This window comes from Triticum aestivum, chromosome 1B (assembly GCF_018294505.1).
Source record: "Triticum aestivum cultivar Chinese Spring chromosome 1B, IWGSC CS RefSeq v2.1, whole genome shotgun sequence".
Taxonomy (NCBI): domain Eukaryota; kingdom Viridiplantae; phylum Streptophyta; class Magnoliopsida; order Poales; family Poaceae; genus Triticum; species Triticum aestivum.
The window spans coordinates 226,673,282-226,745,370 of record NC_057795.1 but is presented as its reverse complement, the minus strand read 5'-3'; positions in this window follow the sequence as shown (position 1 = coordinate 226,745,370).

Genomic DNA, 72,089 nt, shown 5'->3' with positions numbered 1-72,089 from the left:
CATGATAAATTTCAGCAAATGATGAGTGGACAGGTGCAAGATGTGCTAAACAGATTTGAAGAGGCCATGGAGAAGATAGATGGCATGGAGAAGACGTTCGAAACAAAGCTCGATAACAAGTTTAACGAATTGCTCGCGCGTCTTCCACCACCACCACCCGCTGCACCTAACGCACCTCTCCAACAACAACAACAACGACTACCTCCACGTCACGAAACAGACCTCCGCCGAGCGAGCCGTGTTCCTCTTGCGTTTGGCCAAACTGTTGGTGCTGCTGTTGATACTTCTGTGGCTCCTGCTGCTGATGCGGAGGAGGATGATTATGTGGGAGATTACGAGGATGAGGTTGCTCAATCAGAACTACGTGCAACCACCTGCACCACAACCACCAGGTCGTCCACATGCAAATAATCACAATGGTAGGGTTTTCCCTCAGGTACGAGATCATGACCATCTTCCTAAACTGAAATTGAATATTCCACCTTTCGAGGGTAGATATGTTCCTGATATATATCTTACTTGGGAGTTAGAAACTGAACAACGATTTACATGTTTACAATATCCCGAGGAGAGACGGGTTGCCGCTGCTGTTTGTGCTTTCACTAGTTTTGCATGTGTATGGTGGTCTGAACATTGTAGATTATATCCTATTTCAACTACTTGGGCTGCTTTGAAAACTGCTATGCGTACTCGTTGGGTTCCACCATATTATCAACGTGAATTGCTTCAAAAATTACAGCGGTTAAGACAAGGAAAAAATTCTGTAGAAGAATATTATCAGGAATTACAAACTGGCATGATTAGATGTGGTATTGTTGAGGAGAATGAAGCTATGCTTGCACGTTTTCTGGGTGGATTAAATAGAGAGATTCAGACCATTCTAGACTATAAGGAGTATACTAATATCACTCGTTTATTCCATCTTGCTTGTAAAGCTGAACGTGAAGTGCAGGATCGACACGCATTGGCGCGAACTAACTTTTCTGCAGGCCGACCTTCATCATGGACACCGCGTGCATCTTCTACTTCAACTGCACCAGCACCTCAATCAGGTGCCTCCTCCAGTCGTGATACAAGAAAACAGGCACAACTACCATTATCTGCCAAGAGCGCACCCGCTGGGCCTGCATAGAGTTCTTCTTCTTCCATGGCATCAACAGGGCACACAAGTGATATTATTTGTCGTCGTTGTAAGGGAGGAGGTCATTATGCGAGAGAATGCAAATCTCCGCGTGTGATGATTGCTACCGCGGATGGTGGATATGAGTCTGCTAGTGACTATGATGAGGAGACTTTGGCTCTTATTACACGTGAAGAACATGGTGGAGATGATTCTGATCATGAGACGCAATACATGGCTCCTGAAGACGCTGACAGGTATGAATGTTTAGTTGCTCAACGTGTTTTGAGTGTGCAGGTCACACAAGCTGAGCAAAATCAGAGGCACAATTTGTTCCATACCAAGGGAGTTGTGAAAGAACGTTCTGTGCGCGTCATCATAGATGGAGGGAGCTGCAACAACTTGGCTAGCATGGAGATGGTGGAGAAGCTTTCTCTCACAACAAGACCACATCCACATCCTTACTACATCCAATAGTTCAACAACAGCGGCAATGTTAAGGTAACACGTACTGTTCGTGTGCATTTTAGTATATCTACATATGCTGATTATGTTGATTGTGATGTGGTACCTATGCAAGCATGTTCCTTATTACTTGGTAGACCATGGCAATTTGATAAAAATTCTATACACCATGGTAGAAACAATCAGTATACTCTTGTTGATAAGGATAAAAATATTACTTTGCTTCCTATGACTCCTGATTCTATTTTGAAAGATGATATTAATAGAGCTAATAAAGCAAAACAGGAGAAGAATAAGAGTGAAAATCAGATTGTGGCAAAAGAATTTGAGCAACAAATGAAGCCTAATCATAAACCATCTAGTGTTGCTTCTGAAATTAAATTGAAAAGTGCATGTTTATTTGCCACCAAATCTGATATTGATGAGCTAGATTTCAGCAAATCTGTTTGCTATGCTTTTGTGTGCAAAGAGGCATTATTTTCATTCGAGGACGTGCCTTCCTCTTTGCCTCCTGCTATCACTAACATTTTGCAGGAGTTCGCTGACGTCTTTCCACAAGACGTGCCACCGGGATTACCACCTATTCGAGGGATTGAGCATCAGATTGACTTAATTCCTGGTGCTTCACTGCCAAACCGTGCGCCATACCGTACCAATCCAGAGGAGACGAAGGAGATTATGCGTCAAGTACAAGAGCTTCTCGACAAAGGTTATATACGCGAATCCCTTAGTCCTTGTGTTGTTCCTATTATTCTAGTGCCGAAAAAGGATGGTACATCGCGTATGTGTGTTGATTGTAGAGGCATTAATAATATTACTATTCGTTATCGTCATCCTATTCCTAGGCTAGATGATATGCTTGATGAATTGAGTGGCTCTACAATATTCTCCAAAGTTGATTTGCGTAGTGGATACCATCAAATTCGTATGAAATTGGGGGATGAATGGAAAACAACATTTAAAACTAAGTTTGGATTATATGAGTGGTTAGTCATGCCTTTTGGGTTAACTAATGCGCCTAGTACTTTCATGAGACTAATGAACGAAGTTTTACGTGCTTTCATTGGACGATTTGTGGTAGTCTATTTTGATGATATACTGATTTATAGCAGATCTTTGGAAGAACATTTGGAACATTTACGTGCTGTTTTTATTGCACTACGTGATGCACATTTGTTTGGTAACCTTGGGAAGTGCACCTTTTGCACCGACTGAGTATCTTTTCTTGGCTATGTTGTTACTCCACAGGGAATTGAAGTTGGTAAAGCCAAGATTGAAGCTATTGAGAGTTGGCCGCAGCCCAAAACGGTCACACAAGTGAGGAGTTTTCTTGGCCTCGCTGGATTCTATAGGCGTTTTGTGAGAGATTTCAGCACCATTGCTGCACCTCTCAATGAGCTTACAAAGAAAGATGTGTCTTTTCTTTGGGGTACCGCACAGGAAGAAGCCTTCACGGTATTGAAAGATAAGTTGACACATGCTCCTTTACTCCAACTTCCTGATTTTAATAAGACTTTTGAGCTTGAATGTGATGCTAGTGGAATTGGATTAGGAGGTGTGTTATTACAAGATGGCAAACCTGTTGCATACTTTTCTGAAAAATTGAGTGGGCCTAGTCTGAATTATTCTACTTATGATAAAGAATTATATGCTCTTGTTCGGACTTTAGAAACATGGCAACATTATTTATGACCCAAAGAATTTGTTATACATTCTGATCATGAATCTTTGAAACATATTAAAAGTCAAGCTAAACTGAATCGTAGACATGCTAAATGGGTTGAATTCATTGAGACTTTCCCTTATGTCATTAAACACAAGAAGGGAAAAGAAAATGTTATTGCTGATGCATTGTCTCGTCGCTATACTATGCTTTCACAACTTGACTTCAAAATATTTGGTTTGGAGACCATCAAAGATCAATATGTGCAGGATGCTGATTTTAAAGATGTAATGCAGAATTGTAAAGAAGGAAGAATGTGGAACAAGTTTGTCGTTAATGATGGATTTGTGTTTCGTGCTAACAAGCTATGCATTCCAGCTAGCTCCGTTCATCTTTTGTTGTTGCAGGAGGCGCATGGAGGAGGATTAATGGGACACTCTGGCGTGAAGAAGGTGGAGGACGTACTTGCTACACATTTCTTTTGGCCAAAGATGAGACGGGATGTTGAGCGTTTTATTGCTCGCTGCACTACATGTCAAAAAGCTAAGTCACGACTCAATCCTCATGGTTTATATATGCCTTTGCCTGTACCTAGTGTTCCTTGGGAGGATATATCTATGGACTTTGTTTTAGGTTTACCTCGAACAAAGAAGGGGAGGGATAGCATATTTGTTGTCGTGGATAGATTCTCGAAAATGGCACACTTTATACCATGTCATAAAAGCGATGATGCTGTTAATGTTGCTGATTTGTTCTTTCGTGAAATTATTCGCTTGCATGGTGTGCCAAATACTATTGTTTCAGATCGTGATACTAAATTTCTTAGCCACTTTTGGAGATGTTTATGGGCTAAGTTGGGGACTAAACTGCTTTTTAGTACTACTTGTCACCCCCAAACTGATGGACAAACTGAAGTAGTCAATAGAACATTGTCTACTATGCTTACGGCTGTTTTGAAGAGTAATAAGAAAATGTGGGAGGAATGCTTGCCTCATATTGAATTTGCTTATAATCGTTCATTGCATTCTACTACTAAGATGTGCCCTTTTGAAGTTGTGTATGGTTTCCTACCTCGTGCACCTATTGATTTGTTGCCTCTTCCATCTTCGGAGAAGGTTAATTTTGATGCTAAACAACATGCTGAATTGATTTTAAAGATGCATGAGTTAACTAAGGAAAACATTGAGTGTATGAGTGCTAAATATAAACTTGCTGGAGATAAGGGTAGAAAACATGTTGTGTTTGCACCTAGAGATCTTGTTTGGTTACATTTGCGTAAGGATAGATTTCCTGATTTGCGCAAATCAAAGCTAATGCCACGTGCTGATGGTCCCTTTAAGGTGTTAGAGAAAATAAATGATAATGCATATAAACTTGAGCTGCCTGCAGATTTTGGGGTTAGTCCCACTTTTAACATTGCAGATTTGAAGCCTTATTTGGGGGAGGAAGATGAGCTTCCGTCGAGGACGACTTCATTTCAAAAAGGGGAGGATGATGAGGACATCAATACCATTGTTACACCCACAGCCCCTACTGCTACATATACGGGACCAATTACTAGAGCTCGCGCACGCCAATTAAATTATCAGGTACTTGCGTTTCTTGGTAATGATTCTAATGTTCATGAGAATATGATGCTGCCTAAATTGGATACATTTGTTTTGCTTACAAATGAAGGGCCTAGCTTGGAGAAGGATGAACATTGGAGCAAGAACAAGCATGGAGATGATGCCATGCGCAAGGGGAACAAGAACAGAGTTACAAGTGATGATTTCAGGACTTTGAAGCCACCATAATGGGTGCATGAAGCCTTGGACGAAATATACAAGATGCCACTTCATAAATTTTGTCCCGAGGCTATTATAGGTGTTGCGTCACCTTTTTATTGGGCCAGGCCCATGTAATTTCGAAATACATTAGTATAGGCTATTTTTAGTGTCCGTATGTGTGGGGAAACAAGAGATATGGTTGATTTCGTACCCCTCCACCAAGGGCCACGAAATTCCCCCTCTCTTCCTCCATATATACAGCCCTTAGGGCACCGTTTAGACTTTGGGTTTTGTTTAGATTAAAGTTCGCCATAGCTGCAACTTCGCGTACTTCGTTTGTGTTCAACGACCAGACAAAGGCATCACAGAACCCCACCTTGATCAATAAAGCTTTCATCTTATATTCGCAATATCCAGATTGCAATCTCAGTTTCTTGCTTGTTCTTCGTTTGCTCGCAGGAAACAGACCCTCGTGGTCAGGTTGATCGTGCTCCGGCGTGGTCAATAACCTCTCGGAGTTGGTTTAGCGATTGCTAAGGCGCGACGTCCTCGCACGTTCGTAGTCGGATCGTCAAAGTCGACTTCCACCAAAGCGAAATCCATCATCTCATCGAAAGACGGGATACCTCCGCCTCTATCACGTCAGCTCGCTCCACTCATACCCCCAAATTCCTCACCTCACTCCTACAGAAAACCCCAGCTCCCCTTCTTCCTCACTACTACAGAAAACCCCTAGCTCCCCTTCTTCTTCACTCGCACTACAACTAGGCTTGTCATTCGTTACTCTGCTCAAATCCGTGATCGCGACGCGACACCCTCGAGGAAAATGGAGTCGGCTGACCCCAGCACCAAGAAGATGAGGCTCCCGCCAGCGGCGACGCCTATTGTAGATCCCGCACCCGGCAGCGTGGGGAGAAGCGGCAACCCCGCTCCCACCGGATCCCAGGAACCCGTAGAATCTTGGGTGGACCGCATCAGCGATCTCCCGGACGCCGTCCTTGGGGAGATCATCTCGCTTCTCCCCACCAAGGATTGCTGCCGCACCCAAGTCCTCTCAATTCGGTGGCGCCCTCTATGGTGCGCCATGCCCCTTATTCTCGACTGTCGTAGCTATCTCTCTTAAATGATTTTGAAATCCCAAGAGCCATCATCTCCTCCCACCAGGGCTCCGTTCAAAGCCTCTGCATCCTGTCATGCTACCTGAGCAAGCATACCATGCCCTGCATGGTGGACGCCTGGCTAAAATCCCCTGAATTCACAGAACTACAGCTGCTTGAGTTCTACTATTCCCTTGGAAATCACATACCACATACCGAACGCCATGAACTTGTGCCCTTAGCACCGATGTCCATCTCGCGGTTTTCCTCCTCTCTCCACACCGCCACCTTTGCGCTGTGCTACCTACCAGACAATCTGGTACTAAACCTTCGACTCCCAGTTCTCAAGAAACTTTCACTTGTGCGGGTTCGTATATCAGAGGCCTCATTACACAGCATCATCCACTCCATTTGACCTGCCCTGGAGTGCTTGGTGCTTGTTTTCACAGTTAGAATCGGTTGTCTCCAAATAAAGTCGCCTAACCTTGTAAGAATTGGAATTTCTTTTGACGGAAGGCAGCTCATCATCCAAGATGTCCCTTCACTTCAAAGGTTGATCCTTGATTCTAGTTATTCACCATTGCAAATAACCGTCCTCTTTGCGCCTAAACTGGAGACCTTGGGTGTAATACATGATCTCTGTGCTCATTTCAATATGGTGTTCGGCTCCACAGTTCTTCAGGTACTTTATATTATCATCTACACTTGTAACCATAAGCTGCATTTTAAATTTCTGCGCTTAAGTTATATATCATCTTGGAGTACACATTTTGTACTAATATTATGTTCTATGCTCAATGAAGTGTTTCTCCATGGATGGCCTATCAATGGTGCTGGATTCTGTCAAGATCTTATATATTCAAATGAATAGTTTTGATCTGAACAAGACTATTGGCTTGCTGCAGTGCTTTCCACGTCTGGAGAAGTTGTATATAAAGGTGATAATTTCACGCACATTGGAAGCCCGCATATAGTGTACTAGAATTAACCATTCAGCTATTGCTCTTTCGACACTCTTTTTTTAGACCTTAACTGTTTTCAATCTTCATGTCTATTTAGGGAACAGGACGGGGTAAGAAAGTAATAACCAATCGGTGGATTCATAAGCATCCGGATTTTCTCACTTCTCATGAGATTCGATTGAAGACAATAACGCTAGAACGATATGTAGCCAACCATGCAAACACTAGATTTGTCACATTCTTCCTACTGAATGCGAGGTTACTATTGTCCATCAGGCTTAAGTTTATCAGCAGCATGGTTTTGACTCAACCTGGCAGTCGGGTCGGGTTTGGCCGGGTCAACCTTAACCAAACCCATGCCCGATCCAGCTATCGGGTCACCCACAAACCCATGACCCTACACATGGGTCTGAAATCGGACCCATGCCCGAGCCCACCGGGTAACCCGACCAAGTCGGGCGCCCATCGGGTAAAGTACAACCATCTTTTTTTCCGGTTAACTACTACTTGAATGAGCAAAAGTCTCCTTGTTAAATCAGCCAAAGCGGAGCGAACAGAGAGACCTAAAAAACCCTGCGTTCTGGTTCTGTTTTATAGGCACCCACCCCTTGTATTCCATCTTCCCTAGTCGAGGTGGGACTAAATTACTCACACCAGCAGCGTAGCAAGACTATAGAAGCCAGCCAGAGCCATCGAACATGGGCTGAGTGCTTCTCTTTGCATGTGCATGTGGCCTGTATATACATTGGGCTGCCACTTTTTTGTTTCTGTGCTATATGGATCGAGTACTTCTCTTTGCACGTGCATGTGGCCGGTGTACTATTGAGCTCCTGTGAATTGTTTTTTTCTTTTTTGTGGTCGATCCTTTGCTATGTGGCTCGTACATCATTAAACATGTACGTATGTATATGAATATAAATTAGACCATGTATATGTGACCCACATTTCATATTAATCGGGTAGCCCATCGGGTAACCCATGGGCGTAGACCTATGCCCATACCCTACCCACAACTAATCGGGTTACCCATGGGTCGTGCTCATGGGCGTACATGAAGACCCATACCCTACCCATTCGGGTCGGGTGCCCATGGGCGTGCATACCCATGGGTCGAATTGTCGGGTTGAGTTTTGACAGATGGGTATGTCGAAGAACAAAAAAGGAGTTTCAGGTGGGCAAAAGAGCTTCTGAACATGCCGGGCTTCTATTTACAACATTTTGTGGTCATAATCCAGTAAATTTTACGACCCAGGATGTTCATTCTATGGACCTGACCGATCCATTTGACTGTGACTGCCGAAAACAGTGCTGAAGTTAGATGTTGTTGCCCTTTTCAACCTGGTTTTTTGTAAACTTGATGAACAATTAACCCTCGTGCTTTTGTACAGTTTGTAAGCTGGAGTTAGATGTTCCTGCCTTTTCAACTCGGCTGAGACTGTCATATTTTCTTTAAAACAAGGCAAATGGCTTGCCATTCGTTTAATTTAGAGTGAAATATTGTAACAAATCCCAACCAAGGGAAATAACATCACTCTCGCCGGCTGCTTGAGCTCACTGTGCATTACAGAAACCAAGTGATTAGCCCCCACCAGCACCCACAAACTTATTTTGAACTAGCACATCAAATGGGCTGTAAATTTTCATAGGAAAGGCTGCATGACCGTGACAAATTTGGATTCTGACATTTGGGACCCGCGAGGAAATTACCTATCCAAGGTGGTGTCAACTTACTAGCCAGTCAACAAACGATTCTACCTACCAGCCATTGGATTGACATCCAACATCTGTCGTGTATCTTCTATCTCTTGTCTTCTTCTTCCTCCAGCCGCCCAAACCAAACCACCCCGTCGGCTCCGCCTGCTCCTGCCTCCCATGGCTGGCTGTGCCTCCGCCTCCCTACCGTACGTACCCTCCAACGTTGGCCAGTCCCTCCCTCTATTCCCCCACTTGTCCTGTTATTCTCCGGCAACGTCAGCCGCAACATGCACCCGCACCCGAACTAGTCAACCCTCATACTCCCCTCCGCCTGCGACTGGACCAACGGATCTTCCACGACTCTTGTTCGTTCCGTCCGAGGCCTCGCCGTCGTCCTCCGCCTTGCGGCCTTGGTTCGCTCGCCGTGCGCGGTGCACCGCCCTCTTGCGTTGTCAACATCGTCAACAACCGAGAGGAACAAGGAGATGACTGTACGTGGAGAGGATGACAGTAGGGACCCACCAGCATCATGGCAGTACGCAAGCAAGTGCCTCTATATTACAAGCCCAAAAATATGGTTCCTCCTAATGGTTGGACATATGGGGCTCACGCCATTGTCAACGTAGTCAATAAACAAGAGAATTACACTACGAGCGGCTGACACCAGGGACCCAGCAGGTCGCGCAGTTTTTTTAGGAACAAGTAGTTGTTATTTATACTAGTTCTAGCGACGGATCAGGGTAACAACGGGCTGTGCGGGGGCTGTGGCCCGTCTAGCCAGGGTTTTATTCATGTTTACCACATCATGAGCCCAATTGTGTTTTTTTCTTGGTGAAAATGGCTAGCCCAGTTTTATTTTTTAAAGAAATACCCAAACAAGGCCTACTTGCTTTATCGGCCCTGCTGGGCTGCAAGTCTTTCAAGATGGGGAGAATTTCATTCGGTTTGCCTAGAAATGGGCTGTACATTTTTAAAACACATCAAACCGGGGATTAGTTTCAATTTTTTTTCATTACAAGATTTTAAATTCCATTGATTTTTATGCGTGGACAATTATTTGGATTTTATATTTATATAAATTATTTTTCAAAATAGTTTGATGTGAATTGATATTTCTGGATTAAAAACAGTTGACCGCACCAAAATATGCAAAATTTCGTATACTTTTTAACCGTGGCCACAATATGGGGTGTAATGCTAACAAAAAGAAGATGAGCTCCAAAAAAATTCTTAAGTATTAGCAAATGGGGTGTACATTATTAGAAATAATGGCAGATGGGTTGTATGCTATTTTCCACAGATGAGGCTGACTTGTGCGCCTACTACAGGTTGACGCGTATGATTTCATAAAAAAAGGTTGACGCACACGCAACGCCCTGTCAACTTAGTCAACACACGAGAGCAGTGACTGTTGGATGTCCATCCAATGGCTGTCGTGCTTCTTCAATCTCTGCTCTTCATGCTCCAGCCGCTCAAACAAGCGCCAGCGGGACTGCCTTCTCCCTCCTCCCGCGGTCGGCTATGCTGCCGCGCAGGCCTCACGGCCCCATCGTACTCCCATTGCTGGCCTAGCCATCCCTCTACTCACCCACACCTGCTGTTATTCTTCGGGGACGGCAGACAAACTAGTAAACCCTCGTACTCCTCCGCGTGGGAAACAACTGCCTAGTATTCCCTGGCTCCATGTCGTTCCCTTCCCAGGCCTCGCCGTCGTCCACCACCCCGGTGCTCTCGGCGCGGCCTGGTCAACGTGGTCAATGAAGGACATCCATCGGAAGTGGACTGTACGTGGAGAGGCTGACAGCTGGGTCCACGGCCACACGCAAGGAAATGCCTCCTTATTACACGCAAAATAATGATTCCTCCACCTGACAGCTACGACCCACAGGAAGGGCCTCTGTATTTCATGAAAAAAGTCCCCCTGCTGACAGGTCAGACCCACCAGCTATATCTTCGCACGCAAGGAAGTGCCTCCTTATTACGCCCAAAAAAATGAATACCCACTGCTAGCTGTGTGATAACCCGCAAGTATATGGGATCAATTGTAGCCTCTTTCAATAAGTAAGAGTGTCGAACCCAACGAGGAGCTAAAGGTAGAACAAATATCCTCTCAAGTCCTATCTGCCACTGATACGACTCTACGCACGCTTAGTGTTCGCTTTACCTAGAACAAGTATGAAGCTAGAAGTACTTTGTAGGTGTTGTTGGATAGGTTTGCAAGATAATAAAGAACACGTAAATATAAACTAGGGACTGTTTAGATAAAGAAGCAATAAAGTAAAAATAGCGAGTGTGGAAAAGTGGTGGTAGGAGTTATGGAATTGTCCTTAAGCAATTGACTACGTTACTAGACCGGTGATGGAGAGGCATAAGCTAACATACTTTCTCTTCTTGGATCATATGCACTTATGATTGGAACTCTAGCAAGCATCCGCAACTACTAAAGATCATTAAGGTAAAACCCAACCATAGCATAAAAGCCTCAAGTCCCCTTTATCCCATACACAAACAACCTACTTACTTGGGTCTGTGCTTCTGTCACTCACGCCACCCACCATAAGCAAATCATGAACATATTTCAAACCCTACAGCAGGGATCCCTCACGCTTGCGCGACACGGAGAGCACCATAGGAAAACACCAATAATAAAACATACAACTCAAACCAATCATAGCAATTTATCAATCACCGATAGGACAACGAAAATCTACTCAAACATCATAGGATGGCAACACATCATTGGATAATAATTTGAAGCATAAAGCACCATGTTCAAGTAGAGGGTACAGCGGGTTGCGGGAGAGTGAACCGCTGAATATAGATGGGGGAAGGTGATGGAGATGTTGGTGAAGATGGTGGAGGTGTTGGTGGGAGAAGGGTTTCCCCTCTGGTCCTTGGCTCCCATGGCTTGGGAGGTGCGAGAGCCCCTCCGAGATTGGATCTATCTCTCTGTCTCTCTCTGTTTCTGCGTTCTCAGATTCTTCCCCTTCACCGTTTCTTTTATATCCGGAGATCCGTAACTCCGATTGGGGTGAATCTTTCGCCCAGATCTTTCTCATAAAATTAGCTTTCTTGCAGCAAAAAAAGAGCGTCAACCGCCTTACAGGGGGCCCAGGAGAGTCCAGGGCGTGCCTGCCTCCTTGGGGCGCGCCCCCTTTCTCCTGGCCCCCTCGGGCACCGTCTCGCGTTGATTTTACTTCCCAAAAATCATAAATATTCCAAAATAATTCTCCATCCGTTTTTATCCCGTTTGGACTCCATTTGATATGGGTTTTCTGCGAAACATAAACATGCAACAGACAGGAACTAGCACTGGGCATTGGATCAATATGTTAGTCCCAAAAATAATATAAAAAGTTGCCAAAAGTATATGAAAGTTGAAGAATATTGGCATGGAACAATCAAAAATTATAGATACGACGGAGACATATCACTGGGACCCACCATATTGTTGGGCTGACTTGTGGGCCTACTAAGTTGACGGGGACGAAAGGCTTTGTCAACTTAGTCAATACTCCAGTGACCGTATGATGTCCATCCAATGGCCACAGTGCTTCTTCAACCTCTGGTCTTCTTGCTCCAGCCGCCCAAAGCAGACCCGGTCGTGCCGCCCGCTTCTGCCTCCCATGGCCGGTTGTGCTACCGCGGAGGCCTCACCGCCCCCATACTACTCCCACCACTGGCCAGGCCATCCCTCCACTCACCCACACCCCCTATTATTCTACGGCGACGGTAGCCTCACACCGCAGCCGAACCAGTGAACCCTTGTACTCCTCTTCGCGTGGGCATTCACTGCCATGTCTTCCCCGGCTCCGCATCGTCCCCTTCCTAGGCCTTGCCGTCGTCCACCGCCGTGGTGCTCTCGGCGCGGCGTGGTCAATGTGGTCAATGACCGACTTCCATTGGAAGAGTACTGTACATGGAGAGGTTGACAGTTGGGTCCACAGCAGCCACAAGGAAGTGCCTCCTTATTACGTGGAAAATAATTATTCCTCCACCTGATAGCAGGGACCCACCAGACGGGCCGCCAGTATTTTGCGAAAAAACGTTTCCCCCTGACTGCTGGGACCCACCGGACGGGCCACCGTATTTCGTGAAAAAAAGTTCCCCCCGCTGTCAGCTCGGACCCACCGGAAGTGCCTCCTTATTATGCACAAAAAAATGAATACTCCCCCTGCTAGCTGGGAGCCACCTTGGTGGGAGGCTGACTTGTGGGCCTACTAAGTTGACTGGGACGGAGGGCTTTGTCAACTTAGTCAATATGAACGATTCTAGCTCCAGTGACCGTACGATGTCCATCCAACGGCCGCACTACTTCTTCAACCTCTGGTCTTCTTGCTCCAGCCGCCCAAAGCAGCGCTGGTCGTGCCGCATGCTCCTGCCTCCCGTGGCCGGCTGTGCTGCCGCGGAGGCCTCACCGGCCCCTACTATTCCCACCGCTGGCCAGGCCCTGCGACGATGGCGGCCTCACACCGCAGCTGAACCAGTGAACCTTCGTACTCCTCTCCACGCAGGCTTCCGCTGCCGCGTCCTCCCCGGCTCCGCGTAGTCCCCTTCCTAGGCCTCACCATCATTGTAGCGACCAGACCTCAAAAAGTCTGACCTCTGTGCATTATTGTCATCCCTGGATCGGTAATGCTGACACGCACAATACTTGAAGGATTTATAATAGAGTAGCAATCACACACTTATTACATCGAATGTCTCAAAAGAGAACTTATTACAATAAATATGGCTTAAGGACATCTAAATATGATAACAGCGGAAGGCTTGGAAGATAAAGTGAGTCCATCAACTCCAACGATATCACTGAGTGAAAGATCACGACCTAAGTCACCTTACTCGTCATCTGAAAAGTCTGCAACATGAACGTTGCAGCCCGAAAATGGGTCAGCACATGGAATATGCTGGCAATGTAACACATAGAGAGTAATGAACAGAATAATACTATCACTACATGCATATATGGCTGGTGGAAAGCTCTATGGTTACAATTTTGCATAAAGCCAATTTTTCCCTACAACAAAGGAATAAATTTTATTTAAGTATCATGGTGGTTGTTAAATTGAGAAGGTTCACCCAACTCAATCACAATTAAGCATCATCATTAAACCCAAACAGAATTAATTTAAGTAACATGATGAGATTCACATGATAATCCAAGTACTAGATACTCAAAACGTCCATAACCGGGGACACGACTAACCATGATTAGTTTATACACTCTGCAGAGGTTTGCGCACTTTTCCCCATAAGACTTGATCTCCCCCGTTGGATTTCTCGCACTACATGGTGTTTGAGAAACAGATGACCGAGACACAGTCTTTCAGAAGCGTTAGCACCTTACGATGGGTAGACAGTTACACCTACTTTCCCCTACATCTGCTAGTCTACCACTGTAAGAGTTCACACGACTTAATCAACTATGCAGGAGCCTATAATAGCTTGCGGCTACACATTGAAGTTTCTAGCATGAAAAATCTCATGATCCCTTTGAGCCTGGGTGGCGGTCCATAGGAGAATCACACGGTACCCCGGGATTTCCAAAAAAATACAGGCAGCACTGGGTTCCCCAGGTGCCTCAATCCACCCAGATGTGTATTAAAGTTGCCACCTTAAGTAAACCATTAATTAACAATCTCACATCTGTCATGGATACACTCACCCAATCCACGTCTACTAGCATAGCATAGCAATATAAGCAAACGTAGAAGTAACTCCCAAAAGTTTGATAATAAACAGGGCAATAGGTACTACCTCATCGACTTCCCAAAACCCACATATTAATCAGATCCTAATCATGCAATTGTGTGAGGATTGATCTAATGCAATAAAACTGGGTAGTAAAGAGGTATGATCAAAGTGTTACTTGCCTTGCTGATGATCCGTGAAACCTAGAGACTCGTAGTAGCAAGCGGCGCATTCCGGGTACTCTATCGCAAACAAACAAACATACAATAACCACTCATCTAATGCATGGGTAAAACTCAAATAATAGATCTAACCAGAAAGTCCAACTTAAGAACTCCGGTTTCAAAAAGAATCAAATCAAACGAAGCAACGAAACTCAAACGGTGAAAGAAACAAGCTTCGTTTACTAATCTAAACCTAAGTAAAATTTTATAGTAGCAAAAACTTGTTTAAGTTGGTGAAACAGAAAGAGAGTTTCGAGGCGAAACTCTAGGCGCTTGAATCGCCTGATTCTGATAAACGAGCGAAAAGTTATACTAAAACGAAAATCGGATCAGAAGTCGCAATCGAAAAATAATCGCGAAAAATCCGAGAAAAAGAAAAACTGACGAACAGGCTAAAGAACGAACGTTCGCTGTCTGCAGCTAAACGGTAAAAACCGTTCGTTAAAATGAATGTACGGACGAACGTCCCCTAAATAACTAAACCGAGAAAAACCGACGAACCGATCTTAAAAAAATGGATCTAGGGTTTTAAAAAAATCGCGGTTTTATAAAAAAAACGATGGTGGCTACCTCGGGTCCGGCGGGGGTTCCGGCAAGGCGGTGGCGGACTCCGGCGGCTCCGGCGGCGGCGTGGGGCGGCAGCGGGCGGCGGGGTCGGCGTGGCGGCGGCGGCGGGCGGCGGCTAGGGTTAGGGTTCGGCGCGGGTGGGCTTCGGTGGCGGCGGTGTGGGCTGGGGAAGGGGGGTGGCCTGGCTTACAAAGTCCCCCGGGCAGAGTCCCGCTCGGGTACGGCATGGAGTCGGTTTGACTTTTTTTTAAATAATTCTGACGTGCAAAAAAGAAACAAAAGAAATACTAAACAGACTCCAAAAATCCTGAAATAAATTTTCCCCGTCCTCTAAAAATAAGCCGGACAAGATGAACATTTATTTGGGCCTAAAATGCAAATTTGAAAAACACGCATTTTTCCTAATTCAAACAAAATAGCGATAAAATCCCAAAATGAAATCTTATTTGATTTTAATATTAAACCTCCAATATTTCTTTATTTTGGGAAAGTCATTTTATTCCCTCTCTCTTATTTTTATAAAAGAAATATACATAGATAAAATAATAAAAATCAAACGATCCTCTTTTGAAAATTTGAGAAAACTCAAATATGAAAATAACGAAATCCCCTACTCTCTCCGTGGGTCCTTGAGTTGCGTAGAATTTCTAGGATCTAGCCAAAATGCAATAAAATATGATATGCAATGATGATCTAATTTATAACATTCCAAATTGAAAATTTGGGATGTTACAAACCTACCCCCCTTAAGATGAATCTCGCCCTCGAGATTCGGGTTGGCTAGAAAATAGGTGAGGGTGGTCCTTCCGTATGTCTTCCTCTCGCTCCCAGGTGGCTTCATCCTCGGAATGGTGGCTCCACTGAACTTTACAAAACTTGATAACCTTGCTGCGTTTGACTCGGCTGGCAAACTCAAGAATCTTGACTGGTTTCTCCTCATTGGTCAAATCACTATCCAACTGAATCGCTTCCAGTGGCACTGTATCTCTCAGAGGTATATCGGCCATCTCTGCATGGCACTTCTTCAAGTGGGAAACGTGGAACACATCATGAACTCCTGACAATCCTTCGGGCAATTCCAACTTATAAGCAACTTCTCTGATACGCTCCAAAACTCTGTATGGTCCCACAAAACGTGGTGCTAACTTTCCCTTAACTCCAAAACACTTAACTCCTCGAAGTGGGGATACACGAAGATAAACTCTATCTCCAACTTCGTAAACACTCGCCTTGCATTTAGAATCCGCATAGCTCTTCTGCCTGGACTGGGCTACCTTGAGCCCATCACGAATCAACTTAACCTTCTTTTCAGACTCTTTAATCAAATCTGGTCCAAACAACTGGCGGTCTCCAACTTCATCCCACAACAACGGGGTCCTGCACCTTCTTCCATATAAAGCTTCGAAAGGGGCCATCTTCAAACTGGATTGATAACTATTGTTGTAAGAGAACTCTGCATATGGCAAATTTTCGTCCCAACTAGATCCATAAACTATTGCACAGGCTCTCAACATGTCCTCCAGAATCTGATTGACTCTCTCGGTCTATCCATCTATCTATGGATGGAAGGCTGTACTGAACTCTAGCCGGGTACCCAAAGTTTCGTGCAACTGATTCCAGTACTTTGAGGTAAACTGGGTTCCTCTATCTGATATAATGGTCCTCGGAACTCCATGCAGACATATGATCCTGGTCATGTATATCTTTGCCAACTTAGCACTGGTGTAAGTGGTCTTCACTGGGATGAAATGAGCTACATTCGTCAAACGATCGACTACAACCCATATTGAGTCATAGCTTGAACGAGTCCTGGGAAATCCCGTGATAAAATCCATGCCTAGCTTATCCCACTTCTGTTCGGGTATCGGCGATGGCTGTAGCAATCCTGCTGGCTTCTGATGCTCTGCCTCCACTCTTTGACATACATCACAAACTGCTACATACTCCGCAATATCCTTCTTCATTCCGGTCCACCAGAAACTGTCCTTCAAATCCAGATACATCTTGGTATTTCCTGGGATGAATCGAGTATGGTGAATCATGGGCCTCTTGCAGAATCAACTTCCTGATCTCCGGGTCATTAGGTACATAAACGCGGTCCTCAAACCATAAGGTATCATGCTCATCCTCACGAAACCCCTTAGCTTTTCCTTTGCTCATCTTCTCCTTTATCTCGGCAATCTCCTTGTCTATCTTCTGAGCTTCTCTGATCTTACCCATCAAAGTAGACTGAATCTCCAATGCTTCTACATAGCCTCTCGGAACTATCTCCAAACATAGCTCGCGAAGATCCTCGGCTAACTCCTTTGGTAACTCTCCAGTCATGAGAGTATTGACATGGCTCTTGCGGCTCAACGCATCGGCTACTACGTTAGCCTTTCTGGGGTGATAATGCAACCTCATATCATAATCCTTAATGAGCTCCAACCATCTCCTTTTCCTGAGATTCAACTCCTTCTATGTGAAAATGTACTTCAAACTCTTGTGATCCGTGTACACCTCAGAATGGTTTCCGATGAGAAAATGTCTCCATGTCTTCAACGCATGCACTACTGCTTCTAACTCCAAATCATGGGTGGCATAATTCAAATCATGGGGCTTAAGTTGTCATGAGGCATACGAAACAACTCTTCCCTCCTGCATAAGTACTGCTCCAAGTCCTCGACAAGAAGCGTCTTAATATACTTCATAATCCTTGCGCTGATCTGGCAGAATCAACACTGGTGATGTAACCAAACGTTTCTTCAACTCCTGGAAACTGGCCTCACATTCCTTAGTCCACTTGAACTTGGTGTCCTTCTTCAACAACTCCGTCATGGGTTTTGCAATCTTTGAGAAATTCTCAATGGACCTCCAGTAGTATCCTGCGAGTCCAAGAAAACTCCGGACCTCTCCAACTGACGTGGGTGCTTCCCAATTTGTCATAGTGACAACCTTGGTGGGGTCTACTGCTATTCCTTCTCCGAATATAACATGTCAGAGAAATCCAACTTCCTTCAACCAAAACTCACACTTGCTGAACTTGGCATATAGCTGATGTTCTCTGAGCTTCCCAAGTACCAAACGCAAATGTTCCTTATGCTCCTCTTCATTCTTCGAGTAGACCAGAATATCATCAATGAACACCACGACGAACTTGTCCAAAAACTCCATAAACACCTTGTTCATCATGTTCATGAAATAGGCAGGTGCGTTAGTTAGACCAAATGACATAACGGTATACTCATATAGCCCGTACCTTGTGGTAAAAGCTGTCTTTGGTATATCCTGCTCTCGAACCTTCAGCTGGTGGTATCCTGATCGCAGATCGATCTTGGAAAATACCTTAGCTCCTTGCAATTGGTCAAACAAATCATTGATCATTGGCAGTGGGTACTTGTTCTTGATTGTTACTTCATTCAATCCCCGATAATCGAAAACCATCCTCAATGATCCATCCTTCTTCTCCACTAGAAGCACTGGTGATCCCCAAGGTGACGAACTTGGGTGAATATAGCCTTTATCCAGTAACTCCTTAATCTGTTTCTTAATTTCCTCCAAATCCTTTGCGGGCATCCTGTACGGTCTCTTAGATATTGGCCCTGTGCCTGGCAAAAGCTCAATAAAAAACTCAATGTCTCTATCTGGTGGCATGCCTGGCAACTCTTCTGGAAATACGTCAGGGAAATCCTTCACCCCTGGTACTTCCTCCTGTAAAACTCCTGATAAGGAATTCACTTGAGTCCTCTTCGGCTCATGCCGGGATACATACTTAATCCTCCTTCCTTTTGGGGTGGTAAGCAAAATCGACTTACTGGCGCAATCGATGTTTCCTCCATACATCGATAGCCAATCCATACCCATAATAACATCCAAACCTTGCGACTCCAAAATTATTAGGTCCGGGGAAAACATGCCTACCTATGGTCAATGGCACCTGAAAACGTCCTTGACTTGCCATATACTCCGCTCCTGGTGAGCTTACTAACATAGGTGTTCTAAGAACTTTGGTGGGCAGTTTATACTTATCCACAAATCCCCTTGATATGTATGAATGCGATGCACCAGTATCAAAAAGAACGATTGCAGTAAATGACTTAACCAAAAACTTACCTATTACTGCATCTGGCTGGGCTTCAACCTCCTCCACGTTAACGTGGTTCACCTGTCCCCTATTGAAAGGGTTTGACTTCTCCCAGAGCTTCCATTGCCATTTCCATTCTTAGCTTCAGGACATTCATTGGCATAATGTCAAGTCTTCTGGCACTTGTAGCAAGTAATGTGGCTCAGGTCCTTCTTGGCTGGGATTGATGGGTTGGTACGGTTCTGGCCGTTGCTTCCTCCATTACCATTCCCATTCCCGGGGCCATTATGGTTGTGCGAACTCCCTCCATTATGGTTGTGACCTCCATGGGTATGCTGAAAAGGTCCTCCCGAGTTCGGGGTAAAACGAGGCTTCTGCTGAGCTCCAGAATTGTACTTCCCTTGTCCATACTTCCTCTTGCGGCTGTCAATCTGCCGTTGATTCCCTTCAATCATGAGAGCTCTATCTACCAACTCCTGGTAGTTGTTGAAGGTTGCCACCATCAACTGCATGCTCAGTTCATCATTCAGTCCTTCCAGAAACTTCTCCTGCTTAGCTGCATCCGTAGCAACGTCATCTGGGGCATAACGTGCTAGCTTACTAAATTCACCCACATACTGGCCAACTGTACATCCTCCTTGGCGCAAGTTGCGAAACTCACGCTTCTTCATGGCCATAGCTCCTGCTGAAACATGGGCAGTACGGAAAGCCTGCTGAAACTAGTCCCATGTGACAGTGTCGATGGGGTAAGTGGCTGTGAAATTCTCCCACCATGATGCTGCGGGTCCATCAAGCTGGTGTGCGGCAAAATGCACTCTCTCCACATCTGTGCATCCTGCAGTGGTCAACTCCTTTCCAATCTTGCGGAGCCAATCATCTGCAACTATCGGCTCGGTGCTACTGGAGAACACCGGCGGGTTTAGCCTCAAGAAACGTGCTAAGTGATCAACAAGTGGTGGTGGTGGTGGGTTGTTGTTATTGTTGCTGTTCCCCTGATTCTAATTCTGGACTAGTATCTACATCAATGCATTCTGCTGCTGGATCAACTGAGTGAGCTCCGGTGGGAAAGCAAATCCATTGTCACGTCTCGGAGGCATCTGAGGGTTTAGAAAAGATGAGAAAATAGAATAGAATGAGGTCTAGAGGGAAAAACACTACCCATATGCACATGAGACAAACACAAACAATATCACTTCAATCAATTCAAACAAAGGCATACAACGGTCTAACTATCGTTACGAAAGTGCTCGGACTATACTATATACATGGGGGAATACTACTACTATTATGGTGGTCGACTAGAAAAATTGATCGGTCGAAGACTCCATGATATCCGCTCTAGCTTCATCAACATAGTCATCATCACTATCGTCGCAGTCCGAGTCGGTGTCGTCGATGATGATGTAGTTCTCCGGACAAGTGCAATCGTCGTCTTCTTCTCTTGGCACGGGGAATCCCATGAATACTTTTAGCTTCTTCTTCAGGTCATCATTCTTCTCCATGAGTGTCGTCATTTCCTCCTCATATCCATCGCGTGTAGACTTGAGTTCTTCTTCCAGCTCCGTGATCTTGGTCATTGTCTTCTTCAGATCTATCATGCCTGCGCACATCTGGTTCTCCTGGCGTCGAATGTGTTGGTTTAACTCCTGGATGAATGCGGCAATGGATCTATCCTTCCTGGTTCTGATCATCTCCCATTGCTCATCTCGGCGCCCACAAATTTGGTAAATAGTATCCTTGAGATCCTTGTGGTAAACTTCTCTAATGCATCCCATGGTCATGTGGGCTGCCATGGTATTTCCTAGACTCTAGGTTGGTGCATCAAAGGAAAACTCTATGGGCTCAGTGACTGGCATGAAAGTCCTTCCTAGAACTTGAACTTGAATCATCCAACGCTCCTCTTCCGGTAAAGTGGCGATGTAGGTCCCTATGAAGCTTGGTACTTCGATGTTCAGGTATCTAGTGACTTCCTTCAAGTGGCGTCCAAAAGGTGTATCTTCATCCAGTTGCGCGAACTTGTTCCTTGCATCCACCATCCTAAAGAGTAGAAAAGGGAGAGGAGTCAGAAATGAGAACAGAGTAGTGATCTAGGGCTTTAGCTTAGTGGTCGTGTCCTACAGTTAGCGTGTGCTCTGATACCATCTTGTAGCGACTAGACCTCAAACAGTCTGACCTCTGTGCATCAGTGTCATCCCTGGATCGGTAATGCTGACACACACAGTACTTGAAGGATTCATAACAGAGTAGCAATCACACACTTATTACATCGAATGTCTCAAAAGAGAACTTATTACAATAAATATGGCTTAAGGCCATCTAAATACGATAACAGCGGAAGGCTTGGAAGATAAAGTGTGTCCATCAAATCCAACAGCATCACTGAGTGAAAGATCACAACCTAAGGCACCTTACTCGTCATCTGAAAAGTTTGCAACATGAATGTTGTAGCCCGAAAACGGGTCAGCACATGGAATATGCTGGCAATGTAACACATAGAGAGTAATGAACAGAATAATACTATCACTACATGCATATATGGCTGGTGGAAAGCTCTATGGTTACAGTTTTGCGTAAAGCCTATTTTTCCCTACAACAAAGGAATAAATTTTACTTAACTATCATGGTGGTTGTTAAACATTAAGAAGGTTCACCCAACTCAATCCCAATTAAGCATCATCATTAAACCAAACAGAATTAGTTTCAGTAACATGGTGAGATTCACATGATAATCCAAGTACTAGATACTCAAAACATCCATAACCGGGGACACGGCTAACCATGATTAGTTTATACACTTTGCAGAGGTTTGCGCACTTTTCCCCGCAAGACTCGATCTCCTCCTTTGGATTTCTTGCACTACATGGTATTTGAGAAACGGATGACCGAGACACAGTCTTTCAGAAGCGTTAGCACCTTACGATGCATAGACAGTTACACCTACTTTCCCCTACATCTACTAGTCTACCACTGTAAGAGTTCACACGACTTAATCAACTATGCTAGAGCCCATAATAGCTTGCGGCTGCACAGGAAAGTTTCTAGCATGAAAAATCTCATGATCCCTTTGAGCCTGGGTGGCGGTCCATAGGAGAATCACACGGTACCCCGGGATTTCCAGAAAAATACAGGCAACACTGGGTTCCCCAGGTGCCTCAGTCCACCCAGATGTGTATTAAAGTTGCCACCTTAAGTAAACCATTAATTAACAATCTCACATATGTCATGGATACACTCACCCAATCCACGTCTACTAGCATAGCATAGCAATATAAGCAAACGTAGAAGTAACTCCCAAAAGTTTGATAATAAACAGGGCAATAGGTACTACTTCATCTACTTCCCAAAACCCACATATTAATCAGATCCTAATCATGCAATTGTATGAGAATTGATCTAATGCAATAAAACTGGGTAGTAAAGAGGTATGATCAAAGTGTTACTTGCCTTGCTGATGATCCGTGAAACCTAGAGCCTCGTAGTAGCAAGCAGCGCACTCCGGATACTCTATCGCAAACAAACAAGCATACAATAAGCAATCATCTAATTAATGGGTAAAACTCAAATAAGAGATCTAACCAGAAAGTCCAAGTTAAGAACTCAGGTTTGCAAAAAGAATCAAATCAAACGAAGCAACGAAACTCAAACAGCGAAAGAAACAAGCTTCATTTACTAATCTGGACCTAAGTCAAATTTTACAGTAGCAAAAACTTGTTTAAGTTGGTTAAACGGAAAGAGGGTTTCGATACGAAACTCTAGGCGCTTGAATCGCCTGATTCCGATAAACGAGCGAAAAGTTATACTAAAACGAAAATTGGATCAGAAATCGCGACCGAAAATAATCGTGAAAAATCCGAGAAAAAGAAAAACTGATGAACAGGCTAACAAACGAACGTTCGCTGTCTGCGGCTAAATGGTTTTATAAAAAAACCGGCGGCGGCTACCTCGGGTCCGACGGGGGTTCCAGCGAGGCGGCGGCAAACTCTGGCGGCTCCGGCGGCGGCGGGCGACGGCTAGGGTTAGGGTTCAGTGTGGGTGGGCTTCAGCGGCGGTGGTGTGGGCTGGGGCAGGGAGTGGGCCGGCTTATAAAGCCCCCCGCGGCAGAGTCCCGCTCGGGTATGGCCCGAAGTCTGTTTGACTTTTTTTTAAATAATTCTGATGTGCAAAAAAAGAAAGAAAAGAAATACTAAACGGACTCCAAAAATCCCGAAATAAATTTTCCCCGTCCTCTAAAAATAAGCCGAATAAGATGAACATTTATTTGGGCCTAAAATGCAATTTTGGAAAACGCGCATTTTTCTTAATTCAAATAAAATAGCGATAAAATCCCAAAATGAAATCTTATTTGATTTTAATATTAAACCTCCAATATTACTTTATTTTGGGAAAGTCATTTTATTCCCTCTCTCTTATTTTTATAAAAGAAATATACTAAGATAAAATAATAAAAATCAAACGATCCTCTTTTCAAAATTTGAGAAAACTCAAATATGAAAATAACGAAATCCCCAACTCTCTCAGTGGGTCCTTGAGTGGCGTAGAATTTCTAGGATCTAGCCAAAATGCAATGAAAGATGATATGCAATGATGATCTAATGTATAACATTCCAAATTGAAAATTTGGGATGTTACAGTCGTCCACCGCCCTAGTGCTCTCCGCGCGGCGTGGTCAACATGGTCAAGGAACGACTTCCATCGGAAGAGTACTGTTCGTGGAGAGGCTGACAGCTGGGTCCACGTCGATCGCAAGGAAGTGCCTCCTTATTGCGCGCAAAATAATTATTCCTCCACCTGACAGCAGGGACCCATCGGACGGGCCACCGTATTTCGCGAAAAAACGTTTCCCCCCTGACTGCTGGGACCCACCAGCTACACCTTCTCACGCAAGGAAGTGCGTCCGAAAAAAACGATTCGCCCCCGTGACTATTGGGACCCACCAGCTACATCTTCGCACGCAAGGAAGTGCCTGACAGTCCGGACCCACCTGGTCCAAGCGTTCGTAGCATTGTCATTCTGGTCGCAAATGTATACGTACATACTGGTGGATGTAGAGGCGCGCACGTGTCGCAGTAGAGGCGCGCACGTAGCATGTACACGTACGTACAGCGGCTAGTGTGCAAGAAAGAAAATACGGCCACGTACATACATACGGGCGGGGTCTCGAACGCCTACTCGCTCATGCGTATGGCCAGGGCTCGTGTACATGGCTGGGTCGTAACGGAGAAACAGCGTTGTCATCGTGTTCATGGGGAGCCAACCGGCTGGGTCGGAACGGAATGCGTTGTCGTGTTCGTCGGGAGGGCTTGGATGGAACAGGCAATGAAAACGAGGCCTGGCGTACCGCAGAACGGAGGAAATGGCCTTATGTTCGACCGGCCACGTTCGAAACGGGATCCTATTCATTGGGAGGGGTCTGGCGTACCGCAAAATGGAGGAAATGGACCTTCTACAGTCAAAACAGGGTCCTGTTGATCGGGAGGGGTGTGGCGTACCGCAAAACGGACGAAATGGTCTTGTGTTGGAGCGCTACGGTCGAAATGGGGGTCCTGTTCATCGGGAGGGGTGTGGCGTACCATGAAACGGGACTCCGCGGGATACTATTCATCTCCACCGTTGACCTCCTCCAGCCTCCACGGGCTACTGTTCATCCAGCCTCCACCGCGCGCTACTCCACCGACTACTGTTCAACCACCACTCTCCACGGGCTCCTGTTCAACTACCCCTCCATGGGCTACTGTTCATCCAACCCTCTACCGCCTACTGTTCATCCAGCCCTCCACGGGGTCGTCCTGTTCATCCAGCCCTCCACGAGTCCTGTTCATCCAGCCCCAACCGGCTCGATCGATCAGGGTCCTGTTCATCCAGAGGCAACACCACGGGGTCCTGTTCATCCACCCCCACCTCTCACTATTCATCCAACCCCGCCCCCCTGCAATGCGCACTGTTCATCCAAACCCCCCTGCAATGCTCACTGTTCATCCAGAGGCAGCATCGATCGGCTTCAGTTAGCAGCAGTAGCGAAGGAATCGCTCGATCGCTCAGGTTCAATAATGCGTAGTCTGCAGTGCAATCGCTCGGGTTCAGTTAGGAGACGCCTCGCTCGGGTTCAGTTAGAGCCCAGCGCCTCGCACACATGCGCGTATGTGTACGAGAGAAACGCGCATCGCTCGGCCCCCGACCACCCACCGTAACCGGGAACTCCCCGAAATTTTCCTCGCCCTCGCTTCTACCATGGTTTTTTCTGTCATGGACGACCCAAAGAATGTCATGCAACTGCGTCTCCGGCCCGCCTAGGATGAAAAGCCCATTTTCTGTCATGATTTTTTGTCATAGAAGTAGGAGTCCACCACATCTACGATGATACCGGGTTTTGTCACAATTATCGTCATAGAAGTGTCATAAGTATGATAGAATATTTTTTCGTTCGGCCCAAAATGTCACGGATGTGTCTTTTTTTGTAGTGTAAACCTATGCTAACCCTAGAAAGGAGGTGGAGGAGGCCTATTCATAGCCCAAGGGGCGAAGGGGTAAGTGAGGGGCGAATGGGTACATGGGCCTCAGCCCAAGTCATGCGCGCAGGCAAGGCCCGGATGATCCAGCCGTCGTCCGGATGACCCGGGAGGGGGCCCAGATGATCCGGCTTCACACGAGGCCTTCGGGTGTCTTGGGTTGCGAGTTATCCGGACGATCCGGGGAAGGGTCCAAATGGCGGTCCGGATGTCCGGCCTGGCTCCAGCATCCGCTCTATCTTCTTATTCTCCTTTCTTCCGTCTTCTCTTGCACACTTCCTTCGAGGGTGGTGTAGTCAGTCCTTGGCGCTTGCACTCCTCCTCGACATCCGTGAAGCTCCGACAATACCTATGCATGCACATGGGAGAAGTGTCAAGTAGTATACCATCCTCGAAGGGGTTAAGTGAACACGTGTAAAGGAGAAGATTCACCTTTATGTATGAGAAGTAGAGGTCCGTGTGTCACTTTCCAAACGAACTCTTGGCATTGTGATGTCCATAGGATGCTCCGCATCACAGGTCCTCAGCTAGAGCACCCTGTGGGTCGCTCCCATGGCAACAAACCCCAACTCCCTGGGCTTGTTGTCCAGTAGGTGGCTGAGAGCCACCATGAGAGCCTTTGGGCTGAAGCCAATCTGCTCCATGATGGTGAAGTAGAGCTCAGGGTGGACATCTACACTCTTGCTCTCCCTGATGGCAGTGGCCACCTCCTTCGCTGCCTCAGTCATGCTGCTGAAGACGCTCAGCTCCTCCTCCATGAAGCCTGCCCACTTCCTCTTCATATCAAGCACAGGAACATGCTCACCATCCATCTCGGGAGCATCAACGTTGATGGTGTCTGACTCCTGGGTGTCTAGATACTTAGGCATCGGCAAGCCCGGTGGCTGAGTAGCGGCTGACCAGGGCCCGTGGCATGCTTGTCGGTTGCCAGCCCGAAGGAGAAGATCTGCTGCATTTGATGTTAGTTTTGGATAGGTGAGGAATTCTACGTCCTTGGGGTGAGCCTAAGAAGAAACAAGGCAGAGAGGTTAGTTAGTATGGCAATGGTTCATAGGATCAAACTGCTGGTTTGTTAGAACGGCATGGGTTGTGAGCTAATCGTGATGTGGCCTTTGTAGTGCTCTACCTCCAAAAGGATCGAGCAGGCGTCCTCATCCCATGAAGCATCACTGAGGTCTCTAAGCTTGGACACAGTGATCCACCTCGCTCTCCACTTCCTCTGTTGTACACCTGGGTTGAGGAGACCTTCTGTCCACAGAAGTCGAACACCTGCTTTGCAACAAGGTTCAAGTGCACCCCTTGAATCCCTTGTTAGTCCTCACCCCACTAGATATGATCTCACACATCTTGTTAAGCACAAAAGTGGAGAGGAATGGCTGCCATTTCATGTTGTTCCACCTGCCATCCTTCTTCTCTTTTGCGGCTGCCTTTTGAGCAGCAGCATGAGCAACAACATTGGGCGGAGCTAGCACAAATGGAGGAACCTTAGGCGGCACCTCGAAAACGTCTGAATCAGGAGGCATCTGGTCCATAGGAGGCTGGGAGTACTCAACGTACGACGACGGGTACTGGCTCTCGGACAACATGAGGGCATGAATAAACTCTTGCCTGGTCATGTCCTACAAACGTAAGCGCCATCAACAGCACAACACACTACACATGGATAGTAGGAATTAGCATTACAACATGGACAGATCGAACTAGTAGTAACACATGCACACATGGATGATCTAGTTGAAGACATCACTACCAAATCCATCAAAGCATACCACAGTTCAACACAACATAACAAAGCACTAATCATACCACACATCTAAGAGCATCTCCAACAGGCGCGCAACTGCACGACGCGCTAAAATAAGTTTACAACGCCGAAGTAGGAACTTTTTGCCTGTCCGCTACTTCTTGAGCTTGCGTTGATTTTTCCCTTGAAGAGGAAAGGGTGATGCCACAAAGTAGAGATAAGTATGTCCCTTAGTTAAGAACCAAGGTATCAATCTAGTAGGAGGCACAAGCAATTCTCCAATCTATGCACTGATAACCCACAAGTGTAGGGGATCGCAACAGCTTTCGAGGGTAAAGTATTCAACCCAAATTTATTGATTCGACACAAGGGGAGACAAAGAATATTCTTGAGTATTAGTAGTTGAGTTGTCAATTCAACCACACCTGGATAACTTAGTATCTGCAGCAAAGTATTTAGTAGCAAAAGTGGTATGATAATAAAGGTAACGGTAGCAAAAGTAAAGATAATTGCTTTTTTGTTTTTGTAGGTATTGTAACAGTAGCAACGGAATAGTAAATAAGCGAAGAACAGTATATGAAAAGCTCGTAGGCAATGGATCAGTGATGGATAATTATGCCGGATGCGATTCCTCACATAATAGCTATAATATAGGGTTACATAGAACTAGCTCCAATTCATCAAGGTAATGTAGGCATGTATTCCGTAAATAGTCATACGTGCTTATGGAAAAGAACTTGCATGACATCTTTTGTCCTACCCTCCCGTGGTACCGGGGTCCTAGCGGAAACTAAGGGATATTAAGGCCTCCTTTTAATAGAGAACCGGAACAAAGCATTAGCACATAGTGAATACATGAACTCCTCAAACTTCGGTCATCATCGAGAAGTATCCCGATTATTGTCACTTCGGGGTTGTCGGATCATAACACATAATAGGTGACTGTAGACTTGCAAGATAGGATCAAGAACACACATATATTCATGAAAACATAATAGGTTCAGATCTGAAATCATGGCACTCGGGCCCTAGTGACAAGCATTAAGCATAGAAAAGTCATAGGAACATCAATCTCAAAACATAGTGGATACTAGGGATCAAACCCTAACAAAACTAACTTGATTACATGGTAAATCTCATCCAACCCATCACCGTCCAGCAAGCCTACGATGGAATTACTCACGCACTGAGGTGAGCATCATGAAATTGGTGATGGAGGATGGTTGATGATGACGACGGCGACGAATCCCCCTCTCCGGAGCCCCGAACGGACTCCAGATCAGCCCTCCCGAGAGAGGTTAGGGCGGCTCCGTGTCGTAAAATGCGATGAAAATTTCTCTCTGATTTTTTCTCCCCGAACATGAATATATGGAGTTGGAGTTGAGGTCGGTGGAGGTCCAGGGGGCCCACGAGATAGGGGGGCGCGCCCTACAGGTGGGCGCGCCCCCCTATCTCGTGGACAGGCCCTGGCCCCCCTGGTGTATTTCTTTCGCCCAGAAATTCTTATTAATTCCGAAAAGTGCCTCCATGGATTTTCAGGACATCCCGAGAACTTTTCTTTTCTACACATAAAACAACATCATGGCAGTTCTGCTGAAAACAACGTCAGTCCGGGTTAGTTTCATTCAAATCATGCAAGTTAGAGTCCAAAACAAGGGCAAAAGTGTTTGGAAAATTAGATACGTTCGAGACGTATCAACTCCCCCAAGCTTAAACATTTGCTTGTTCTCAAGCAATTCAGTTGATAAACTGAAAGCGATAAAGAAAAACTTTTACAAACTTTGTTTGCTCTTGTTGTTGTAAACATGAAAAGCCAGCATTCAAGTTTCAACAGATATTATGAACTAACCATACTTACAATAACACCTAGGTCTCACAATTTCTCATATCAATAACATAATCAGCTAGCGAGCCATAATAATAAAACTCGGATGACAACACTTTCTCAAAATAATCATAACATGATATAACAAAATGGTATCTCCCTAGCCCTTTCTGAGACAGCAAAACATAAATGCAGAGCACCTTTAAAGATCAAGGACTGACTAAACATTGTAATTCATGGTAAAAGAGATCCAGTCAAGTCATACCCAATATAAACCAATAATAATGAATGCAAATGACAGTGTGCTCTCCAGCGGGTGCTTTTAATAAGAAGGGTGATGACTCAACATAAAAGTAAATAGATAGGCCCTTCGCAGAGGGAAGCAAGGATTTGTAGAGGTGCCAGAGCTCGATTTTAAAATAGAGATTGAATAACATTTTGAGCGGCATACTTTCACTGTCAATGCAACAACTATGAGATGGTTGTATCTTCCATACTACATGCATTATAGGCAGTTCCCAAACAGAACGGTAAAGGTTTATACTCCCCCAACCACCAACAAGCATCAATCCATGGCTTTCTCGAAACAACGAGTGCCTCCAACTAGCAACAGCCCTGGGGGAGTTTTGTTTAATTATTTTGATTTGCTTTGATCTTTTGGATCATGGGACTGGGCATCCCGGTTACCGGCCCTTTCTCATGAATGAGGAGAGGAGTCCACTCCTCGTGAGAATAACCCACCTAGCATGGAAGATGTAGGCAGCCCTAGTTGTAACATGAGCTGCTCGAGCATACAAAACAGAATTTCATTTGAAGGTTTGGAGTTTGGCACATACAAATTTACTTGGAACGGCAGGTAAATACCGCATATAGGAAGGTATAGCGGACTCATATGGAACAACTTTGGGTTTTAAGGGAGTTGGTTGCACAAGCAGTATTCCCGCTTAGTACAGGTGAAGGATAGCAAAAGACTGGGAAGCGACCAACTGACAGAGCGACAACAGTCATAAACATGCATTAAAATTAATTCACACAGAGTACAAGCATGAGTAGGATATAATCCACCATGAACATAAATATCATGAAGGCTATGTTGATTTGATTCAACTACATGTGTGAACATGTGCCAAGTCGAGTCACTCAATTCATTCAAAGGAGGATACCATCCCATCATACCACATCATAATCATTCTAATAGCATGTTGGCACACAAGGTAAACCATTATAACTCATAGCTAATCAAGCATGGCACAAGCAACTATAATCTCTAAATGTCATTGCAAATATGTTTACTTCATAATAGCTGACTCAGAAACGATGAACTCATCATATTTACAAAAACAAGAGAGGTCGAGTTCATACCAGCTTTTCTCATCCCAGTAAGTCCATCATATATCATCATTATTGCCTTTCACTTGCACGACCGAACGATGTGTATAATAATAAGAGTGCACGTGCATTGGACTAAGCTGGAATCTGCAAGCATTCAACTCAAGAGAGAAGACGGGTAATATGGGCTCTAAGTAAATAAACAATCATGGATATGAGAGCCACTAAGCATTTTCAGTATGGTCTTCTCGACCCCCAAAGGAAAGAAAAGAAAATAAAACTATTTACATAGGAAAGGTCCCAACAAGTAAGAAGAAGAACAAGAAATCTTTTTGGGCTTTCATTTTAATTTCTACTACAAGCATGGAAATTAAACTAACTATTTTTTTTGTTTTTATTAAAGTTTATCAAACACACAAGAAGAAAACTAGAAAAAGAAATTTAAACTAGCATGGATAATACAATGAAAGAGTATGAGCACCGACGACTAGTGTGTGAACATGAATGTAAAGTCGGTGAGAAATACATACTCCCCCAAGCTTAGGATTTTGGCCTAAGTTGGTATAGTACCAAGGACCACCTCTACTCTCCCCGGTGTAATGGGAGGTGTAATCAGGATACCACTGGTTGGTCATCTCCGGATCCCACTGGACAGAAGATGCACGATAAGGGTCCAGTTCAGGTTCAGGTTCTGGCTCAGGTTCAGGTTCTGGAGTAAAAGCTTGAGCTCGATGATTGTTCACCGCTTCTGGCGTGACAAGAAAATTTTCTGCAAGCAAATCAAACAACAGAGGCGCAGGCAAAATAATAATCTCAATGTGTTTCTCATTAAATCTAAGTTTATACAAGAGCATCTTCTCTTCGTTGTCAACAATAAACTTGTGTGCTACCATGCTCTTTTAATCTAAAATGTGAGGAGGCAATTTTATCTCCTCTTTCTCATGGTGCCTAATGGGTATCTGAAAATGTTTAGCAAGACGTGCAGCATAGATACCTCCAAATATGGGGCCTTTTGTACGATTCAGGGCTAGCCGTTTAGCAACGATGGCACCCATACTAAAAGTATTGTCTCCAAGCAAGGCATGTTGAAGGATGATAATATCAAGAACACTAAGGTTTCCACTATTTCCATGACCAATCAAGCATCTACTACCAAATATGGCAAAGTAGCATAAAACAGGAAAGTGTATGCTAGAGACTTTTGCCTCGGAACCCTTCTTTGGTTCCTCTACAACTATAGTATTAACAAAGCCACCCACATCTTCACGATGGGGTTCCTCTAATTCTCCCTCATAAGGTATCCTACACACCGCGAAAAATTACGTAAAGACATTTCTTTGAATTCATCATATAAATGAAATGATACTGCAGGCGGTGACTTCTTAGGATAATAATAAAAGTTTTGCACGAAAGTATTGGTGAGTAAGAGATACTGATTGATTCGGTCGTTGATGAAACCGGTGAGGCCTACAGTCTCGATCAAAGAATAAAAATCTTCATGAATTCCAGCTTCTTTCAAGAAATCCTCACATGGCCATTCACACGACCGTACTTCCGCTAAGCGAGGAAGATTATACTTGGTTTTTTCCTTCTCTTTTGCTTGTTTTTCCTGAGAGCTTTGGCTAGAAGAGCCCCTCAAAAGTTTCCTCAACATTATCTGAAAATTTCTGAAATTTTAGTAACTTCAAAATAAAAGTGAATAAAACTAAACAAGAATGGTAGCAATTACTCCTACAAGTGCCTAGAGCCTATATCATGCATTAGAATTGCTTGGGACCTTAAACCAAGCTCAAGAACATGGTCACCTATGCATCCAAAATTTTCAATGAATAAAGGACTAGAACAAAAACTAATTGGACCAATGGAGGAGTCACATACCAAGCAACAATCTCCCAAAGCAGTTTTGTGAATGGAGCCTTGAGCAAGGAGATCGAAAATCGCAGCAAAATGAGCTAGATCTCGTGCTTAAGCTGGATGGGGATTTTTTTGGGTAGAAGATGAAGTGTGTGGGTGCTGGCATAAGTGGAGGGAGGCCACCAGGGGCCCACAAGACAGGGGGGCGCGCCCAGGTGGGGTGGGCGCGCCCTCCACTCTCGTGGCCCGGTGCTTGCCCCTCCTGCAGTGTTTTCAGTGCCTAAAATCCTCAAATATTCCATAAAAAATCATACTAAATTTGTAGGGCATTTGGAGCACTTTTATTTTCGGGCTATTTATTTATTGCACGGATAATTCAGAAAACTGACAAATAATACTATTTCTGCTTTATTTATTCTAAATAACAGAAAGTAAAAAGAGGGTATAGAAGGTTGTGCCTTCTAGTTTCATCCATCTCGTGATCATCAAAATGAATCCACTAACAAGGTTGATCAAGTCTTGTTAACAAACTCATTCTGAATAACACAGAACCGGAGAAATTTCGAATAACACTAAGTTACCTCAACGGGGATATGAAAATCCCCAACAATAAGAATATCATACTTTTTCTTGACAGTAGAGAGAGGAAATTCAAAACCTCCAATAATAATAGTTGGAGCTTTTCCAATAGAATTGATGCTATGAACTTGAGATTGTTTCCTCGGAAAGTGTACCGTATGCTCATTACCATTAACATGAAAAGTGACATTGCCTTTGTTGCAATCAATAACAGCCCCTGCAGTATTAAGAAAAGGTCTACTAAGGATAATAGACATACTATCGTCCTCGGGAATATTAAGAATAACAAAGTCCGTTAAGATAGTGACATTTGCAACCACAACAGGCACATCCTCACAAATACCGACAGGTATAGCAGTTGATTTATTGGCCATTTGCAAAGATATTTCAGTAGGTGTCAACTTATTCAATTCAAGTGTACGATATAAAGAGAGAGGCATAACACTAACACCGGCTCCAAGATCAAATAAAGCAGTTCTAACATAATTCCTTTTAATGGAGCATGGTATAGTTGGTACACTTGGATCTCCAAGTTTCTTTGGTATTCCACCCTTAAAAGTATAATTAGCAAGCATGGTGGAAATTTTAGCCTCCGATATCTTCCCTTTATTTGTAATGATATCCTTCATATACTTAGCATAAGGATTTACTTTGAGCATATCAGTTAATCGCATACGTAAGAAAATAGGTCTAATCATTTCAGCAAAGCGCTCAAAATCATCATCATCCTTTGTTTTGGATGGTTTAGGAGGAAAGGGCATGGGTTTCTGAACCCATGGTTCTCTTTCTCTACCGTGTTTCCTAGCAACAAAATCTCTCTTATCATAACGTTGATTCTTTGATTGTGGGTTATCAAGATCAACAACAGGTTCAATCTCTACTTCATTGTTTTTGCTAGGTTGAGCATCAACATGAACATTATCATTAACATTATCACTAGGTTCATGTTCATGACCTGATTGTGTTTCAGCATCAGAAATAGAAATATCATTGGGATTCTTAGGTGTGTCTACAGTAGGTTCACTAGAAGCATGCAAAGTCCTATCGTTTTTCTTTTTCTTCTTTTTAGAAGAACTAGGTGCCTCTAAATTATTTCTCTGAGAATCCTGCTCGATTCTCTTAGGGTGGCCTTCAGGATACAAAGGTTCATGAGTCATTCTACCAGTTCTAGTAGCCACTCTAATAGCAAAGTCATTTTTATTATTTAATTCCTCAAGCAAATCATTTTGAGCTTTAAGTACTTGCTCAACTTGAGTAGCAACCATAGAAGCATATTTGCTAATGAGTTGAAGTTCACCTTTAACTCCATCGATATTATCGCTCACGCGTCCTATCTCAAAAGCATTATTCTTAAACTCTCTACCAACATAAGCATTAAAACTTTATTGTCTATCCATAAAGTCATCAAATTCATCTAAGCATGGGCTATGGAATTTAGTAGAAGGAATTTCAACTTTATCATATCTATAGAGAGAATTTACCTTTACTACCTGTGTCGGGTTATCAAGACAATATGGTTCTTCAACAGGCGGTATACTAAGACCATGTATTTCTTCAATAGGAGGTAAATTCTTAACATCTTCAGCTTTAATACCTTTTTCTTTCATTGATTTCTCTGCCTCTTGCATATCTTCAGGTCTGAGAAATAAAACACCTCTCTTCTTCGGAGTGGGTTTAGGAATAGGCTCAGGAGTTGGCTCAATTGGTTCAGGTATTGCCTCAGGAATTGGCTCAGGAAGAGTCCAATTATTTTCATTAGTCAACATATTATTCAATAATATTTCAGCTTCGTCGACTGTTCTTTCCGTGAAAACACAACCAACACAACTATCCAAGTAGTCCTTGGAAGCATCGGTTAGTCCATTATAAAAGATATCAAGTATTTCATTTTTCTTAAGAGGATGATCAGGCAAAGCATTAAGTAACCAGAGAAGCCTCCCCCAAGCTTGTGGGAGACTCTCTTCTTTGATTTGCACAAAATTATATATTTCCCGCAAGGCAGCTTGTTTCTTATGAGCAGAGAAATATTTAGCAGAGAAGTAATAAATCATATCCTGGGGACTATGCACACAACCAGGAGCAAGAGAATTATACCAAGTCTTAGCATCACCCTTTAATGAGAACGGAAATATCTTAAGGATATAATAATAGCGAGACTTCTCATCATTGGTAAACAGGGTGACTATATCATTTAACTTGGTAAGATGTGCCACAACAGTTTCAGATTCAAGGCCATAAAAAGGATCAGATTCAACTAAAGTAATAATTTCAGGATCAACAAAGAATTCGTAATCCTTATCAGTAACACATATAGGTGAAGTAGCAAAAGCAGGGCCAGGTTTAATTCTAGCATTAAGAGACTGCTGCTTCCATTTAGCTAATAATTTTTTAAGATCATATCTATCATTGCAAGCAAAGATTTCCCTAGCAGCTTCTTCATTCATAACATAACCCTCAGGAACAATAGGCAATACATAATCATTGGGAGAACCTTCATCATCACTATCATCAATAATAGCATCTTCAATAATTTCATTCTCCCTAACTCTAGGAAGTTATTCATTAAGATATTCACCTAATGGCAAAGTAGTATCACGCACAGAAGTAGTTTCATCATGTATAGCAGAAGTGGCATCATTAATAACATGCGACATATCAGAATTCATAGGAGTAGAAGGTTTAGGTGTCGCAAGCCTACTAATAACAGAAGGAGAATCTAGTGGAGAGCTAGATGGCAGTTCCTTACCTCCCCTCGTAGTTGAGGGCAAAATAGTATTTTGATCGTCTTTCAAGTTCTTCATAGTGATCAACAGATATAAATCCCAAGTGACTCATAGAATAGAGCTATGCTCCCCGGCAACGGCGCTAGAAATTAGTCTTGATAACCCACAAGTGTAGGGGATCGCAACAACTTTTGATGGTAAAGTATTCAACCCAAATTTATTGATTCGACACAAGGGGAGCCTAAGAATATTCTTGAGTATTAGCTGTTGAGTTGTCAATTCAACCACACCTGGATAACTTAGTATCTGCAGCAAAGTATTTAGTAGCAAAAGTGGTATGATAATAAAGGTAACGGTAGCAAAAGTAAAGATAATTGTTTTTGTGTTTTTGTAGTAATTGTAACAATAGCAACGGAATAGTAAATAAGCAAAGAACAATATATGAAAAGCTCGTAGGCAATGGATCAGTGATGGATAATTATGCCGGATGCGATTCCTCATGTAAAAGCTATAACATAGGGTGACATAGAACTAGCTCCAATTCATCAATGTAATGTAGGCATGTATTCCGTAAATAGTCATGCGTGCTTATGGAAAAGAACTTGCATGACATCTTTTGTCCTACCCTCTCGTGGCAGCGGGGTCCTAGCGGAAACTAAGGGATATTAAGGCCTCCTTTTAATAGAGAACCGAAACAAAGCATTAGCACATACTGAATACATGAACTCCTCAAACTTCGGTCATCACCGAGAAGTATCCCGATTATTGTCACTTCGGGGTTGTCGGATCATAACACATAATAGGTGACTGTAGACTTGCAAGATAGGATCAACAACACACATATATTCATGAAAACATAATAGGTTCAGATCTGAAATCATGGCACTCGGGCCCTAGTGACAAGCATTAAGCATAGCAAAGTCATAGCAACATCAATCTCAGAACATAGTGGATACTAGGGGTCAAACCCTAACAAAACTAACTTGATTACATGGTAAATCTCATCCAACCCATCACCGTCCAGCAAGCCTACGATGGAATTACTCACGCACGGCGGTGAGCATCATGAAATTGGTGATGGAGGATGGTTGATGATGACGACGGCGACGAATCCCACTCTCCGGAGCCCCGAACGGACTCCAGATCAGCCCTCCCGAGAGATATTAGGGCTTGGCGGCGGCTCTGTGTCGTAAAACGCGATGAAACTTTCTCTCTGATTTTTTTCTCCCGGAACGTGAATATATGGAGTTGGAGTTGAGGTCGGTGGAGGTCCAGGGGGCCCACGAGATAGGGGGGCGCGCCCTACAGGGGGGGCGCGCCCCCCTGTCTCGTGGACAGGCCCTGGGCCCCCTAGTGTATTTCTTTCGCCCAGAAATTCTTATTAATTCCAAAAAGTGCCTCCGTGGATTTTTAGGACATTCCGAGAACTTTTCTTTTCTACACATAAAACAACATCATGGCAGTTCTGCTGAAAACAGCGTCAGTCCGGGTTAGTTTCATTCAAATCATGCAAGTTAGAGTCCAAAACAAGGGCAAAAGTGTTTGGAAAAGTAGATACGTTGGAGACGTATCATGCACCTGCACAAACTAACAAACACTTGCACAAAACACGAAAAGGGGTTGTCAATCCCTTCACGGTCACGAACAAGAGTGAGATCTAATAGAGATAGGTATAAAGATAAATAAAACAGCAAACTAAAGTAAATATAAATAAATTGCAACAAGGTATTTTTGGGTTATAGGTCTGAAAATATATGATGGAAAATAGATCTGGGGGCCATAGGTTTCACTAGAGGTTGCTCTCTTGAAAGAAAACATGCGGTGAGTAAACAAATTACTGTCGAGCAATTGATAGAAAAGCAGATAGTTTTGACGATATCTAAGGCAATGATCATGAATACAAGCATCACATCCGTGACAAGTAGACCAAAACGATTATGCATCTACTACTATTACTCCACACATCGACCGCTATCCAGCATGCATCTAGAGTATTAAGTTCATAAGAATGGAGTCACGCTTTAAGAAAGATGACATGATGTAGAGGGATAAAATCAAGCAATATGATGAAAACCCCATCTTTTTGTCCTTGATGGCCACAATACAATATGTGCCTCGCTACCCCTACTATGTCACTGGGTGAGGACACCGCAAGATTGAACCCAAAACTAAGCACCTCTCCCATTGCAAGAAAAAACAATCTAGTTGGCCAAACCAAACCGATAGTTCGAAGAGAAATACAAAGATGTCTTAATCATGCATAAAAGAGTTCAGAGAAGACTCAAATAATATTCATAAATAATCTGATCATAAATCCACAATTCATCGGATCTCGACAAACACACCGCAAAAGAATATTACATCGGATAGCACTCCAACAACATCGAGGAGAACATTGTATTGAAGATCAAAGAGAGAGAAGAAGCCATCTAGCTACTAGCTATGGACCTATAGGTCTGTGGTAATATACTCACGCTTTATCGAAAGGGCAGCAAGGTTGATGTAGAGGCCCTCCATGATCGAATCCCCCTCTGGCAGGGTGCCGGAAAAGGCCCTAAGATGGGATCTCACGGGAACAGAGACTTGCGGCGGCGGGAAAGTATTATGGTTGACGCTTCTGATGTTGGGGTAATATTTGGGAATTATGGTGCAGAGGTTAGGGCTGGGGGACTCCTGAGGGCCCCACAAGCCCTCAGGGCGCACCCCTAAGGATTTTGGACTCCTCGTGAGTCTTTTGACCCCCTCCCCAAGTCTTCTAGGTGTCTTCTGTTCCAAGAAAAATCATCGCAAAAGTTTTATTCCGTCTGTGTAAAACTCAAAAACAAGGAAAAAAATAGAAACTCGCACTGGGCTCTACATTAATAGATTAGTCCCAAAAATAATATAAAATATCATATTAATGCATGTAAAACATCCAAAACAGATAATATAATAGCATGGAACATTAAAAGTTATATATGGGGATGCACCCCCGCGTGCCACCTAAGGTAGCATTCATGGTGTTTTGTCCTAAGCACCAGAGTTAGGTATGATAGCATTGTTGGCTATCTAATCACGAGATAATGACTATTTTGCCACTGTGGTTACCCCTTAAGCTATAAAAGGAGGTCCAAGGCAACCTAGAGAAGGATTCAGGCCATCTCATACTTGTACATGCGTAGCAGCTCTCCCAGAGGCCACCTTGCCGGGCTTGAGAGTTGTGCGTCGTCGTGTTCTTCCATCCAATCCACCAAAACAGGAGTAAGGTTTTATGCTTCTCAGCTGCCCAAACCTGGGTAAAAACCACTGGAGTCTCATCGTCGTGTTGCCTCATGGCTTCCGTTCTTTGTGCAACATGATCTCCCCCTTGCCGAACCACAAAGGGGCCTATGGCTCCATAGGTGATCGTGTTCACCCATGACATCTTTGGCGCGCCAGGTAGGGGAGCAATGCAGCTCCCTAGCTTCCTCCCCCCGAGGCTCCACCGCATGTCTCCACCACAACAACGGTGGCGGGGAGAGCAAGGGAAGATGGTGCTGCGGCTAGCACGGATAGCATGGTCATCATGTCGTACGTAGTCAGAAGATAAAGCAGGATGCAATGATGTCGTCCTTCTCGTGATCCTCGATCAAGCACTCTTGATCCCAAGAGGTGCCGCTCGATCTGACGGACAAAAGAATGGTGCATGCATGGCCTCCCCTTCCTTCCTTCCTCTCCAATGATCAGGCTGCATGGTGGCGATGCCACCGACATCGATAAGCCCGCATGAAGCTCGGTCATGCATTTATCCCGCTAAGGGTAAATCTTGAGCTGGAATGCTGGAGCGAATCCGTCGGTTGGCACCCCCGGCAACCGAACCACAGCAAGGCCCTATGCACGAGCATGTCTTTCACGACGGTTGCCGAGGGATCATTGGGAGGAAAAGAGGGAGGGACCAGCTTTCCCCTTTTTACATGATGTTTTATTAATTGCAAATGTTTGTGTTGACCCTTTGGCCTGCGCCAGGAGTGAGCACGTGACTAACGAACCACCTAGCTCCTCTTTTTCGCCCTTTTCCGTTTTCCCCTCGTTTCAGGGTGGAGGTGGATATAGACGTGTAATTTCGTTGAGAAACACGAAGGGAAGGGCTGACCGCAAGTGGAAAAGGGGACGATATGTGTCAATAAACATGCACCCCGGTAGGAGGGAAGCATGAACGAAAGCTAAGTTGACATGCTTATGAACTTTCTTTAGAGCTTGCGCCTGCCCATCCCTCGGACAACCAAGGTTTCCTATGGCAAGTGCTCTGCATGATGGAACCCTACCGTCTCTATCTGCGCCCTTGCTTTGTTTCGAGCCTGATCAATAAAGCAGGTGGTAGCATCAGGGGATGATAGGGAAAAACCCACCGGCGGCGTCTCCTCGCCAGCAGAATGCTAAGGACCCGTTCCTCAAAGCAATCGCGACAACATGCTATTGGCGGGCAACCAAAGTACACGAGGAAATTAACCATACGAATACCAGTGGGGAAACGAAAGATGGATGGTCTTGGGGATATAACTATTGGGTATGGCCCATCCAGGAGGGGTCGGGTCATACCACTGGCGGTTCATAACAAGAAGGCCCATGAAGATGTTGAAGATGGTGGTTCACGAAGCAAGCTTACCGAAGGCTCAAGACCCGGAGGAGACTTGAGGCCCACGGCGTAAACCGCCATATGTTAACTTGTATGTTAAGGAAAGTGTAGGTCTGTTACCGAGCCGGACACGTTGTGTATGAGCCGGCCGGGACTCTGTAAGCCACCGAGCATTAGTCTGTGTATATAAAGGGGTGATCCAGCGGCGGTTTAGGGCAAGAATCAATAAGTAGAGAACTAGGTCAAACGTATTCGCTCCCTAGTAATTGAAACCCAAGCAATACAACCTAAAGCAGGAGTAGGCCTTTACCTCGTTGTGAGGGGCCGAACCTGGGTAAAAACCTCTGTGTCCCTTGTCCCGTTTTAACCCCTTCAAGCTAACCTCGTAGCGATGGCTCCACACCTAAGTTCTCATGTTAGGACATCTGCCGTGACAATTCCACGATAGTTGGAACCCACCATGGGGCCAACGCATGGTGGTTTCGAGTTCTTGAAGGGCAGCTTTGTAGGGCTCAAGGGATATGCTGTGGGCCGGATGACTAAGAGTCGTCGCGACAAGCTCTACATCGACGATGCAGGCTGGGGCCCCGAGGCCGTCTCAATCGAGTACGGGTACCGGGTCCCCTTTGGCGGAATCCACGTCTTCATTGGCAAGATTGGTGAGTCGGAAGCCGAGCTGGACATCGTTGAGACGGCTTGGCGCGCACGACCCGCCAAGGTTCAAGCCGCCCCGAAGCATGTCTTTGTTGGCTTCGTTCAATGAGCAGAGCTGGAAGGAGGATCTAAATCTGATGGTGAGACGGCTGTCTACTCAGGCGACGAGTCCTCAACTGGTGAGACCAATTCCTTCTATCAGGTTCAGGAAGGTGGCTTGGGGGCTGTTCCGATGGTGACAGTATTCCAGACCCCTAAGAGCCGCCACACCGGGTTGAGATCTTCATGGCCGGTACACAGCTAGGGCGCAATTCTTCAACTGCAGCAGCAATGATCTCCGGGTCAACAACGGCGACGGCTGCCGGGGCAGGAGGCCCTATGCGCCCGCCGGCTCAAGTCTTGTCTGATCTATTGGATGCCCTGGCAATGTTGTTAACACCGGAGGTTAACCCGACGAACCAAACTCAGCATAATGCGGATGTTGCAAAGTTATGTGATGAGATAGCCCGAGCCAAGGAGGATCTAAACGCGGAGAACACCCAAATGGCAACGGAGCGAGCCGCCTTGCAGAGGGAGGCAAAACGGCTTTAGGCAGAGAGCTTTTGCTTAAGCTTGGACCGGGACGCATCAAACGCCGTCTTTAATAGAAGGCATGCTAGTCGGTTACCCTCGGTTTATGATGCAAGGAACCTTTTCAACACGGCTGGGGCAGGAACCAGTAACCCGCCTGGTGGGGATCGGGCCATTGAGGCACCGACGACTGGAGAACCGGTTCAGCCACATGCTGCAGACAACCCACGTTGAACTTGACCCCTCCTCAGCATGTTCCGACTCCCCCGGGGCATTTTTCTAATCCTTTGGATAACATGATAGCTGCGGCTACTCGACTACCAGCTCTCCCAACTCAGGATGATCGCCAGCGGCAATGGAAATACGAAGAGCTGGAGAACTTCTTCAGACGACTGTGGCCCAACAGGCAGCTTATTCATAAGTCGTGATCGTATCCATTCAACACCATGTCCAAGCCGGAGTTATAGCAGGCATATTGATGAACCGGCCATATCAAGCAGTGAACGGCACCGCAATCAGCCTCGTAGGCTAACCGTGCTGGTAATGATGCTCATGCTTTGATGGACCAGGGCAGGGCACGATGTGTGCCAGAGCTGGCGGCTCAATTGGCGGCTCAACAACAATCTCCGGTTTATCCGTCAGCGTCTATGGAGGCAGGGGTGACCTCTAGAACCTTGTGTGTGCCATGTTTAGTGCCGGCTCTACGCAACAAGCGCTTGCCTAAGGATTTCAAGGGCCCCCGTAAGGTGCCTAACTACATGGCGGATCAGCCCCCAGAGGCTTGGATTGAGAGTTATGAGATGGCTATGGAGATGCTGGATGTCAGTGATGCTGCATGTGCTAAGTATTTCACCATGATGTTGGACGGGCCGGCTCGTACTTGGTTGAAAAGCCTGCCCGCTAACTCCAATGGATCATGGGCAGAGTTGAAAAGGCGATTTATTCAAAAATTTAAAGACACGTGCAAGCAGCCTATGTCGATTCTGGATTTGGATTCTTGCGTCCAAGGTGAGGGTGAGTCAACAACCAATTGGGTGCACCGGATTTCAGCTGTTATACACTCATCGAACAGTATCAATGCCGGTTCAGCAGTCCTGATGTTAGAGAAGAATTGTCGCTTCCTTGCCCTTAAGCAAAAATTGGGGCGGCTTAAGCGTAATTGCAATGATATGGTGCAGCTCATGGCAGCTCTTGTCAAGTATGCCAACTATGATACACTAAAGATCCTGAGTCTGATGAGGAGAAGACTGGGAAGAGGAAGAAGGGTGGCAGTGCAAAGGGACAGCATAACACGATAGGTCAAGGTGGTAATGGTAGATGTAAGGCGGATGTCGGTTTAGACTTTGTGGCTAACACCAACACGCAGAGTAATAACCAGCGTCGTAAGGGGAAAACACAGGCGCCCCGGTTTGGAGGGCGGAAGTTCAACATTGAAGCCATGATGAATCAGCCTTGTCCAAAGCACGGGACCCAGGATAAGCCGACCAGTCATCTGTGGAAGGATTGCTTCATCATGAGGGAGTATAGAAACTCTAATTTTTTCCAGAACAATCATGGCCCGCATGGCGGTTCAGGTTCCGGCTCTCACGGACCCGGCTTTGGAGGTGGCGGCTCAAGCTCTGGCTTTCAAGGCCAAGGTAATCATAGTGGTTTTTATCACCAATTTGGCCAAGGGAATCAGCAGCAGCAGTCTGGTTATCAGAGGTAATCCAAAGCAGCTGAATAGTGGTCAGTATCACGTATTTACCACAAGCCTGTGCAAGCGTGATCAGAAAATCCATAAGAGAGCGATGAACTCTGTTGAGCCAGTGGTTCCTCGTTATTGAAGGTGGTCTAAGCAGCATATTGTATGGAGCCGTGAGGATCACCCGCCCCGGGTTGACAATCCAGGTCAGTTGGCATTGGTGGTTGCTCCATAGGTAGGAGGGTACAAGCTTACGAAGGTGCTCATGGATGGGGGCAGCAGTATCAATATCCTTAACTATGAGACTTTTCATCGTATGAATTTGACTGACAAAGATCTTAAGGCATCTTCTACTGTTTTCCATGGGGTGGTGCCTGGTAAGTCGGCATATCCAGTGGGTAAGATAACCCTGGATGTGGCCTTTGGAGATGATCATGACTCCAGAGCTGAGAAGCTGACCTTTGAGGTGGTGAAGATGAAGAGCCCGTACCATGCCTTGTTCAGGCGGCCGGCTTACGCCAAGTTTATGGCACGACCGTGCTATGTTTATTTACAGCTTAAGATGTCGGGTTATAAGGGCACCATCACGGTGCATGGTAATAGGAGAATTGCTCTAGACTGTGAAGAGGGTGATGCTGCGTATGCTAAGTCGGCTTGTGCCACTGAAGAGTTGAAGTTCTATAAAGATAATGTTGACCCGGTGGATATGACACCTTTGAAGAAGCCAACTACAGAAAATGACCCCCGGTTGAAGTTTAAATCGGCAAATGACACTAAGATGGTTGACTTTGTTCCTCGCGATTCATCCAAGTAGTTTAGCATTAGTGCTAATATGAATCCAAAATAGGAAAGCACGCTCATCGAGTTCATCCGTGAGAACCGGGACATCTTTGCATGGAAACCTTCTGACATGCCAGGTGTACCGAGGGAACTCGCTGAGCACACCCTTAATGTGGATCCAAAGTTTAAGCTGGTCATGCAACTTTTGCGTCGTTTTAATGAGGAGAGGCGCAAGGCAATTGGTGAAGAGGTGGCCCGGCTCTTGGCGTCAGGGTTCATCATTGAAGTTTTTCATCCTAAGTGGTTGGCTAACCCAGTGCTGGTACTTAAGACAAATGGAACTTGGCATATGTGTGTGGATTATACAGATCTTAACAAGGCCTTTCCGGCTGATCCTTTTGCTCTCCCTCAAATTGATCAGATTATTGATGCTACGACGGGTTGTGAGCATTTGAGCTTTTCTGGATGCTTATTCGGGTTATCATCAGATCAAGATGGCAGTTAAGGACCAGGAGAAGATAACTTTCATCACTCCCTTTGGAGCCTTCTGCTATGTGTCTATGCCTTTTGGGCTCAAGAGTGCCTAGGCGACTTACTAACGGTGTGTTCAGAATTGCCTCCATGGCCAGATTGGGCGCAATGTTCATGCTTATGTGGATGATATTGTTGTGAAATTCATGAAGAAGGAGACCTTGATAGATGATCTGAAAGAGACCTTTAACAATCTCCGGGTTTATAAAATGATGCTTAACCCAGCCAAGTGTGTTTTTGGCGTGCCAGCGGGCAAGTTATTGGGTTTCCTGGTTTCTAAGAGGGGCATTGAAGCTAACCCGAAGAAGATCAAGGTTGTCACTTCTTTGGCTAAGCCGACGTGTATCAATGATGACCAGTGCCCGGCGGGTCGTATTGCGGCTTTGAGCCGGTTTATAAGCCGCCTGGGAGAAAAGGCCATTCCTTTGTATCAAATGATGAAGAAGATAGATGACTTTGTCTGGAGTGATGCTGCTAATGAGGCGTTTGAGGCGCTTAAAAAATAGTTAGCTGAGCCATCAGTTCTTGCAGCTCCTATTGAGAAGGAACCCTTGCTTCTATACGTGGCTGCAAACAATAGGGCTGTCAGTGTGGCAGTTGTGGTGTAAAGGAAGGAATCAGGCAAGGAGTATCTGGTTCAAAGGCTGGTGTCGGTGTCAAAACCGGCGGATCTCGGGTAGGGGGTCCCGAACTGTGCGTCTAGACGGATGGTAACAGGAGACAAGGGACACGATGTTTTACCCAGGTTCGGGCCCTCTTGATGGAGGTAAAACCCTACGTCCTGCTTGATTAATATTGATGATGTGTGTTACAAGAGTGGATCTACCACGAGATCAAGGAGGCTAAACCCTAGAAGCTAGCCTATGGTATGATTATTGTTCGTCCTATGGACTAATGCCATCTGGTTTATATTGACACCGGAGAGGGCAAGGGTTACACAGAGTCGGTTACAATGGTAGGAAATCTACATATCCGTATCGCCAGGCTTGCCTTCCACGCCAAGGAAAGTCCCATCCGGACATGGGACGAAGTCTTCAATCTTGTATCTTCATAGTCTTGGAGTCCGGCCGATGATGATAGTTCGGCTATCCGGACACCCCGTAGTCCGAAACTCCCTCAGTAGCCCCTGAACCAGGCTTCAATGACAACGAGTCTGGCGCGCATGTTGTCTTCCGCATTGCAAGGCGGGTTCTTCCTCCGAATAATTTATAGAAGATTGTGAACATCGGGATAGTGTCCGGCTCTGCAAAATAAATTCCACGTACCACCGTAGAGAGAATAACATTACACAAGCTCAATCTGCTGACGTATTTTGTGGCGTGACGTCACACCACTTCCAAGCCTTTACTCAAATTGTTTTTATTGTTCCATCTCCGCGCATTTAGTGAAGCGGTTTCCTTGGCACGTCTTGTCGAAGCAGAGATCGTGTTCCCCTTATTTCGGGATTCCCATCAATACGGACGTGGGTAACCCAACTGCGCCATTGATTGTGACGCTTGGGAGATAAGCGAGTTTTACCAGGCCGATGGGGACACATGTTTTCGTCCGCCCATATAAGGGGATAAAGATCCAGCCCTTTTACCTGTGCCTTCTTCCTCCTTGGATTATCCATCTCCGTGAACTCGAGCTCTAGCGCCCAAGTCCGCACTTCTCACCTCAACCTTCTCCAACTATGTCCGGAGCAGGAGGCAAGTGGATGGCCTCCTCCGTCACGGAGGGGCAGATCCAGAAGCTGCGCGACGCCGGATATTTGTCCAGCGACATCGCGCACTGGCTCCCCGACGAGGGAGAGCTCATCCCCACCCCCAGGCCCCATGAGAGGGTAGTATTTCTTCCCCATTTCCTCCGCGGACTGGGCTTCCCACTTCATCCCTTTGTCCGGGGGCTCATGTTCTACTATGGCCTAGATTTCCATGATCTGGCCCCGAATTTCATCCTCAACATCTCGGTGTTTATCGTCGTGTGCGAGGCCTTCCTCTGCATCTAGCCCCACATCGGCTTGTGGCTCAAGACCTTCAGTGTCAAGCCAAAGGTTGTGAAGGGCAGCCAAGTGGAGTGCAGAGGCTCCATGGTGGGCAGGATGTCCTACATTACGTGGCTGGAGGGCACTTTTGTGGAAACCGTTAAGGGGTGGCAATTGGGGTGGTTCTACATCACCGAGCCGCGTGACCCTGATTGGGCAGTGGCCCCCGAATTCAGATCCGGCATCCCTACACGGCTCACCTCCTGGAAAGAGAGTGGCCGGATCTGGGGGGATTTGGAGGAGCTGACCGGACTCCAAGCCTGTATCCAGAAGCTGGTGGACAAGAAGCTCAAGCCTGTCAACGTAGTCCAGGTCATGCTCATCCGCCGGATTCTCCCGTGCCAACGACGGGGCTTCAACATGTGGGAGTTCGATCCGGCGCAGCACCATACTCTGAGTGGGCTCTTCGACACTAGGTACGAAGATGTCTGGAAGGTGCTGTTCAAGGGCGCCGAGGCTCCCGCATCCGCTACCGAAGATCGCGGATTCCGCTCGCAGCGTCCAGCTGATGAGGTAAGTGATTTTGCCACTTGTTTTCCATAGTTTGACTCTATGCGGGATCTAAACTCCCTTTACCTTTGACAGGACTGGCTGGCGAAGGCCGAACGGACTATCTGTCCGGCCCCATTGCCAGAGGACCCAGCGGACGCCCGCCTAACGGGGCTGCTGGCTCCGGCACCCCACGTGGTGCCGGAGAAGAAGGCCAAGAAGAAGGCCACGGGGACTCGGAAGAGTTCCCATTTTCAGGTGCTATCGGATGATGAATCCGAGGCCGACTCCTCCCACCAAGGCGAGGAGGAGAAGAAGAAAGCCTCTCCCCCAGCGGGGGGAGGGAAGAAAAGGAAGGCCTCCCCAACAAGGGAGGCCGAAGGGTCCAAGAAGGAAAAAACTCTTCCCCCGGACTGCTCCGCCAACGCCAGTGACGACGACGAGGACTGGACTCCAAGGGCCAAGCCCCTGGCGAGATCATAAGTATCCGGACTCTCGAATAACTTCAAGGTTTATATTTTTCGCCACATAATGTCTTTCTAATGCCGCATACAACACTGCAGTCCGCCTAAGGATGATCTTCCCGCTTCATCGAGCGGGTCCTTAGGTGCGTCGGATATGGATTCTCTTCTGACTGCCTCCACCCCCCGTGACGCGGACGATGCCGAGGTGGGATCCCAGGAAGGGACCCACCAGGAGGAGAGGGCCCCAGAGGTGTCGCAGGACAACCTCCCGGACTTTGCACCGGACTCGGCCCCGGAACCCACAGTGGCTCCGGAGTCCGGCGGGCGACCCCTTCGTAAGAAGGGCAAGACCGTGACGCCGGCAGCCTCCGTCCAACCGGAGGCGCCGGATAGCTTGCTGGAGGCGCTGAATGGCGCCTCCATCAAAGAGGAACACCGCACCGTTATGAGTGCGGTGATTCAGAAGGTGCAGCTCGCCAAGAGCGGGCTGACCGAAGCCTGCAGCAGCCTTCTAACAGGCTTTGAGGTAAGAATTTCAATATGTATAAAATCGTACCGCATAGACAGTAGCCCCTGATGCTCGGTTCGGTGTTCGGAAAGAAAAGCCAGATTAAGGATCTAAAAAGATATACTCAGGAGTCATAATAAATATGTCAATATGGGATTGCAGGCTGTGCTGCTGACCTCTGCCGCACTGACTGCGGAGGTCAATACTTTGAAGGAAAACCTCAAGCGGTCCGAGAACGAGCTCGGCCGTGCCAAGAAGCAGCTCGAGGACAAGGAAGGTGAGTAACACCTGAGTAAAATTGTACCTTACAGAAAAGGATTTTGGTTGCAAAAAGAATGACAAGGATAACGTGGGTATTGCAGGGGCCACTAACGAGGTGGCGACCCTGAAAGAGGCGGTGGCCGCTGCCGAACGCAATGCGGCCGCGGAGCGCACCGAGCGAGAGAAGCAGGAGGCGTGGGTGGCGGAGGTACAGCAAGAGCTCTAGGATCTTGTGAAAAAACATGAGAGCCTGGAGCGTGACTCGAAGACTCGAGAGTCTGAGCTTGCAACGGCTCTTGAGAGTGCCAAAGCCGCTAAGGCTGAAGCCTACAAGGCCCTCCAGGAGATTGAGGCAGTGAAGAAAATAGCAGCGGGTAAGGCATTTTTCATGCAAAGTAAGCATGTGAGTGTTAATTACCTGTTGCTTACCCGAATTCGGAGCTCTCCAGGAGCGTTGCAGATCTTCCTCGCAGCGTGTCCGATGCTGCCGCATTCTACCGGGCCGAGGAGAGGAGCTTGACGAAGAAGGTCTTCTGGTCTTAGTATGCTGAGGCCGGACATCCGGTGCCCCTTAGCGACTAGCTGAAGCAGCTGGTCGAGCTCCACAAGGCGGCCGAACAGGCCATGAAGGGCCTCATAGTTCGGCTGTGGCCTAAGGAGGCCATGCCTGGGAGCTACCTCGGCCTGGTGCGGCGGCTGGTGGATGCGTGCCCGTGGGTTGAAGTCATCAAGCACACCGCCTGTATTGAGGGTGCCCGTCGGGCCCTTGCCCGCGCAAAGGTGCAGTGGGGCAAGATGGATGCCCAGAAGCTTGTGATGGACCCGCCACCAGAGGGCAAGGAGCATCACACGCCCGAGATGTATTATAAGAGTGCGCTGAAGGGTGCCCGCACTATTGCGGGGGAGTGCTCCAAAGATGTAATTTTTGAGTAGACCCACATTTTGTTATCCTGTGCGCTGAAAACATAGTTCATATGCGCTACGCAACGCTTGTTAATTTAAAATATTACCTTCTGTGCGACTGTTTATCAAATCTGAGAGATGGCAAGTTGTCGGCTTCAGCCCCCATGCCACGAGTGCTGGGGTGTTCGGGATAAACTTGAGCACTCTTGTTCCCATTTTTGGGTCCATCTAGGGAGGCGCTCAACACAGCAAACAAGGCAACCGGACTTATAATGCTTGAACACTCTCACTTAGCCATAGAATTCTATAATTTTAAATTTCGGCGAAGCCCCTAGTCTTCGGAAGGCCGAATTTGGGGCGCTATCCACGCTTGGGCCGGACAAGATCCGGCTCCTCGCTCTAAGCGGCATAAGTCTTTAAGGACTCGCAAAAACCTCTCGAACAGCGACCGGCTCTCGCCTCATCATGACGGTCAGTTTTAGCTTTCTCCACTAAGGCGTTAACCCAGCTCAACTGGGGCGCAATCGCAGTGGTTCTCCCAGTGCTACCTTAGCCGATATAACGGAACGTAAGGTACCAAAACATGGGAGCCGGGCAAACCCAACTATTGACCCAAGACATGATTCGGAGCCGATGCATATAATGCTATAAGTTCGGGGTGCCGCACTTGTGAAAGTGTTCGGACTTATCACACCATGATGCGGGAAACATAAGCCCCTGGTGTGTTTTAACCGTACCAAAGTGTACGGATGCAACATGTCGTAAATGAACATATGTATGAAAAAGAAATGCAATTATAAGCAAAAAGGTGCTGCATTGTTTTATTCAATAAGTGCTGCTATGAATGCAGAACGATACAAATAGTGCGATAAGCAAGGGATGGGACTGTTAAACATGTCCCCCTCCAGGGGTAGGCTGCGGATTGGTGTATAAAAATGCTCGTAATGGGGACCACCTGTATATTCGTTGTAGCCTTTATCCTTCCCTGGTTGTTGCATCGTGAGTTTGGCAGGTCTGCTACCGGACAGGGCTTCTGACGAATGGAGTCCTGTGGGTAAAAAATAAAAGGTAAAAAGAAAAAGAACGACACACTTGAGAGCCCCTGGTGTGGTTGAGCCGCAGTCTGGGCTTATCGTGGTCGTGCCCCTCTCCCCATGCCCATGGTATCTTCAGAGCATAATGGTGTACGCGAAGGACCTGCTTTGACGTTTTGCAGGGGCTGGGGTTGGGGCCGCACTGCTACGCGTGCTCGGAACGTGCCAGGTGGTCTTGTTGTAGGTTACTCCGAGCGCGCTTAGCTATGTCCAACCGCTTAATGGTCGGACTCGAGAATTGCCTTAAGAGGCTGCATTGTACTTCTGCCGCGAGAGCCGCTGTGTGTTCCTCCGTTCGGAGAGAATGTTCAGTGTTTCCTTTAACCGTGATGACTCCTCGAGGGCCTGGCATCTTGAGCTTGAGGTATGCGTAGTGCGGCACCGCGTTGAACTTTGCAAATGCGGTACGTCCGAGCAAGGCATGATAGCCGCTGCGGAACGGGACTATGTCAAAGATTAACTCCTCGCTTCGGAAGTTATCTGGGGATCCGAAGACCACTTCCAGTGTAACCGGGCCTGTACAATTGGCTTCTACACCTGGTATGACGCCTTTAAAGGTCGTCTTGGTAGGTTTAATCCTTGAGGGGTCTATGCCCATTTTGCGCACTGTATCCTGATAGAGCAGGTTCAGGCTGCTGCCGCTATCCATCAGGACTCTGGTGAGGTGAAATCCATCGACGATTGGGTCTAAGACCAATGCGGCAAATCTGTCGTGGCAGATGTTGGTGGGGTGGTCCCTTCGGTCAAAAGTGATCGGGCAGGAGGACCATGGATTGAACTTCGGGGCGACTGGCTCCATCGCGTATACATCCCTGAGTGCACGCTTCTGCTCCCTTTTAGGTATGAGCGTTGCGTGTATCATGTTCACCGTCCACACCTGTGGGGGGAAACCCTTTTGTCCTCTATTGTTCGGCGGTCGGGTCTCTTCCTCATCGTCGCTATGCAACCCCTTATCATTGTTTTCAGCAATTAACTTGCCCGCCTGCTTGAATACCCAACAGTCCCTATTAGTGTGGTTAGCTGGCTTTTCGGGGGTGCCGTGTATCTGGGACAAGCGGTCGAGTATTCGGTCCATATTGGACGGACCCGGAGCAGTTCTTTTCAATGGCTTTTTCCGCTGACCGGGTTTAGAGCCTCTGAATCCGGCATTGACTGCCGTGTCCTCACTATTGTCGCCGTTGATGCGGCGCTTGTTTTTGTTACGATGCGACCTGCCATTTCGGTCCTTGAAATCCGGACTGCCAGAATGTTTGCTGAGGTTGTTGCTGCGTGCTAGCCAGCTATCCTCACCCGCGCAGAAGCGGGTCATGAGTGATGTGAGGGCTGCCATGGATTTCGGCTTTTCCTGTCCCAGGTACCGGGCAAGCCACTCGTCGCGGATGTTATGCTTGAAGGCCACGAGGGCCTCCGCATCCGAACAGTCGACGATTTGGTTTTTCTTGGTTAAGAACCGTGTCCAGAATTGTCTGGCCGATTCGTCTGGCTGTTGAATTATGTGGCTTAGGTCATCAGCGTCTGGTGGCCGCACATACGTGCCTTGGAAGTTATCGAGGAATGCGGCTTCAGGTCTTCCCAACTCCCAATTGACTCTGCTGGCAAGCTGTTAAGCCAATGTCGGGCTGGTCCTTTAAGCTTGAGGGGGAGATATTTGATGGCGTGAAGATCGTCACCGCGGGCCATGTGGATGTGAAGAAGATAGTCTTCGATCCAAACCGCGGGGTCTGTTGTGCCATCGTAAGATTCGATATTCACGGGTTTAAACCCTTCGGGGATTTGATGATCCATTACTTCATTTGTGAAGCATAGTGGGTGTGCGGCGCCTCTGTACTAGGCGATATCACGACGGAGCTTAGAAGAACTTTGTCTGTTTTGTTCGACCCGGCCGGACTTACTGTATCCGGCGCGACGGCTGTCGTCACGTACCATGGGGCGCTCACGCGATCCATAGATGGATCTTGATTGTCTTGCCGTATCCTCCAATATATCTCGCAAGTCCGGAGCGTTCCCCTGTGGCCTTGTGCTTTTCGAGCGATGCCGGGGTACAGGTCTAGTGAAGGGCCTAGAGGCCTCTCTGTCGCGACCACGGGGTGATCGGTTAGCCGTATTGTCTCCTGGTGATGCGGGCTCATACGCTTCCTCCTCTAATCGGGGGAGCAGCTTGCGTTTAGGGTAGCTTTTGGAGGGGCGTTCGAGCTCATGCTCTTCGGTCGCGAGGACTTCAGTCCATCTGTTGGCTAGCAGATCTTGATCATCTCTAAGCTGTTGCTGGTTTTTCTTGAGGCTGTTCGCCGTGGCCATAAGCCTGCGTTTAAAACGCTCTTGTTCGACGGGATCCTCAGGCACGACGAATTCATCGTCGTCGAGGCTTGCCTCGTCTCCGGAGGGAGGCATATAATTCTCTACCTCTTCTTCTGCCGCTCTCTCATGAGGGCTGGCGTCTCCGTCCTCCTGCGCTGCATCTTGCTGGAGTGGGTTATCTTCGACACTGTCCGGTGTATTATTATCTTCGGTGCCGGAGTCTTCATTCTTGCTGTGGCGGGATTTAGAGCGGCGCCGCTGACGCCGGCGCTTGGGCTGCTTCTTGGAGGGTTCATCCTCCGTTGTTTCTTCGCCATTCCCATCCTTTGGGATATCCACCATGTATATGTCATATGATGAGGTGGCTTTCCAGTGCCCAGTAGGCGCTAGTTCTTGGTCGTCTCCGGACTCTTCGTCCATACCGTCGATGTCTTGGGAGTCGTAGTCTAGCATGTCGGTTAGATCGTCGACAGCGGCTACCAAGTGGGTGGTGGGTGGGATTTGAATTTCTTCGTCGTCCGCATCCCAACCGTCCTGACCGCAGTCCGGACAGGGCTCTCCTGATAACGAGAGATACTTTAGCGAACTCAAGATGTCGCCAAAAGGTGAGTGTTCAAAGATGTCCGCTGCGGTGAACTCCATGATCGGCGCCCAATCGGATTCGATCGGAGGGGGCGCGGGAGGTTCGGAGTCCGGCAAGGAGTTCGGCACCTCGGAGTCACGAGCTTCATGAGGGACAAGGTCATTGTTCGGCTCTATCACCGTAGAGGTTGCAGCTCCCGAGGCGGTGTCTAGCCATCCGTCCTCGATCTGCGCAGCCGGCTCCAAATTGATAATCGGAGCGGGTTCGAGTGTGGCCTCTAGGGTACTGTCCGGCTGCAGAGCTAAATCATGCTCGTCCTGACAGTGCGTCACGCTCGGCTGTGGCTCAAATCCATCGAGGATCAAGTCCCCGCGGATGTCAGCCGTGAAGTTCAAACTTCCAAATCTGACCTGACGGCCAGGGGCGTAGCTTTCGATCTGCTCCAGATGGCCAAGCGAATTGGCCCGCAGTGCAAAGCCACAGAATACGAAGATCTGTCCGGGGAGAAAGGTCTCACCCTAGACTACGTCGTTGATGATGGTCGAAGAAGCCATCGAGCCTATCGGTGACGACACAGAGGAACTCTCAATGAAAGCACCAATGTCAGTGTCAAAACCGGCGGATCTCGGGTAGGGGTCCCGAACTGTGCGTCTAGGCGGATGGTAATAGGAGACAAGGGACACAATGTTTTACCCAGGTTCGGGCCCTCTTGATGGAGGTAAAACCCTACGTCCTGCTTGATTAATATTGATGATGTGTGTTACAAGAGTGGATCTACCACGAGATCAAGGAGGCTAAACCCTAGAAGCTAGCCTATGGTATGATTGTTGTTCGTCCTATGGACTAAAGCCATCCGGTTTATATAGACACCGGAGAGGGCTAGGGTTACACAGAGTCGGTTACAATGGTAGGAAATCTACATATCCGTATCTCCAGGCTTGCCTTCCACGCCAAGGAAAGTCCCATCCGGACACGGGACGAAGTCTTCAATCTTGTATCTTCATAGTCTTGGAGTCCGGCCGATGATGATAGTTCGGCTATCCGGACACCCCCTAGTCCGGAACTCCCTCAGCTGGTCTATGATGTCAGTGAGGTGCTCATTGAGTCTAAGCAGAGATACCCACATTGGCAGAAACTGGTTACGACGTGTTCATGGCCAGTCGCAAGTTGAAGCAATATTTCCTTGGTCATCCTATCACTCTGGTTAGTTCTGCTCCATCGGGGGATATTATTCAAAACAAAGAAACCACAGGTCGGGTAGCTAAGTGGGCCATTGAGCTTGGACCCCATGGCTTGAAATATGTGCCTCGAACGACTATAAAATCTCAGGCACTTGTGGATTTTATCAATGATTGGACAGAGCTGTAGATGCCTGAGGATAAGCCGGATAATACATACTAGACTATTCATTTTGATGGGTCCAAGCAATTGGAAGGCTTGGGGGTTGAAGTTATATTGACTTCCCCACGAGGTGATAAATTTTGTTATGTTTTAAGGTTGATGTTCCCTTGTACTAACAATGCAGCTGAGTATGAAGCCTTACTCCATGGTCTTCGGATGGCTAAAGAGATGAATCTAAGCCGGGTAAGGTGCTTTGGCGTCTCAGATTTGGTGGCTCAGCAAGTGTCATGAACTTGGGATTCAAAGGATCCACTCATGGCGGCTTATCATCGAGAGGTTGCTGGTCATTTCAAAGGATATCAAGTGGAGCATGTTGATGGAAGGAAAAATGAAGCCGCTGATGCGTTAAGCCGGCTCGGGTCTCTGCGTAAGCCGGTGCCCCCTAATGTTTTCCTCGATGTTTGCTACGTCTTGAGCTTGCGTTGGTTTTCCTTGAAGAGGAAAGGGTGATGCAGCAATAGTAGTGTAAGTATTTCCCTCAGTTTTTGAGAACCAAGGTATCCATCCAGTAGGAGGCTCCTCAAAGTCCCACGCACCTACACAAACAAACAAGAACACGCAACCAACACAATAAAGGGGTTGTCAATCCCTTCACGACCACTTGCGAAAGTGAGATCTGATAGAGATAGTATGATAAGATAAATATATTTTTGGTATTTTATAATATAGATTGGACAAGCAAAGATGCAAATAAAAGTAGATTGAAAGCTTATATGATAAAAGATAGACCCGGGGGCCATAGGTTTCACTAGTGGATTCTCTCAAGATATCATAAGTATTACGGTGGGTGCACAAATTACTATCGAGCAATTGATAGAAAAGCGAATAATTATGAGATTATCTAGGCATGATCATGTATAGAGGAATCACGTCCGTGACAAGTAGACCGACTCCCGCCTGCATCTACTACTATTACTCCATACATCAACCGCTATCCAGCATGCATCTAGAGTATTAAGTTCATAAAGAACAGAGTAACACATTAAGAAAGATGACATGATGTAGAGGGATAAAATCATGCAATATGATATAAACCCCATCTTTTTATCCTCGATGGCAACAATACAATACGTGCCTTGCCGCTGCTGCTGTCACTGGGAAAGGACACCGCAAGATTGAACCCAAAGCTAAGCATTTCTCCCATTGCAAGAAATATCAATCTAGGAGGCCAAACCAAACTGATAATTCGAAGAGACTTGCAAAGATAACTTAATCACACATAAAAGAATTCAGAGTAGATTCAAATATTTCTCATAGATACACTTGATCATAAACCCATAATTCATCGAATCTCGACAAACACACCGCAAAAAGAGTTACATCGAATAGATCTCCAAGAAGATCGAGGAGAACTTTGTATTGAGATTCAAAGAGAGAGAAGAAGCCATCTAGCTAATAACTATGGACCCGAAGGTCTGTGGTAAACTACTCACAACTCATCAAAGAGGCCTTGGAGATGTTGTAGAGGCCCTCCGTGATCGATTCCCCCTCCGACGGAGCGCTGGTGAAGGCTCCAAGATGGGATCTCGCGGATACAGAAGGTTACGGCGGCAGAAATAGTTTTTCGTGGTCGCTTCTGATGTTTTCGAGGTACATGGGTATATATAAGAGGAAGAAGTAGTCGGTGGACGCCCGAGGGGCCCACGAGACAGGGGGCATGCCCAGTATGGGGGGGGCGCCCTCCACCCTCATGGCTGCCTCGTTTATTTCTTGACTTCCAGTCCAAGTCCTCTGGATCACGTTCGTTCCAAAAATCACGCTCCTGAAGGTTTCATTCCGTTTGGACTCCGTTTGATATTCCTTTTCTTCGAAACACTGAAATAGGCAAAAAAAGCAATACGGGCTGGGCCTCCGGTTAGTAGGTTAGTCCCAAAAATGATATAAAAGCGTAAAGTAAAGCCCATAAACATCCAAAACGGGTAATATAATAGCATGGAGCAATAAAAAATTATAGATACATTGGAGACGTATCAAGCATTCCCAAGCTTAGTTCCTGCTCGTCCTCGAGTAGGTAAATGATAAAACAGAATTTTTGATGTGGAATGCTACCTAGCATAATTCTCAATGTAATTTTCTTTATTGTGGCATGAATGTTCAGATCCAAATGATTCAAAATAAAAGTTCATATTGACATAAGAAATAGTAATACTTCAAGCATACTAATCAAAGCAATCATGTTATCTCAAAATAACATGACTAAAGAAAGTTCATCCCTATAAAATCATATAGTTAGGTCATGCTTCATTTTCGTCACACAAAAATGTTCCCATCTTGTACACCCCCGATGACAAGCCAAGCAATTGTTTCGTACTTAAATAATCTCAAAAAATTTCAACTTTCACGCAATACATGAGCGTGAGCCATGGATATAGCACTATGGGTGGAATAGAATATGATGATGGGGATTGTGTGGAGAAGACAAAAAGGAGAAAGTCTCACATTGACGAGGATAATCAACGGGCTATGGAGATGCCCATCAATTGATGTCAACATGAAGAGTAGGGATTGCCATGCAATGGATGCACTAGAGCTATAAATGTATGAAAGCTCAACAAAAGAAACTAGTGGGTGTGCATCCAACTTGCTTGCTCATGAAGACCTAGGGCATTTTGAGGAAGGCCATCGTAGGAATATACAAGCCAAGTTCTATAATGAAAAATTCCCACTAGTATATGAAAGTGACAACATATGAGACTCGCTATATGAAGAACATGGTGCTACTTTGAAGCACAAGTGTGGAAAAAGAGATAGTAACATTGCCCCCTTTTTATTTTATTTTCTTTTGGGCCTTTTTTTATTTGACCTTTCTTTTTTGTTATTTGGTGACAATGCTCCAATAATGATGATCATCACACTTCTATTTATTTACAACTCATGAACTACAACCCAAAACTAGAACAAGACATGACTCTATGTCAATGTTGAGGATATCGCTTATCGTTAACATCTCGGTCAGCTAGGGATTAGAGATTAATCGGAAATCGGCCGATTAATCGATTTTATCGGTCGACTATTAATTGGATATTTTTTTGCAAATCTCAGGTTCCCAACACTAAAATACACTATATTCAACACTAAAACAATATTTGACATAAGTGTTACCCTGATTTCTAGCCTTTGAATCCTCGTAAAATGACAAACAAAATAGGGCAATAGTACATATTCCGTAACAAGGTCCACAAAACATAAATAAACATAGTTTTTGCCAAGATAGTGCAATGAATAGGTCTAATTTATTGGTAGATTCCTGATAAATCGCTTGTTAGAACGATAAATCGGTCCAAAAGATAAACGGAAAAGATAAGGCATAATCTTATCGGTCACCCCCCGATTTGCGATAAATTGGAAGATTAATCGGTGAATCAGAAGATTTCTTGAACAGTGCTCTATATGAATGCCTCTGGCGGTGTACCGTGATGGGCAATGAATCAAGAGTGACATGTATGAAAAATTTTGCATGGTGGCTGTCGGTGTTCTGCGAACGGGGGTCCCCAGACTTACCTGCCCGCGGCCTGCGGCGTGGCTCAAAGGGGGCCCAGCACGGCCCATCTTCATCAGCACAAGCTCAAGACCCTCGCGAGGGGACAAGCCTCGCGGGGCGGGCGACAAGGAGCTTCCTCAGGCTAGGCCTCGTTAGGCTAGCTCACGAGGAGGTGGAGAGTTCAAGGTGGGGTACCTCGCGAGGTGCCCATGACGCAAGCCATGACGACCAAGGGCGCCAGCCGGGCGCCAGCCCGCGCAGTGTCCTTCTTTCCTCTTTGGTGCAAGGGGAGCAAGCGCAGGCGAGAGTATCAAGCAAAGGCGTCCATTTCGGTGCAACAAGACCAAGACCAGTCCAACGGTAGGATGGAGGTCACCGTGGAGCCCAAGACGGCGTCACCAACAGAGCCTTTGGCAGGCGAGGACCAACTTTAGTCAGGATAAGTGTACTAGATGTTCCCCTTCAAATTGGCCAATTGTTGGCACCCTTCCCGCTCAATATTTGGGAAGAGGCCCAGGGCCTTCGCCTATAAATAGGACTAGCCACCCATAGGAGAGAGAGAGAGGAGAGATCAATCCATCCGGCCGGCAAAAAGAGAGAGAGAGAGAGACCACAAGAACAGACCCTCGCGAGGCTGTTCTTCCTTGTATTGTTCATCATCAGCCCAAGAGGCAATCCACCACATCACGCACTGGAGTAGGGTATTACACCACAATGGTGGCCTGAACCAGTATAAATCCTGTGTCTCTTGTGTTATTCTTCTCGTAGTTTAGATCCTAGCGATTCGGTGAGGAACAGGTAGGTAGAAGGCGAAACCTCCGCACGCACCCCAGTGTTCGAACCTCAAGGGTCTGTCGGAACCCTAAATTCGACATTTGGCGTGCCAGGTAGGGGTGCTCCGGACTTCGTCTTCCGTCGCCCTGTTCTTCTCCGACCGTCGCGACCATGTCTGACGCACGCCGGGTTCGTGCCGAGTGCCGAGCCGCCCTCACTTCCCGCCTCGCCTAGATGGCTCCCGTCGGCGGGCGCCCTCGTCGTTCCCCGTCACCTGCCGTCAACGCCACCATCGGCCCGGCGGGGAATGAGCAGCAAGCATCGTCCCAGCACCCGTCCATGAGGCGAGACGGTCGTACCGCTACGCCCTTGCTCACCCCCGCTGGTTCTTCATCCCGCGCGCCCCGCGCGGCTATGGAGGCTCGAGCTGCGCTCATCGCGGCAAACGAGCTCCTGCGCTACCGTCCAGTCGACGACGTCTACGAAGAGTGGCTCGACCGAGTCGCCGAACTCGCCCGCGCCGCTGGGGGCTCCCCCGCGCCATCCTTCTCGCTGCACCGCGCCCCGCCATGCACGGGAAATGAAGCTCCTGGGGCGCCTCAGCCGCCTCCTCCTCAAGAAGGCGCCCTGGCTCCAAGGCGCGCGGCCCCTGGGCGGAACCCGCCCCGTCAGGAGCAGAGCTGCCAAGAGGTCCCGCGCCCTCGAGAAGCTGCCCGAGCGTTCCCTGCTTCGGCTCGTCCCGACCATGCTCCTGCTCCAGCACGTCATGACCCCGCGCTGCACCCAGCTGCGGTGCACGGGGACCCGCAAGACCGAGCCCTTCGTCCTCCAAGGCCTCCTGTGGCCACAACGGGCTGCCGCGCCTTCACCACCGAGCTATGCACCGTCGCGTGGCCCGACAAGTTCAAGCCAGACCTGCCTCCTCGCTACAACGGCACGGCAGACCCTGCAGAGTTGCTTCAGCTCTACGAGCTGGGCAACAAGGCTGCCAACGGAGACGAGAAGGTCATGGCGAACTGGTTTCCCATGGCTCTCAAGGATGGGGCCCGCACCTGGCTTCTGAACCTGGCCCCAGGCACGATCTCCTCCTGGGACGAGATGCGCACCCGCTTCATCGCCAACTTCCAGGGTACTCGCGACCGGCCACCCGCCGTGAGCGACATGCGCCGCATCAAGCAACAATCGGGGGAAACCCTGCAGAAGTACATCCAGCGCTTCAACAACGTGCGCCTCAAGATTCCCAAGGTGACCAAGGAGGCCATCATCTCAGCCTTCTCTGACGGCGTGCGTGACGTCAAGATGAAGGAGGAGCTTGCAATGCATGAAGATCTGCGCACTTCCTTGGAGCTGTTCAACCTGGTGACCAAGTGCGCCAGGGCTGAGGAAGGGCGTCTCTCCCTCCTCGAATTGTCTGCCGCAGACCCTGAAGAGAAGAAGCCCAAGGCCAAGGACGTGAAGCGCAAGGGGGATGTCGTGCTCACGGCAGAACCAGACACCAAGCAGGGCAGAGATCAGCACGAATCCTCCAAGGGCAGTCGGTACTGCGTGTACCACGACCTCCACACCCACAACACCAATGAATGCCAAGAGCTCAGGGCCGTGCATGAAGGACGGACTGGCCGACGTCCCGACCGCAACGACCGGGGCTACGCACGAGGAGGAGGAAGGAACGCATGATGCTGGGAAGACCGCGGCCCACGTCAAGGGTGGCGCGACCAACCTCGCGAGGATCGCTGGCAGGACCCGCCTCGCGAGGGAGGCTGGAGGGATCAGCCTCGCGAGGATCGCCCGCAAGGTAACGCAGGCCTCCCTCCGCTACCGCCGCAGCCAAGGAGAAATGAGGACCGTCATCAGGACGAAGGGGCTGGGGGCTTCCAGGAACCACGCGCGATCGCCTGCATCCTAGGTGGAGCTCAAGCCCCAGCCTCTCAGCGCATCTTCAAGCAGTTCGCCCGCGAAGTGAATGCAGTCCTCCCCAAGCTCGAGGCCACGCGCCCTCTCAGGTGGTCGGCGTGCGCCATCACGTTCAGCTCAGCGGATCAGCTCAAGTGCGCGGCCACAGCCGGAGTCCTCCCGATGCTTTGTTCCCCAATCATCAGCAACGTGCTAGTCACCAAGACCCTCATCGATGGCGGGGCAGGGCTCAACGTCCTGTCCGTGGAAACATTCAACAATCTCCAAGTACCCTACAGTCAGCTTCAGCCCACCAAGCCTTTCTCCGGAGTCACCGACGGCTCCACGGTCCCGATTGGGCAGGTCCACCTCCCTGTCACCTTCGGGGCACGCGACAACTACCGCACCGAGCTCATCGACTTCGACGTCGCCCACATTCGCCTGCCGTACAACGCCATCCTCGGGTACCCAGCGCTGGCCAAGTTCATGGCCGTAACCCACCACGGCTACAACGTCCTCAAGATGCCAGGAAGTGGCGGAGTCATCACAGTGCCCTGCGAAGATAGAGACGCAGTCTGCTCCCTGGAGAGAGCCTTTCAGGCCGCATCACTGGAAGACCCGGATCGTGGAAGCAGGAGGCTTCCCGAGGCCGCCCCCAAGAAGAAGAAGACATCGACCGGCCCGGCCCCTCAGGAGGCAGGTCCCTCTGGGCCCGCGCCTGCTCAGGGGAAACCTCCTTCCATTGCATAGGGAAGCGCGCCCGACACCCTCCTCAGGCAGGGCTCGGGGGCTCTCCCCTGGAGGGCCCTCGACCTCGCCAAGGTCACGAGGAAGGCGCTTGGGCACCACGTGGAGGCGTGCTTCGAAGCACGTTTCCATCAAGAAGGAGCAAGGCAAGGAGGGCCAAACCCTGAGGAGTTCGTCCGCAAGGCCATTCAGGAGCTACAGGAGTCAAGGGTCATGAGAGGCAGCCGCCGCTTACCCGCTGTGGCCCCCCATCCAGGCGAGGATGGTGGGCTGCGCGTCTGCATCAACATACCAGGGCTCAACCAAGCCGCGTCTCAGGAGCGCCTCTGGCCTTCGCGAGTGGGACGCTGCGAGGGCCCGCCCCACAGTTACGTTCGCTTGCCTTACGGCTTGCAGAACGCAGCTGCTGCGTACCGGCGCATCATGAGGGCCATCCTGGAGGCTCAAGAGGTCAGGCGCTCCGCAGCCCTGGTGGAGATGGAGACGGTCCGCGAGGAGCCACCAGCGCCTCCGGAGCCTCCCGAGGCCCCAGGGCCCGGGGGCTCGTGAGGATCTGCTCCCGCTGCCCATCGAGTCTGCTGCATCAACACCCCTTCGTCTTCGGCGTCATCAGGTGACATCTTTATAGTTTCATTTCCAGCTGGGAGCGCCCTCAGGGCTGCATTATTCCCAGGCCGTGTGGGTCCGTCCCTGTGGCAGGTATCTCTCTTATTTCATGTTCTTAGCTCACCCTGCTGGGGGCGCCCCTCAGGCTGCATTATCCCCAAGCCGCTCGGTTCAGACCCAGTGGCGTGTACCCCTCTTGCATTTTATCTTAGGGCCGTGTTTTTGACCCATCGTGCTTGTTATTTGGTGCCGGTTCATGGTACCTTTCTTCTTCCTAGATGTCGCAAGCTTGCACGTTAAAGGGGGGGGGGTGCCTGAGCATCGCGACTCAGGGCTCCTACCGGCTCTCCGGCCCTCACCCTCTGGTCTGCCCACGACATCGCGCCCCGGCACACCAGCGACGACTGAGACCAGCTCAAGAGCCGGGACCCGAGGACGTAGAGTTTCGACATCTAACCCAGCTTGCGCGTTAAAGGGGGGGGTGCCTGAGCATTGCGACTCAGGGCTCCTACCGGCTCTCCGGCCCTCACCCTCTGGTCTGCCCACGGCATCGCGCCCCGGCACACCAGCGACAGCTGAGACCAGCCCGAGAGCCGGGACCCGAGGACATAGAGTTTCGACATTTAACCCAGCTTGCGCGTTAAAGGGGGGGTGCCTGAGCATTGCGACTCAGGGCTCCTACCGGCTCTCCGGCCCTCACCCTCTGGTCTGCCCATGGCATCGCGCCCCGGCACACCAGCGAGGCTGAGACCAGCCTGAGAGCCGGGACCCGAGGACATAGAGCATCGGCATCTAGCCAAATTTGCAGGAACACACTCCAAGATAAGGCCCAGAGCCAGGCGCAACCCGCCTTGGGGTGGGGCCCCGTGAGTCCCGAGCTGGATCATGGGTGAACCAGCACACCTCGCTAGGCCTTTCGTGCCTCGCCGCCTCTCCAAGGCAACTAACGGCTGCCAGTCGTTTGTCGCGACGAACTCTCGTTTCTTCTGTGATGAGCCTGCAGGGTTCCCCCAGGAGCATCATCATGCAAGGCCCCCACAGTGTCTTCTTCACCCTCGTCCACACAAACCGCTTGCACGTTAAAGGGGGGTGCCTGAGCATTGCGACTCAGGGCTCCTACTGGTTCTCCAGCCCTCACCCTCTGGCCATGTCCACGACATCACAACCTGGCATGCCAGCGATGGTTGAGACTCGCTTGAGGGCCGGGACCCGAGGACGTAGAGAAGAAAGAGGAGCAAGGGCGAGAGGGGAGAAGCACATGGTGACCTCGCCAAACAACCCTCCGACGGCCAAGACATGGACTTAGCGCCGCACCAGGAAGCGTTCCTGACCCTCGAGATAAGTCACCCTCCAGGAACACTAGCTATCGCAGCACCGTCCCCGCACCTAATACCATTCCGTCTTAGCAACGTCGCTATCCTTTCTCACCGAATGATGGCTGCTTGAGCGCCAAGGGGGACCTCCTGAGCATCGCGACTCAGGGGCTCTTACCGGGCCCCGGGCCGCTCACCTCCTGGCCTTGACCACGGCATCGCGACCTGGCATACCAGCGACGGCTGAAGCCGCATTGGGACTGGGACCTATCAGCGCAGAGCACCAAGCCCTCACGAGGTCTGACAGGAAGGAACTAAGCTAAGACGGAATAACCACTTCGCACTGCTTCATAATGAGGATCATATTGACAAAAGGAGCTACAGACACCTTACAAGCCCCCCACGGGGTGTGTTCTTGGCTCCTCGCAGGGACAAAAGACGCATATCCTAAGGAGTCCTAACTACAGGAACCGCAGCGGCAGACGCCATCATCAACAGTGGGCCGTCAGGCACCAGCGCCAGCCTCATCTAGATCAGAGACGGTGGCGGCCTAATGAGCCCGTCCTGCTCCGAGAGCGGCGCAGGCTTGGGGGCTCGTAGCTGTCGTCGCTCATCTCCAGAGTCGCGAAGGGCTCGCCGGAGCCACTGGATCCTTCAAGGCGTCCGCTGCCACCGGAGGAGCTACTGGAAGGGCGACTGGCAGGCCTAGTCCTCGCCGTCCCGGAGCTCCAGCCGCTGCCTCTGGGGCAGCACTCCCGCCGGCGCCCTTCTTCGTCGAAGACCTTGAAGAGCATCGCAGAAGCGCCATCGAACTCTAGGTGGATCACGAGGGCGCCCTTCGTCCCACAAACCCGGGCGATCTTGCCCCAGTCATGGGTCATGAAGACCTTACCTGGAGCGACGACCTCGACATCTGCATCGGTCGCGGGGGCCTGGCAGTCTGCTGCAGCCGGAGCCTGAAAGGCCCCCTCGACGGGATCTCAAAGGCGAAGGAAGGAGGGAGGCGAATCCAAGATCGAGGAGGCATGGCGGCATGGAGCATAAAATCTCAGGAGGAGCCCTCGACATGGATTCCAGGAGGAACAACGCGCACCGCAGTGACCCGCCGGCGCCAACGGCGGTGTCGTCCATGGCGCTCGGCATCAGCTCCTGCAGGGCCTTCGAGGTGGGCGTACAAGGGCAATGGAAACCCTGGCGGCGGTTGCTCACACCAAGGCCTCGACACCTCCTGCCGCGCACCCTCATCTCGGCGGCAGAGGACCAACCGCTTCTTCGGCGGGAGCGGGTCAGGACCCTCTCGGGGGGCCTTTCCCTTCTCCTCTGCGGCGAACAGGCGGATGGGTGCCATTAGCGTGAAACGGAGCAATGGTGAAGATGAAGAAGAGGAGGAGTAGCAGAGGAAGATGAACTAGAATGGCTCGCGCCGTTCCATACTTATAGCCGGAGGAGGCCAACCGCCGGCTTCCACGATCGCAGGTAATCATGACCCGTTTTTGCATGCAGGGATTTGTCAGTTCATGCAGTTGCTGAGACGTCGTGGGAGCGGAGACGCCCACGTCCAATCAACCGCCACGCGGCGCCCAAGGCCGCAGGCTGTTGGGGCCCACGACGCTTCCCACTTGCCCTTTCGCCTCTCTGCTCGGCCAAGTCCAGGCGCACCTTGGGCCCGGGGGCTACTGTCGGCGTTTTGGGAATGGGGGTCCCCAGACTTGCCTGCCTGCGGCCTGCGGCGTGGCTCAAAGGGGGCCCAACACGTCCCATCTTCATCAGCACAAGCTCAAGACCCTCGCGAGGGGCCAAGCCTCGCGGGGCAGGCGACAAGGAGCATCCTCAGGCTCGGCCTCGTCAGGCTAGCTCACGAGGAGGCGGAGAGTTCAAGGCGGGGTACCTCGCGAGGTGCCCATGACGCAAGCCATGACGACCAAGGGCGCCAGCCGGGCGCCAGCCCGCGCAGTGTCCTTCTTTCCTCTTTGGTGCAAGGGGAGCAAGCGCAGGTGAGAGTATCAAGCAAAGGCGTCCATTTCGGTGCAACAAGACCAAGACCAGTCCAATGGCAGGATGGAGGTCACCGTGGAGCCCAAGACGGCGTCACCAACAGAGCCTTTGGCAGGCGAGGACCAACTTTAGTCAGGATAAGTGTACTAGATGTTCCCCTTCAAATTGGCCAATTGTTGGCACCCTTCCCGCTCAATATTTGGGAAGAGGCCCAGGGCCTTCGCCTATAAATAGAACTAGCCACCCACAGGAGAGAGAGGAGAGATCAATCCATCCGGCCGGCAAAAAGAGAGAGAGAGAGACCACAAGAACAGTCCCTCGCGAGGCTGTTCTTCCTTGTATTGTTCATCATCAGCCCAAGAGGCAATCCACCACATCACACACTGGAGTAGGGTATTACACCACAATGGTGGCCTGAACCAGTATAAATCATGTGTCTCTTGTGTTTTTCTTCTCGTAGTTTAGATCCTAGTGATTCGGTGAGGAACAGGTAGGTAGAAGGCGAAACCTCCACGCGCACCCCAGTGTTCGAACCTCAAGGGTCTGCAGGAACCCTAAATCCGACAGTGGCTTTGCCACACATACGATGTCAACTACATGATCATGCAAGGCAATATGATAATGATGATGTGTGTCATGATGATGAACGGAATGGTGGAAAGTTGCATCGCAATATATCTCGGAATGGCTATGGAAATGCCATAATAGGTATGTATGGTGGCTGTTTTGAGGAAGATATAAGGAGGTTTATGTGTGATAGAGCGTATCATATCACGGGGTTTGGATGCACCGGCGAAGTTTGCACCAATTCTCAAGGTGAGAAAGGGCAATGCACGGTACCGAAGAGGCTAGCAATGATGGAAGGGTGAGAGTGCGTATAATCCATGTACTCAACATTAGTCAAAAAAAGAACTCATATACTTATTGCAAAAATATACAAGTCATCAAAAACCAAGCACTACGCGCATGCTCCTAGGGGGATAGATTGGTAGGAAAAGACCATCGCTCATCCCCGGCCGCCACTCATAATGATGCACAATCTAAGAACACCTCATGTTTCAAATTTGTTACACAACTTTCACCATACGTGCATGCTACGGGACTTGCTAACTTCAACACAAGCATTATTTAAATTCATAATCACCCAACTAGCATGACTCTAATATCACTACCTCCATATCTCAAAACAATTATCAAGTATCAAATTGATCATAGCATCCAATTCACTTCCTATGATAGTTTTTATTATACCCAACTTGGATGCTCATAATTCTAGGACCAATTTTATAACCATAGCAAATACCATGCTGTTCTAAGAGACTCCCAAAATAATATAAGTGAAGCATGAGATATTAAAAATTTCTTCAAAATCAAGCCACCACCGTGCTCTAAAAGATATAAGTGAAGCACTAGAGCAAAAACTATCTAGCTCAAAAGATATAAGTGAAGCACATAGAGTATTCTAATAAATTCCAATCAAGTGGGTTTATCCCAAAAGGTGTGTACAGCAAGTATGACTGTGGTAAACTGAAAGTGCAACTATCCCTAGGTGGTTTTGGTAATTCATAACAACATATAGCTCATTGAGCTAATGCTATTCCAATACTATTATTTCAGGAAAGCTCAATGAATGGCATGGCATGGATGATGAAAGTGGATCCCTCAAAATACTAAGGACAAAGGATTGGCTCAAGCTCAAAAGCTCAAGACTCTTCATTTTATATTTTAGTGATCCAAGATCACATTGAGTCTATAGGAAAAGCCAATACTATCAAGGAGGTATGAGGTGTTGCTTAATGAGCCTCTTGCTTCATGTGCTTAGTGATATGCTCCAAAACCCTCAGCTACTTTCCCACATCCACAAATGACCTAAACCCAAAGCCAAAATCGGTCACACCGAATCTTCCTATCCGGCGCCACCGATTCCAAAAGTCATAGCCACTGCCACAAACCCTAAGCAAATCGGTCCTACCGATAGGGATCTCGGTCTCACCGAGATGGGATTGTAATCTCTCTGTTTCCCTTCGTAACGTTTCGGTCTAAACGAAGTGAGCGACCGGTCCCACCGAGATTGCAATGTAAACTCTTTGTTTCCTTTTTGTAACATTTGTGTCTCACCGAAAAGAGCAAATCGGTCCCACCGAGTTTACCTGACCAACTCTCTGGAAAGCTTATTACCAAATCGGTCTCACCGAGTTTGTGTAATCGGTCTTACCGAGATTACGTTATGCCCTAACCCTAACCGAATCGGTCTCACCGAGATGCATGTCAGTCCCACCGAAAATCACTAACGGTCACTAGGTTTACTAAATCGGTCCGACCGAGTCTGTTGAATCGGTCCCACCGAGTTTGGTAAATTGTGTGTAACGGTTAGATTTTTTGTGGAGGCTATATATACCCCTCCACCTCCTCTTCATTCGTGGAGAGAGCCATCAGAACGAACCTACACTTCCAACTTACCATTTCTGAGAGAGAACCACCTACTCATGTGTTGAGGCCAAGATATTCCATTCCTACCATATGAATCTTGATCTCTAGCCTTCCCCAAGTTGCTTTCCACTCAAATATTCTTTCCACCAGATCCAAAACCTATGAGAGAGAGTTGAGTGTTGGGGAGACTATCATTTGAATCACAATTGCAAGGAGTTCATCATCAATGCACCATTTGTTACCTCTTGGAGAGTGGTGTCTCCTAGATTGGCTAGGTGTCACTTGGTAGCCTCTGACAAGATTGTGGAGTTGAACCAAGGAGTTTCTAAGGGCAAGGAGATCGCCTACTTCGTGAAGATCTACCGCTAGTGAGGCAAGTCCTTCGTGGGCGACGGCCATGGTGGGATAGACAAGGTTGCTTCTTCCTGGTCCCTTCGTGGGTGGAGCCCTCCGTGGACTCGCGCAACCGTTACCCTTTGTGGGTTGAAGTCTCCATCAACGTGGATGTACGATAGCACCACCTATCGGAACCACGCCAAAAACATCCGTGTCTCCAATTGCATTTGAATCCTCCAAACCCTTCCCTTTACTTTCTTGCAAGTTGCATGCTTTACTTTCCGCTGCCTATATACTCTTTGCATGCTTGCTTGAATAGTGTGATGATTGCTTGACTTGTCCTAAAGTAGCTAAAATCTGCCAAACTCTAAAATTGGGAAAAGGTTAAGTTTTTATTGGTCAAGTAGTCTAATCACCCCCCTATAGACATACTTCAAGGTCCTACAAGTGGTATCAGAGCTTTGGTCTCCATTTGCTTTGATTTCCATAGCTTTTGGTGGTCATAGCCTTTGTTTCACAACCTAGGAGAGTATGGCGTCTAGGGAGGGAAATTATCACCGTAGAGGTCCTTACTTTGATGGTACTAATTTTGCTAGTTGGAAGCATAAGATGAAAATGCATATTCTTGGACATAACCCCGCCGTTTGGGCAATTATTTGTATTGGCTTGCAAGGTGAATTCTTTGATGGGAGAGAACCGAACCATGAAGCTAATGCAAAAGAATTGAAGATGTTGCAATACAACGCTCAAGCTTGTGATATCATCTTCAATGGATTGTGCCCCGAAGAATTCAACAAAATCAGCCGTCTTGAGAATGCAAAGGAAATTTGGGATACTTTGATTGATATGCATGAAGGTACCGAGTCCGTCAAGGAATCCAAGTTGGATGTGCTCCAAAGTCAGCTTGACAAGTTCAAAATGAAGGATGGTGAAGGTGTCGCTGAAATGTACTCTAGGCTTGCACTTATCACAAATGAGATTGGCGGCTTAGGGAGTGAAGAGATGACCGACAAATTCATCATCAAGAAGATCCTACAATCATTGGATGGAAAGTATGATACCGTGTGCACATTGATCCAAATGATGCCAAAATACAAAGATCTCAAGCCAACGGAAGTCATTGGAAGAATTGTTGCTCATGAGATATCACTCAAGGATAAGGAGGAACTTCACAACAAGTCAAGTGGTGCTTACAAAGCCTCAAGTGAAGCCCCGACATCATCAAGTGAGAAAGAAACCTTCAATGAAGAATTGAGCTTAATGGTGAAGAACTTCAACAAATTCTACAAGAGTAGAACCAAAGAAAGAAGCTCCAAGTCAAGGTCTTACAATGACAAAAGATCTTCTAGTCGAGAGCGCAATTGCTACAATTGTGGGAGATCCGGACACTATTCCACTGAGTGTACGACACCCTGCAAACGAAGAGAAGATTCTCCAAGAAGAAGAAGCAAAAGAGAAGAATCACCACCAAGAGAGAGGAGGAGTAGAGATGATCGTTATGAACGAAGACCCTCACGGAGAAGCAATGATTCGGAAAGAAAGGACAAGTCATCAAGGAGCTACACAAAACGAAGACATCAAGCTCATGTTGGTGAATGGGTATCCGGCTCCGACTCCGACAATCACTCCGAGAGAAGCTATCACTCCGACTCCGAATATACTCAAGATGAAGGTGTTGCCGGTCTAGCACTTGTGTCATCCAACTCCTACGACATATTTGATTCACCAAATGAAGGAGTTGGAAGATGCTTCATGGCCAAAGGTCCAAAGGTAACACATCCTGAGTATGTTGATTTCAATAGTGATGAAGATGACTTGCTTGTGGATGATGATTTACTTGTTGACAACTCTAGTGATGAATACTATGATGAAACGTCAATTAATCATGCTAATCAAGATAAAACGAATGACAATGATAAGGAGAATATTGAGCTTCTAACTAAAGAACTAAACACTCTTAAGTTGGCTCATGAAACTATCTTCGAAGATCATCAAGAACTTTTAAGGGCTCATGAGAAGTTACGCTTTGAAAAGCTCAATCTTGAGCAAGAGCATGAGTTCTTAAAAGCAATCAATGATGATCTCCACAAGAAAAGTTCTTCTTACATTGCCAAGCGTTTACTCTTATCTACTTACATGCCTCAAGTCAAGTCTAGTAACAAGTACAAGAAAGATACTTCCTCTAGTAGTAACAATGACAATGTCAAATCCAATATTGTTGCTTCTAGTAGTTCTCTTGATTCCACTAATGATTCTCTTAGCCAAGTTACACTTGAGCAAGAAAATAGCTTATTGAAGGGAATTATAGAGAAAGGTGTTTACAAGAGCCTTGCTGGGAGTAAGCAATTCGAGGAAATTGTACGCAAGCAAGGAAGGCACCGGAAGAATCAAGGTGTTGGTTTTGAACGCAAGTTCAATGCCAATGGAGTTGAGTGGGAAGAATATCAATACCCCAAGACGAAGTTTGTTCCTCAACAAGAGAAGTATGATCCTATTTCCTTCAAGGGAACACAAGCTCAAGATTATCTTCCACCACAAGACCACAAGAACAAAGGAAAGGACAAGCTTCAAGAAGAGATTGATGCATTTGAAGAAGCACCGAAAGCCTCGTTCAAGTGGGTCCCCAAGACTACATCAAGTTTACTTCATCAAGTACAACTACAACTCCAAGGATTCCCATCAAGATGATGTGGATCCCGAAGAAGAAGAACTAGAGAGTTCTTGAGGGTGACTCCGCCAACATTCTTCACTCATATCATTATGGCAAGAACAAGGCAATCAACTTCCACATCTTGCACTAGTTCAAGGAGTCACAAACCCTCATGTTGGTAAGACAAGGGACAAGGTAACCTAATGATTTCATGGACATGATTTTGTGTGTGCATCACTCTATGTCTATGGATATTCTTGTTTGTTCCTTGTGGGACTAACCCATGTAGGTAAGTTGAAAGTGCAACTCACTCCAAAGGATTGCTCCAGATGATCTACATCAACATTGAGCATCCACATCTTCAACACCTACATGAAGTAATCATCGACAAAACCCAAGGTTAGTTCATCCCTTTAAGGGGGGATCTCACATCTAGGGGGAGCTTAACTCTAAGAATTGAGTCAAAGCAACTCTAATGGTGTGAACACATCAATGCAGTATGTAAAAGTGGTAACCCCACTTGAGCTTAAACGATGAGTATGACCTATGATCAAATGTTCTCATTTGACTCCTAAGTCAATATACTGATATACAGATGACCTAGTCATCGCCAATTGTTTGATAGATGCTAGAATTGGTTGTGCATGCTTTGCCACATATTTCATTTGCCATCTTATTGTGTGAGCATGTTGGTGCATATTTTACTCATTCAAGGACATCCACTTGTTGTTTTGATTGCTTGGTTTATTTTCTTTTTGCCAAGTGGATGGACAAGAATGACTAAGAACCTTATTTAGCTATCTATGCTTTTCTCGTCTCAAACTCTGTTCATGCTACATCACAAAATTTGATCAAGTCAGATTCGAACCACTCTGTGTGAGGAGCACTCGGAGTCCCCGATTCGTCATAGACTTAAACTTCCAAAACCTCTTTGTGACTCTCGGTCTGACCGATTCCTCCATTTCGGTCCTACCAAGATCATTAAGTTGATCTGAGTTTTCAATCTCCGTGTAACCGATTTGAACTTTTCGGTCACACCGATATTCTGTAACTGTACACAGTTATGCATCTCGGTGCCACCGAGTTGTTCCACTCGGTCACACCGACAGGGTCGGGCTATATATAGTCACGGGCAAAATTTTGGAAATTTC